Genomic DNA, 67943 nt, shown 5'->3' on the forward strand with positions numbered 1-67943 from the left:
ATTCCCATAGTTTTCTGCTTGTAATCAAGCATTCTTCTTGCCTGTTTTCATAGCTTTGTTATCACATAATACAAAAGGATCTTCCTCAATTTTTGTTTATCATCATCTCATAGAATCATAGAAATGTAGGGCTGGAAGGGACCTTGAAAAGTCAAGACCAACCCCATGAACTGAGGGCAGGACCAAGTAAAACCTAGACCATTCCTGACAGGTGTTTGTCCAATCTGTTCTTTAAAAACCTCCAGTGACGGGGATTCCACAGCCTCCCTTGGAAGCTTATTCCAGAGTTTAACTACCTCTTATATCTAGCTAGATGCAAGTAATTTGTGTTTGTAAATTGATTCCTAGGTGTTTCCTGTAGCTTTGAGCCCACGAACTACAATTCCCAGGAGTCCAGTTGCACCTTAAAGACTAACAGATTTATTTAGGCAAAAGCTTTCGTGGGTAAAAAACCCACTTCTTCAGATGCATGGAGTGAAAATTACAGATGCAGGCATAAATATACTGACACATGAAGAGAAGGGAGTTACCTTACAAGTGGAGAACCAATGTTGACAAGACCAATTCAGTCAGGGTGGATGTGGTCCACTCTTAATAATTAATGAGGAGGTGTCAATACAAAGAGAGGGAAAATTGCTTTTGTAGTGAACCACCAGACTTCTCGTTGTTTTTGTGGATACAGACTAACACGGCTACCCCTCTGATACAATTCCCAGGATGCACTGGAGGGAGGAGAAGTGAAGGAAGAATGTAAACTCTGTGAAAGAGTGAGGGGAATAAACCTTACCTTTGCTGTTATCAAGCTTCCCAAGTCTTCCTCAAACGGGTTCAGGTGCAAAATTACCCTTATAGTTAGAGCAGATTTTAGGAAAAACTTTCTACCTCTCCCTTACTGCAGATGAGGCCCATTACTTCTTGTCCTACCTTCAGTGGACATGGAAAACAATTGATCCCTGTCTTCTTTATAACAGCCCTTAGCGTATTTGAAGATTGTTATCAGGTTAGACAAATACCTGTCAGGGATGATCTAGACAATATTGAGTCTTGTCTCAGTGCAGTTAGATTGGATGACCTACTGAGGTCACTTCCAGTCCTATATTTCTATAATTCTATACAGATCTATTTGGGAAAGCCATTATATTAACATTGGTGTGGAAGAAATGGAATTTTCATATGAAATTAGAAGAGACCAGTTGGTGCATTAATTGTAACCATTACACATGTGCAAATATATTTCAAATTGTTCTGCTTTACTAGTAAACTGGAACTCTTCCATATTTCTATAAGTTTTCTTTTTAAGTAGAAAATCCCTTCACTGCTTCTTTGCTGTTGTTTTTTACTTTTTTACAGTACCATCCTCATCACCTTTGTTCTTGTTTTGTCTCCATGCACAGAACATATTGCATGTCTCCTCTGCCATTCTGTGTTGTCAAATACAAAATGGCTGCCTATGTCTTGAACAGCAGAGTCCTCAAAGATTTAAAGGTGCAATAAACAAAACACATAGTGTTGTCGCTACATACACTGCAGTTTGTCTAGCATGAATTCAGAATGATGAGCTCAAACCAAACTCCCAATTCCAAATAGCCCTGAATGTTGGGGAAAACTTACAGCTCAGGCCAATCCCTAGAATTTAGCTGTAATATAAACAAGTGTTATTTTTAGTACTGAATATTGCTATCCTTAATACGTGATCGTTCAAACACTAGCTGTGAGGCATTTTCCCTGCCCCTGCCAACTGAGTCTTGCTTAAAAATAAGGAAATGGATTTCTTGAAGGGGAGGAAGCAGTTGGCCCACTGACACTCAATAGATTACACTGGAACTAAATCTGCTATCCTGGAAGATGGGGCAGCCTGCAAAAATAAGGACAAGGAACCTCCCAGTTGCTGCTGACCTGATCAGACCCAGAAAACCAATGATAAATAAACCACAAGGCCAGTTTTAGCCTAAAGGAAAATATTTTTCAATGGTGGTGCCTGGGATATAGGCTGGAAAATGCAAAATATGTTAGGCTCATTCTAAAAGAAAAAGTGTACATTTTAAAATGGCTTTACTAATGGTGGGGCTGACCAAAAAGCCTGACTCATATCATAGCCCTCCCTCCCCCGCCAAAAAAAAAAAAATTGTGGGGATGTATATATCTGGCCTTTGCACTACAATCTGATCTCTAGTCCTATGGATGTGTGAAACATCCCCACACCAGTGCAATAACCACCACTGCTCTCCCAAATCCGGTAGGGTCAGTGCACAGGGTGATGCAGCTGCTGCTGACAATTCATCATAGCAGAGGGTAAAATATATTTTTTCTTTAAAAAAAATAACGTGCTAAATAAGGTGGATTTTTAAAATTTAATGTTAAGGAATTTTTCTTCTGGCTTTGAAGAAGCACAGCTTCCCTATCCCAGCCTCTGCCAGATTTCACAGAACTTTCTGTAAATGCATCCATTAAGTGTTTATTCAGGCTATAGTCAGCTCTTTATATCCTCTTCCTGTAGCAACAGCAAAATATCCTTTACTGGAGGTCCAATCTGAAGTCCTTTGCAGTCAATAGAAAGTCTCCCATTAATTCCAGTGGACTTTGGCTCAGACCCTGAGAGCTGATATATTGACAGTACACCAACAAACATTACTTGAGTCTGGTGAAACGCAGCTGAAGGTTCTATCTCATTTGTATGCCTTAATTTGCTTTCCTTTCAAAAGCAGGAAAGGACACCATGCATGCTTAAAATCAAACAAGCTATTAATAACAATAACATTGCATCAATGTGGCTGTGTTAAGGGGACAGGATTTTTATTACACAAATGTCAGCAAAGTCAGAATTATGATTCCCCTAGGAACTTGTGAAAGTCACCATTTTGACTTTGAGGAGTATTAAACCACTCATCAGTTAGGACAAGCCATCTATGGCTAGCTTGTCTGCTTTCATGCATTTCTCCATAGGAGGGGAATATACACCCTATAAATGGGCTGGCTAATTGGTTTTTTAAGGCAACCACTCCTGACATTTTTATTATTCAGAAATAGTCACCACATCATTCCTCAGAGGCCCTTCAGCAAGGACAACACTGAAACCAGAAGTTTTTGATGACCACTAAGGCATAATCAGAGAACAAGACATTATAGGTAATTATATGTCTAATACAATGATGGCTGAAAAGCTGACTTCCTGGCAAAATTTAGCTAAACACTTTTTAAAAAAAAAGCAGTTCACTTGCCATTTTCTTTCATGAAAGCACAAGTTTGTTTGGGTTTTTTTTAGAGCTTGTATAATTTGTGGGTTTGAGTGAATTTTTAAAAAAAATCTGAACACAGTGGTATGTTGCTAAGCTGTACTCTTATAGACTGCCCAGTGTAATGGTGGCCTCTGCTAACATCTCAGCAAAGATTTAATGGCAGATGCCGTGATCCCTAGACAGGAAAGCACTTAAGCACATGCATAAGTATGTGCTCCAAGTTAAGCACAAGCTTTCAGTGCTTTCCTGAATAGGGATGTACTTAAGGATGTGTGTAAGTTCTTTGGTGAATCAGGGCCAGAGTTCTGTAGTGAGGCCTCATGTTTCACTTTTATGAGCTCCAGAACATTTACTAACCTTTTCAGAAGTATTATATCTAAAGGATTTATATGGCCCCCATCACTGAAGTGTCTGAGCACCTCACAGTCTTTAATGCATTTACCCTCAAAACTGCCCTAAGAGGGAGGTAAATGTTATTACCCCCATTTCATAGATGGGGAACTGAGGCACAAAGAAAGTAAGCTACTTGGTCAAGGTCACAGAGGAAGTCTGTGGCAGAGCCGGGAATTGATCCCAGGTCCTAGGCTTGTGCCTCAACCACTGGACCAGGGGTAGGCAACCTATGGCACATGAGCTGATTTTCAGTGGCACTCACACTGCCCGGGTCCTGGCCACTGGTTGGGGGGCTCTGCATTTTAATTTAATTTTAAATGAAGCTTCTTAAACATTTTAAAAACCTTATTTACTTTACATACAACAATAGTTTAGTTATATATTATCGACCTTTAGAAAGAGACCTTCTAAAAACGTTAAAATGTATTACTGGCACGTGAAACCTTAAATTAGAGTGAATAAATGAAGACTCGGCCCACCACTTCTGAAAGGTTGCCGACCCCTGCACTGGACCATATTTCTGCTAATAAAGTAACTGCAACGGTCAAAGGACCAAAGTTCATTTTGTGATGAGTGAACCTTACTTTTATTCTTCTGTGTTCGTTCATATATTGAATACTTTGAAAGATTTGGTCATTTACACTGAGTCTCCCAGTCAGTGTGAATTAGTGAAATTTTACTGTAGTACATTTTTTTGTCAGGGAGCTTTTATTATAAACAGACAAGAAGTTAAGTAACTTACATGGCACACTGTATTTCCATAGTCAGCTTCTGCCTCAAGGTTAAAGCCTTGCAGCAAATGAATTATGCTCTAAGGACCCAGTTTTACGTTCCTTACTGAGGTAAAACTCCTCCCAAAGTCAGCAGCTTTAATAGAATCTGTCAGATTCAGAATGGAAGCATGTGTATTGAAGTAATCTGCACTGAGATTCTATCCCACAGCAAAATCAAGCATTTTGGTTTTAATCAGTTTGTCAAACAGTTTCTCAGGGGATTCTTGGTCCTTATAAAGTACAATAGCTTAGGGAGAAAGATATGGTGTGCAGAGTATTGGAATGATGCCTCTGATCCTTTGGGCTCCACAATGTTTTTAACTGATGTGAACAAAAATGTTTCTCATCTGTTAACTCCGAGACAGCCAAATGATTACATTCAAACTTTCCAAAGAAAAGATTTACGTCTGAGAGGAGGCCAAGCATCAGAAGCTGCTGCTCAGAAGGGATTTCATTTTTGATGGGAAGAGAGAAAGTTATAGACTATTGCCGCGAATGGAAATTCCATCTCAACTTTATCTGCAGCATCATGCTTTTGCAGTGCTGTCATGACCTCCACTCCTGTTAAAGAAGCAATATAGGAGCAGCAAGGGGCAAACCTCTGTAACTCAACGAACTATTTAAACAAAAACATGTTGAACCCTATGTCGAGAAAAACATAATCTAGTAAGAACACCTACTAAGCAGATGGCGTTGAGGAAGGTCGTGGTAAGCAAGAGTTCTCAAACCCAGAGCCTGTTCAATCCAAAGAATATGTACATTGTTATTTGCTAGGTTTATACTTCTTTTATTAGGTCTGAAAAACAGTGTGACAGAACAAGATGTTCTGCCAGTGGTGAATGCTGGTTAGCATCTATCAAATGACTATGAATATGTTGATTATCAACAGGTTTCTTTGGCTTTCAACTCTTGGCCAAGTGCGATGTAGTTTTCTGTATTTCTGTAGTTAACAAGATTTCAACTTTTTTTTTAAAAGTGTCATTTTTGGAGGCTAAGCTTGGAATTCCATGGAGTTTTCATCATTTAAAAGGACTTTTATATAGCTGCAGTTTCTGCGGAGTCCTGTCAGAATGGGGGGAGGGATAGCTCAGTGGTTTGAGCATTGGCCTGCTTAAACCCAGGGTTGTGAGCTCAATCCTTGAGGGGGCCATTTAGTGATCTGGGGCAAAAAAATAAATAAAAATTGGGGTTGGTCCTGCTTTGAGCAGGGGGTTGGACAAGATGACCTCCTGAGGTCCCTTCCAACCCTGAGATTCTATGAAGTACCTTCAGAACAACTTAGCCCTGGAGTGAGAGGAGACGTTGCTTCTGATTAAAGTTGTGGAGAGACACAAATGGCAAAACATGGATGTCCCACTCTTGATCTTATTTTGAGACACACACACACACACACCCCAGACAGTCTTCCCCAGAATAACACTAGCAGATCATTTAAAGTGCACAGGATGGCCTCCCTCTCCTGTATACTTTAGTATGTTTCATGGGAGAAGGAATTTCTTGGGGGATGGACATGAGATGATCATCCAAGCTGCTAATATGTTGCACTTCTATGGCACCTTTAATGTTTGTATGGCTTGTATTCCATCTCTGAGAGTAGGAGAGCCTCTGGGAGAAAGTAGGATTTGTTGGGAAAGGGTTTGGATGATGCTGTCCAGATTGCAGACATCTTCATTCTTCTGATGCTGTCTTCAGGGGCCTTCATCTAAATTCAGCTTCATGATCTTATACTCTGGCTGATGGTGTAAGGAGCAGAAAGAGCCCAGAGAGACTTTTCAAATCCCAGCTGGAGTTTCCAGAACTATGTGTTAGAAAAATCAACTTTGGTGTTGTGGACCTAACTCTAGTGTGGATCACAGACAGAGAATAAATTTGGACCCTCCCAATGTCATTTGTACAAGTTTCTTTTCTATCTGTAACTGCAAAGAAACACTATTCTCTCAGACTGAATTGCTGCCCTGAGAATGCTACTGGGGTCGGACAAGTATTACCTCAGTGTGCATTCAGACATTATTAAAACAAATTACTCTATCGCAGCACAACTAAAGCCCATTCATTCATTCATAATGGTGGAGGACTGGGCAATGTCCCTGAGGGATGCTGGAAAGAATTGGTCTGTTGTAAGCTCCCACACTAAGTTATTTAAAGTTGATTTATTTTGCTAATATCACATAAACACTCCCAGGAGAAGATAAAAACAAACAGATCAATGCTGATTTCGCCTTCAGGCTATTTCCTGAGAAAAGGCAGTAAGCACTGGGTATAGAACTTGCTGCTATAGAAAGATATGGCTGTGTCTGTGGGGCAGTCAGTTCCCTTGTGCCTCACAGAATTTGTGCGCTGAACATCTTAAACTACAGTGTGTTTGTGCTGCACTATTTGGCCCAGGTTTTCCAGACTGACTGACCTGCACGTGGCACAAGTGCAGAGGGGCATGAGGGCAAATGTGGCTTCAAGCCACCTTTGTGGCTCCCCAGAGCTAGTGCGGGCCTGGTGCTAGCCCATTCCCTGCCTTAAGACAGAGTCATCTGAAAACCGCTGTCTTTTCCATTGGCTGCCAAAGTACCCTATGCCTCCAGCAACTGAGCGTCATCACTGTATAGAGATAACCAAACCATGCTCTACACCTGGGAGAAGACGGGCTCAAGCCCAAAACATAAGGATCTGAACTAGGTTTTGATTAGGTCTATTATAGAGGTTGGTGCCAGCTACAAAATTTGGATCCACATTCAGATTCTGAAAACATTGCCAGCTCCCCAAAGGGGTTTCTGTTCTAGGGTTTTATCTTCTGTCCCAGAATCTATTTTATGGTGCATGGGCTGTACCAACATCCGCATATTATAAGATTCTGCAGACTCTAAACTTCATTCCAGCAGCATTAGCGGACAATGGAGTTTACTTTTGAGAGGAGAGGTGATGCATGTGGCCATTAAGTGTAGAACTCTAGCTGTACAGTACTAGCCTGAGGCACGTGCAGAGAATTAGCAGCTAAGTGAAAGGTCGAGAGGAGCTTTTAGAATGGCTCAGACTGGCTGGCGAGCACCGCACTCTCAGCATTCCCACTGCTGCTCCAAAAGGGAGAGGCCTGGTGTGAATGCCTTCAAACTAATCATGCTTCCAAGCTGGCTGCCTGTGCTCCACTGGACATATTAATTGAACAACCAATCTAGTACTGCAGTGACTGCTACACTTATATTAATATTAGCAGTATTTGTACTATCCTAGTGCCTAGAAACCCCAGTCATGAAGCCGGATCCCATTGTGCTAGATACTGCTCTGCTCTTGCACTGGGAGTCGTAGAGGCTTTGGGCACACTCTTCTGTCCCCCATCCCAGTGAATCAGTTCATGGGCAGCTCTAGCTTTTGCTCTAAATGATTAGTTCTATGCCTGCCAGAAACTCAGCTACTGATCCTAATAGTGTCCTGGTGAAGTAGATCCTTGAGATTTTGCTGCTTGCCTCTGACCTACTCAACAAGTACATTCAGAGAGGCTCACACAGGAACAGCAGCTGTCTGACTGGAGACATAGGGGGCAGACTGCTCAAAGCAGCTCAAAACTAAATGATTCCCTAATAAAAAAAAAACACAATCCGGGGACTTTTTTTTTTTTTTTTTTAAATGTTACTGGCCCCTTGACACTTTGTGAACAAAGGAGACTTCCTCAGCCCCTCAATGAAATGAGCCATCCGGGGATATTAATCCTACCAAGTTTCGGAGTAGCAGCCGTGTTAGTCTGTATTCACAAAAAGAAAAGGAGTATTATTCTGTTGCCTTTCAAAAAACCCTGCATCCCAGTGTCTGAATCACACAGGGCTGCCTTGATAATAGGCTGTGGTCTTTAGATTTAGATCTAACATGAATTGCAGAGGGCAGTATTTCAAAGACACTGTTCTCACAAGGCAAGTTGTTGTCTAGATCGCCTTGACCATTACACTGAGCTGGTGCTCAGCTGGCAGGGCAGAGCTAGCTCAGCTTTCACTCTGGAATATAGTTGTCTAGGCCTGGTGGTACCATTGTTTCTTCCCCAGTGCTGGTGAAATGTGTTGCTTTGACAGCCCTGGTGAAGCTGAAGTCATCGCTTTGTTCACACGCAGTAGCTGTGAAAGTTTTCCTTCACGCTGTGTCCTGCCAAGGAGCCTCAACTCTGACATAAAGGGACCACCAGGTGGGGTGAGGGGGGAGTGTTCTCTCAACTGGAGGCTTGTTTAATCCCTGGCCCCTGAGACATGATTACCAGCAAGGGGCCCAATTAGCGCCAGTAGTGACAGTGGATCTGTGAGCTGGACGTCTGCCATCAGATGGTGACAGCTTTTGGGTTCTGCTGTTCCAGGCTCAGGAAAGTCTGGGGGTCCTGTTACAGGTCCAGTGAGCTACTGAGTCCCACAAAAGTTCCCATTTTTGTGTGTGTGGACCTAGTTATTGTGACAATCAACTTTGGGGCCCTGTTCTCCCACCAAGGGGCACTAATAAGTCCTATTGACGTCAATGAGAGTTACTCGTATCCTCCCAAGAAAGAATAAGTCCCCCCTGTGTGAGCCCTTAACATCATATGCTGCCTTCTAGGGAGGGACAAAATGCTTCAGACACAATAAAAAACTCCTCTCCTCCTCCATCCGAATGAATCTTTACTGCAAATTTACGGGGAACCATCTTGGAGGAGGGAGGAAGTTGTTTCACATTTTAAAACATATTTTGAACCGATCTTGGCTTCAGAAATGGGAATGGCAAAGCACCACGGGAGCCTGTTCCTGCAGAGTTTGCAGACCCAAGAGATTTGGATCACTGAGATGAGGCCTAGGTAAAATCTGAACGTTTAAAGCAATGATCCTCAGACTGAGGCTCAGGAGCCACAAGTGGCTCTTGAATGTGTCTCCTACAGCTCTTTGCAGCACATGATATTAAACCACCATGTGATTTAATTATGAACCAGTTTAAGTTATGAACCAATCAGGGTGCTTTTACTGTGTTATTAACCAATTGTAGTTGATAAAATAATAATACTTGGTCAGTCATTTTGCTGTGAGAATAATAATATATATATATATATAAAACTAAATATGAATATATAACACTATATAGAGTATATGAAACAATGAATTCACATTACTGTGGCTTTTTTGGGTAATGTTGCTCCCTAATTTGTCTCCTAACCCACTCAGGTGTGAGTATCACTGATTTAAAGGCTTACTTGGCCCTCTGAGTTGTTTGAGGTTTGTCTGGCACTAGTTAAGACTAAGGAATTTAAGATTTGTCTACATGATGGATTTTTGCTAATCTGTTGCAATCACACCCCTGCAAAGCCCCAGAACCGATGCACTGTGCCAGTGATACACCATTGCAGATGATGTCTTTGTACCATACCTGTGCTAGCATTTTTTGAATCTGTAACTACCAGTGGGTGTAGCACCCAGGTGTATTACTCAATTACTAATTCCCTGATGGGACCAGGGGTGGGATTAGGGCAAAAAGGAGTTGGGATTAGTGAAAACACACATCTGTCATAGTTATACTGCCCTTCTCCCACCCTATGTCAGTCTTGGTTACTTAAAATGCAAGAGCTACAGGGCAGGGACTGTCACTATATGTATGTAAAAAGAAAAGGAGGACTTGTGACACTTTAGAGACTAAGCAATTTATTTGAGCATAAGCTTTCGTGAGCTCACAAAAGCTTATGCTCAAATAAATTGGTTAGTCTCTAAGGTGCCACAAGTCCTCCTTTTCTTTTTGCGAAAACAGACTGACACGGCTGCTAGTCTGAAACCTGTGTATACGTATGTACAGCACCTACCACAATGAGGCCCTGATCTCAGCCAGGCTCTCTGAGTGCTCCTATAATACAACTAAATAATAATAAAGAAATAATATATATACTGCACATTAATGCTTTGTAAACAACAAATTTGGATTCTGCTTCTTTGTCCATAAGATGTTTCTGACTTTGGTAATGGTTAAAATCACATAGGGTTTACAATGTAAAAAAAACTCTGGAGAAAGCAACTGAATGGGGGTGCAGGTGGGAAGGGGAAGGATGAAAAAGTAGGAATGTTGGTGTATATGGGACATTAGTAAGAGATGGTTAGATTTCAAAAGGAAATGGAAGGCCCTTAAGTGGAATGGCAAGTATTCCAAATTGGAACCAGCTACAAATTTATGAGAAATCCTTGTGCTTTCAATTGTAAATATTTACATTGCTGAATTTCCTCAATAAGCTGCCAGATAAGATTCCTAAGGGAACTTTGTGTGTTTATTTTGTTTTAAATTTTAGCTAATCTGCCTTTGATTTATCCTGTGGGATTAAATTCTCACATTGGTCAGGCGTACTTGTTCCCTTGTACTATAGATCAGAAGGAGGAATGCAATATATACATGCATCATCTGTTAGCATGCAGCCGACTACAGCGACTGGAGTTTGACCGCATAGGGGACTTTAAAAAGTGAATGTAATGCTGATGAAGGATGCTGCAGCGATAACTGTGAGAACTGGGGTCATTTGGTGATCCACATAACTGTCACAAGAGCTGGGCAAGCTTCCCCCATGTCATCCTGCCTTTATGCCTCAGCTCAACTTTAGGTAAATGGGCCTTTTCTCTCCAAAGATCTGTGGCCTACCAGAGCAAGGACCACTCTATTGTAATTCGTATATAACCTTCCGTTCTTGTTGAAAGTCTCTGGGTAAGGATAAAAGGGGTAAAAAACAAGGGTGATGTCACGGTAGGGCAGCTTTTTTGCCGCCCCAAGCAGCGAAGAAAAAAAAAAAAAGGAAAAACCCGATTGAGCTGCTGCTGAATTGCTGCCAAGGAGGAATAGAGGAAATGAAGGACTTGCCGCCAAATTGCTGCTGAAGACCCGGACGTGCCGCCCCTTTCTATTGGCCGCCCCAGGCACATGCTCCTCGGTTGGTGCCTGGAGCCAGCCCTGACTACAGACCACCTAACCTGGAAGAAGAGGTGGATGAGGCTTTTTTTTAAACTGCTAACAGAATCATCCAAAGCACAGGCCTTGGTGTTATTGGGGGACTTCAGCTACCCAGACACCTGTTGGGAAAATAACACAACAGGGCACAGATTATCCAATAAATTCTTGGAATGTATCCGTAAAAAGAAAAGGAGTATTTGTGGCACCTTAGCAACTAACACATTTATTAGAGCATAAGCTTTCATGAGCTCACTTCATCGGATGCAATGATGAAGTGAGCTGTAGCTCACGAAAGCTTATGCTCTAATAAATGTGTTAGTCTCTAAGGTGCCACAAGTCCTCCTTTTCTTTTTACGGATACAGACTAACACGGCTGCTACTTGAAACCTGTCATTATGCATTGGAATGTATTGGAGACTATTTTTTATTTCAGAAGCTGGAGACAGCTACTAGGGGAAGAGGCTGTTCTAGATTTGATTTTGACACACAGGGAGGAACGGGTTGAATATTTGAAAGTGGAAGGCAGCTTGGGTGAAAGTGATCACGAAATGATGGAGTTCAGCATTCCAAGGAATGGTAGGAGGGAGAACAGCAAAATAAAGTAAATAGATTTCAAGAAGGCAGACTTTAGCAAACTCAGTGAATTGGTAGGAGAGATCCCATGGGAAGCAAGTCTAAGGGGAAAAACAATAGAAGACAGTTGGCAGTTTTTCAAAGAGACATTATTAAGGGCACAAGAGCAAACTATCCCACCTTGTAGGAAAGATAGGAAGTATGGCAAGAGACCACCCTGGCTTAACCAGAAGATCTTCAAAATGATCTAAAAATCAAAAAAGAGTCCTACAAAAAGTGGAAACTAGGTCAAATGACAAAGGATGAATATAAACAAATAACACAAGTATATAGGGACAAAATTAGAAAGGCCAAGGCACAAAACGAGATCAAACTAACTAGAGACATAAAGGGTAACTAGAAAACATTCTACAAATATATGAGAAGCAAGAGGAAGACCAAGGACAGGGTAGGCCCATTAGTCAACGAGGGGGAGAAATAATAGAAAATGTGGAAATGGCAGAGGTGCTTAATGACTTCTTTGTTTCGGTTTTCATGAAGAAGGTTGGTGGTGATTGGACGTCTCACGTAGTGAATGCCAGTGAAAATGAGGTAGGATCAGAAGAGGCTAAAATAGGGAAAGAACAAATTAAAAATTACTTGGACAAATGAGATTATCTTCAAGTCACCAGGGCCTGATTAAATGCATCCTAGAATACTCAAGGAGCTGACTGTGGAGATATCTGAGCCATTAGTATTTATCTTTGAGAAGTCATGGAAGATGGGAGAGATTCCAGAAGCCTGGAAAAGGGCAAATATAGTGCCAATCTATAAAAATGGAAATAAGGACAACCCAGGGAATTACAGACCAGTCAGCTTAACTTCTGTACCCGGAAAGATAAGGAAGCAAATAATTAAGCAATCAATTTGCAAACATCTGTAAGATAAAAAGGTGATAAGTAACAGTCAGCATGGATTTGTCAAAAACAAATTGTGTCAAACCAACCTGATAGCTTTCTTTGACAGGGTAACCAGCCTTGTGGATGTGGGGGAAGCAGTAGGCGTGGTATATCTAGACTTTAGTAAAGCTTTTGATATTGTCTCGCATGACCTTCTCAGAAACAAACTAGGGAAATACAACCTAGATGGAGCTAGTGTAAGGTGGGTGCACAACTGGTTGGAAAACCGTTCCCAGAGAGTAGTTATCAATGGTTCACAGTCATGCTGGAAGGGCATAACGAGTGGGGTCCCCCAGGTATCAGTTCTGGGTCTGGTTCTGTTCAATATCTTCATCAATGATTTAGATAATGGATTAGAGAATACACTTATAAAGTTTGCAGATGATACCAAGCTGGGAGGGGTTGCAAGTGCTCTGGAGCATAGGATTATAAATCAAAATGATCTGGACAAACTGGAGAAATGGTCTGAAGTAAATAGGATGAAATTCAATAAGGACAATAAATTCAAATAAGGACAAATGCAAAGTACTCCATTTAGGAAGGAACAATCAGTTGCTCACATACAAAATGGGAAATGACTGCCTAGGAAGGAGTACTGCAGAAAGGGGTCATAGAAAAGGAGTACTTGTGGCACCTTAGAGACTAGCAAATTTATTTGAGCATAAGCTTTCGTAAGCTAAAGCTCACATCATCGGATGCATTCAGTGGAAAATACATTGGGGAGATTTATATACATAGAGAACATGAAACAGTGGGTGTTACCATACACACTGTAACCAGAGTGATCACTTAAGGTGAGCTATTACCAGCAGGAGAGCCGGGAGGGGGGGAAGGGTTAGGGGAGGGAGAGGGGGAAGGAAACCTTTTGTAGTGATAATCAAGGTGGGCCATTTCCAGCAGTTGACAAGAACGTCTGAGGAACAGTGGGGGGTGGGGTTGGGGGAATAAACATGGGGAAATAGTTTTACTTTGTGTAATGACACATCCACTCCCAGTCTCTATTCAAGCCTAAGTTAATTGTATCCAGTTTGCAAATTAATTCCAATTCAGCAGTCTCTTGTTAGAGTCTGTTTTTGAAGTCTTTTTGTTGTAGAATTGCAACTTTTAGGTCTGTAATCGAGTGACCAAAGAGATTGAAGTGTTCTCCAACTGGTTTTTGAATGTTATAATTCTTGACATCTGATTTGTGTCCATTTATTCTTTTACGTAGAGACTGTCCAGTTTGACCAATGTACATGGCAGAGGGGCATTGCTGGCACATGATGGCATATATCACATTGGTAGATGTGCAGGTGAACGAGCCTCTGATAGTGTGGCTGATGTGATTAGGCCCTATGATGGTGTCCCCTGAATAGATATGTGGACACAGTTGGCAACGGGCTTTGTTGCGAGGATAGGTTCCTGGATTAGTGGTTCTGTTGTGTGGTGTGTGGTTGCTGGTGAGTATTTGCTTCAGGTTGGGGGGCTGTCTGTAAGCAAGGACTGGCCTGTCTCCCAAGATCTATGAGAGTGATGGGTCGTCCTTCAGGATAGGTTGTAGATCCTTGATGATGCATTGGAGAGGTTTTAGTTGGGGGCTGAAGGTGATGGCTAGTGGCGTTCTGTTGTTTTCTTTGTTGGGCCTGTCCTGTAGTAGATGACTTCTGGGTACTCTTCTGGCTCTGTTAATCTGTTTCTTCACTTCAGCAGGTGGGTACTGTAGTTGTAAGAATGCTTGATAGAGATCTTGTAGGTGTTTGTCTCTGTCTGAGGGGTTGGAGCAAATGCGGTTGTATCGTAGATCTTGGCTGTAGACAATGGATCGTGTGGTGTGGTCTGGATGAAAGCTGGAAGCATGTAGGTAGGAATAGCAGTCAGTAGGTTTCCGGTATAGGGTGGTGTTTATGTGACCATCACTTAATAGCACCATAGTGTCCAGGAAGTGGGGTCATAGTGGATCACAAGCTAAATATGAGTCAACAGTGTAACGCTGTTGCAAAAAAAGCAAACATGGTTCTGGGATGTATTAGCAGGAGTGTTATAAGCAAGACACGAGAATTCTTCCACTCTACTCCATGCTCATTAGGCCTCACCTGGAGTAGTGTGTCCAGGTCTGGGTGCCACATTTCAGGAAAGATGTGGACAAATTGGAGAGAGTCTTGAGAAGAGTAACAAAAATGATTAAAGGCCTAGAAAATATGACATATGACGGAAGATTGAAAAAACTGGATTTGTTTTGTCTGGAAAAGAGAAGACTGAGACGGGACATGACAACAGTTTTCAAGTATATAAAAGATTGTTACAAGGAGGAGGAAAAAAAATTTTTTTTCTTAACCTCTGAGGATAGGACAAGAAGCAATGGGCTTAAATTACAGAAAGGGAGATTTAGGTTGGACATTAGAAAAAACTTCCTGTCAGGGCGGTTAAGCGCTGGAATAAATTGCCTAGGGAGGTTGTGGAGTCTCCATCATTTTGAGGATTTTTAAGAGCAGGTTAGACAAACACCTATCAGGGATGGTCTAGATAATACTTAGTCCTGCCACGAGTGCAGGGGACTGGACTAGATAACCTCTCGAGGTCTCTTCCAGTTCTGTGATTCTGTGATTCTCGCTAGATAGGCTATATTCTAGCAGAAATATACCATTGCCCAATCCTGCTAAAATTCATGGGCTGGACTCTGATCTCAGTTACACCAGTTTAAGTCCAGAGTAACTGGGTTGCCTTAATTCCTGTCACAACTCTGTGCCTCAGTTTCTCCACCTGTAAAATGAGAATAATGACACCTTTGCTTTAAGATCTACAGATGAAAAGTGCTACACAGAAGCTACTATTATCACTGTCTTTTACTTCAGTGGAGTTACTTCAGGTTGGTACTGGTGTACCTAAACTCAAAATCAGGTCCCAGATATCTGGGGTGAAATTCTGGCCTCTCTGGAGTCAACGGGAATTTTCAATGGAGCCAGGGTTTCATCCTTGGACTCTAGGGGATGTTGCATTTAAAATGGTACCTATATCCAAGACCTTGCTCTTCAACCATTAGAATTAAGAACTTGGTAGAATTTTCAAAAGCATCTGAGGGCATTAGAAGCACAAATCCCATTGACTTTCAATGGGACTTGTGCCTCTAACTCCCTTAGGTGCTTTTGAAAACCCTGCCTTTAGCCAACATGATTCCTAGAATGACGCGTTGGGGATAGAGGGCTGAGAACACCAACTCGCTTTGCATAGGCCACTAAGCAGCTACCAAATGGTAATTATGTTCTACCTCTCCCTCCTCCCTTGAGTCCGTCGTGTCTATTTAGATTGTAAGCACGTTGGGGCAGGGACTACCTGCTTCTCTGTGTTAGCACAATAGGGCCCCATTCTGGGCTGGTTCCAAGGCATTACCATAAGAAACATGATTAAAAATAATAATAAAGTAACCAACTACCTTCAATCAGTTCCAACCGATGGGTGACTTTAAGCCACAAGGTAGGGTGAAGAGCCCTGTCTCCTGTTACCAGTCCCTTTGAGCCATACCTTCAGTCTGCTGAAAGGAAGCTCTTAAAAACCCCAGATCACCTTGCCCCCCCACAACAAAACTTCACTTAATTAAAAAGCAGATATCAGGAAAATAATAGCAAAAGCTCCCAGGCGGAATCTATGTGCGCAGCCCATCGAGGGGCAGACGACAATCCAAAAGGCAAAACAATTTCCATAAAAACAGCTGCTATTCGCAAGACTTACATTTGGTCTACTGTCCTGCAGAGGTAAGAATTGGACAGCATGTTTACTATGATTTCATTAGTCTTCTGGCTGGGCTGCCAAAGTAAGCATGTTTTGGATGGAAATCAGAAAAAAAAAAAAGTTAGCTTGGCACCAACATCAGGTTTTAGATTCACCTCCTACCTGGCTTGGTTTCTTTTAATCCCTTGCCATGATACAGGGGAATACGATCTTCTACCATTAAAAGCAATTAAGCTCAGTACTGTATGTGACTTGAGATTTGCTCCCTTAATGGGATGACTGAGGCTAATGGAATCTGGTTGTAAATTGAAAGGCGACAATGGAAAATGTTGCAAATGTTCTCTCTTCCCTTCACCCCCGATATGGCTGTTGTCCATTTCTTGATTTTTAGGAGGGGTGGGGGTGGAGGGATAAGGGGGGTTAGGGGGCAAAAGGGGAAAGAGATGTCTTTCTGGATTGCTCGTTAAGAACTCTTCCTATTCCCATTTATCTTTTTTATTGCAGCTTCTTGGAGCTAATATCTTGGCCTATCTCCTCCTTCTCAAATAGAAGATCTGTAAGTGATTTTGTGGTTTTCCCATTCCAAGGTACATGGTGAAGCTTTTTATAAGGCAAAATAATATTTTGCTGTAACCAGAGCCATATAATGGAAGACCTTGTTGTAGCAAACACTGACTCCATACAACAGAGTTCCCTAGTCAGTATGTTGCTTTTATTTCTGTTTTGAAGAGCTTTGCATGCTCATTGCATACACGTGGCAGTGCTTGTAGATTTTCAGCCTTGGGAGTGTTAGCAGCTCAGCCTCATTTACCTCATTAGCATCAGCATGTGATCTCATCTTCCGTGCTAAAGCTGAGCTGGGCCTGATCAGCATTTGGATGGGAGACCTTGAAAGAAAACCCAGTGTGCTTCAGAAAGTGCTGTTGTTTAATAGATAGTACATTGCCCTCACATCAGCACAATGCTGGGGATTATTTCTGTTGCTGGAAGTGATGTCTTTCATTAAATATTAATGGCCATAAAACTTATACCCCTTACAGACATTGTGTCATTCTTTGTAAGGTTGTTCTCTCCAGTTTCCTGCCTCAATTCAAACACAGGGTTAATGGCATCTTGCCTAGTCAAATTGCATCCCACAATTTTGATTTGATATTCCTGTTCTTCACTTTCTGTCATAAAGGTGTTGAATTGCTGAGCAGTTTTGTACAGCTTCTGTATTCAGCCTCAGAGATGGCTGCATTGTAGTAAGGGTTGAGATACTTCTATCTGCAACAGTTTGTAGACTCCTTTGGAATCCCTCAGGATGAAACATGCTGTATAAGTGTAAGACTGTAGTATTTTCATTTTAAAATTAAAGCCAATTTACAAAAGAAAGCGTACTCTTAAAAGAGATCTGCAAAGGATTTTCTGCTTTAAATTGTGCTCATGTCCTTTTTTCTGCTTCTTTCTGGTTTATAAAGAGGGCTAAAGGTTTTTTGAGAGGAGTGAGTGGAAGAGGAGGGGTTACATTTTTTCTGAAATTTTTTGTACATTTGAACAGTACAGTTTCAAATGTGACCTTCCCTAGTTTCCCTGGAGGCCATTCTGGGTTCTAGTCCTGTCTGTACCGCAGATTCTCTATGTGAGTTTGTGCAAATCACTCAACCTCTTTCTGCTTCGTTTTTCGCCATCTGTAAAATAGGGCAAATGCATTCCTGCTTCACAAGAGGTTAGTGAGGCTAAAGGTGTTGCTGTTGGTAAAATGCTTTGAGATTGTTCAATAGGAAGTGTTATTGAAAGGCAAAAGAGTAATATTCTTGAGTGGGTAGAAAGAGGAGAGGTGGAGGGCCACTAGGGAGTAATGCGAGGGGGGCATAGGGTGTATAGTTGTAGTGGAGGCATGGGATTGTTAGGGGGCCATGGTTGTCATGGTCATGAGGAGGCAGTGAATTGGAGGAGTGGGTCAGGGAAACCTCATCCCCTGGTAAGTAGGATTTCTTTGTGCTGAGGAATCTTTCCCAGCATTTTGTGGAGATTTCTCAAAACAGGGAAAACCCACCCATTACAGGGTGAGATTTCCCTGGCCCAACCTATAAAAAGCAGGGCCAGCTTTAAGTCCTGTTGGTCAGCCAACCTCCCCAGGCCTCTTTGACTGGGGAAAGGATGTGGTAGGTGTTCCCCTCAAGATTTTGGTGACTGCCCCTATAGAACTGGTGGGCAGTGACCCCACTGGCATCTCCAGAAAAAAGGAAGAATGGACTCGTGGACAACCCCTTAAGATGACTGGAAAGGAGAGGGAATAACTACCACAACCCCCAAGTAGACTCCAATTTTGTGTCGTGTAGAACCTAATGTGGTGGTTATGGGAGGGTTATTAGCCAGTGAGACATGCAAGGGGAGCAGGGGAGTCTGGTTGTTGGGTGTATTTCATTGGAGTGACTTGATTTTCGTCTTTTCTCCTTAACATTGGCCTAGCACCCTTTTATGAAGTAACTAAACACCCCAGTTGTCTCCGGGGAGACATGGGTTTCGGACAGGGAGCTTGGGAGGGCAGGCCACAAGATGATCCCTGAAGAAGTGGAGCATAATGTGAGAATATCTGAGAGCCACTGGATGCCAGCACTCTGATGGAGGGTGTTTGGGGAGCTATAATGCAAAGTCTCCTTCCACAGCATGACTTTGACTCTGTCTGCTTTGGCAGTGGTGTGAGGTTGAAGCACCACCTAGTGCCTCTTGCTAGATCTTAGCCTATGGTGGTGATCAACTATTTTCACCTGGGAGGGTTGGAAAGCTCTCTATTCCCAGCACACATCAGCTATAAGCAAGAGAATAAAATGTAAAAAACAAGCCTAAAAGCCCACCTTTTAGGGAGGTGGGGAGGAGAAACGTTGATGCTGCCTTTAGACATCAAAATGAAGCATATCCATTCTCTTCTCCCCCATTCCCCATAGGCTGCTTTACTCCTGTCCTTGCAGGCAACTCTTTGCAGCTAAATAGCAGCAGCAAAGCTGTGAACTCTTTTCGTCCACCTTGCTTATTATCTCAGTGAGGTGTTAACTTGAAGGCTACTGAATTTCAGCAGACTGAAAACTAGGAGAAATAAGGCTAAAATGTGACATCGAAAGAACAAGAATCTTGATAAATTTAAATAATGTGATACAAATACTTTAAAAGCAGCCTCTGATACAAATTTCCTTTAAAAAAAAAAACAGTTTAAAGAAACCATCTGCACTCAACTCCCAGGAGGTAAAACTTGTTCCAATTTATTCTCATATAGTCAGACAGTGCTGTTGCACCTGTGCAAAGCCATTAACTTCAGTAAGTGTAAGGTGTAACTGAAAGCAGCATTCAGCGTATAGGGTGCATGTAGGATTTTGCTTCAAGTCTCTTGCTAATGTGTCCCCTCTTGTTCAGTCAGGGCTAACCTGCAATCAGTCACTGGGGATTATATATACACACACTGAGAGGACTAGGCACACACATTGTCTCCTTCCTTTTCTGGGCTGACTTTGGACACAGTCCCAGACTTCTGGATCTTGAGGTTCAGCCACTTTTCTCCCACCAGCTCAGGTGCTCAGTGGTGCACCTTCACTACTCACAGAAGACTTTTGTGGGCACTTGAACTGGTTCTTTTCCCTTCCCTGCTGGGCTTCCCTTGTAGGCTCATGCCTCACAGCTGCCAGGGCATTTAAGATATTAGGAGCTCCAAGGTGACCAGGAAGTCAGTGAGAGTACAAAGTGGAGAGAGTGTGTCTGATACACAGAACACTAGGGATCAACTCTTCACAGGTAGACAAGACACATTGTTGGCATCAGCAAGGTACTATGGAATGAGTTGTCCTGCTCGGTCATTCTGGCTGAACGTTTCTTTTTGTATATGGAAAACATCGCTTTCTAAGGTGTGTGAAATAATCCTGGTTCCATGCACAATGCATGCTAGACAGAGTCCACTGCAGAGTCTCACTTTTCTAGTGCAGCGGTGTTTATTTTCATAACGCAGCAAGGAACCTTTCAGGCAAGGGCAATCAGGTTCAGAAAGGCGGTTCTCTACTGGAGCAAATGGAATAATTTGTGGTGAATAACGTACTCGACAAAGTTAACCTCTTGCTCTGTTTGTGAATTATTTGTGAGCATCTTATTATTTATTTGTATTACTGTGGTGCCAAGGGGCCCTAGCAATGGATCAGGACCCCAGTGTGCCAGGCGCTGTACAAACACAGAACAAAAGGACTTTTTCCCCAAAGAGCCTACAATCTCAGTATAAGACAAGATAATAGATTGATACGGACAAAGGGGGCACCACAGGAAAATAATGAGACAATACTGGTCAACATGATAGGCAGTTATCTCAGCATACCAGCTGCCTAACCGTTGGCAAGTTTTTAATAGGCATCAAGGCAAAGGAGACTCTTCAGGGTGGCTTTGAAGAAAGATGAGTGAGTTTTGCAGACGTTTATGGGGAGTTTCTCCCAATTGTGAGGGGCAGCAGGAGAGAAAGCAGGAAGGTGCTTGTCTAAAAATTTAACAAGTGAATGATAGAGGCTGGCACCATGGGCTTATGTGAGTACTTAGCATTCAATCTTTCTAGTTATGACTGAACACATCATATAGAGTTACTTCTCTTTCCTTACTGGTTAAACATAACTCTTAGATTCATGTTCTTGCTGTGCATATTCAGACTTTAAAAATTAAAACTGATTTTCATGAATTCTCTCTAGTCTTTGCTATTTCTCTTAACATTCCTGCCAACAAACTCATTTCCTAGAATATTTGTGCAAAGTGAGAATACAGGGGGCACCAGTGCCTCTGAAGTAAATGCAGCTTTATTGAAGTGAATAATCATGGAAGATCCCCCTAACTCTAGTCTACATGCTAGCAATATAAATCTAAATTTTGGTGGGGGTGGGGGTCAGAGAGGGTTGGAATTATTTAAACTAGTACCTGGAGGCAAGCTGGTCTGTGCTGCAGAGCAGTTAAATCAGACCATGCAATCTGCTAGGGACAGCAGTATAATTACAAATGAGAACTTGAGGAGCAGGAGATAAGAGTGAATAGGTGACGGTGTGGGACAATCTAGACCAGTGGTTCTCAACCACAGGTCTGAGGCCCCCTGGTGGGTCACGAGCAAGTTTCAAGGGGGCCACCAAGCAGGGCCAGGATTAGACTAGCTGGGGCCCAGAGCAGAAAGCCGAAGCCCCACTGCGTGGAGCGGAAACCCCCGGGCCTGCACCCAAAGCCAGAGCAATGTAGCTGTGGTGTGGGGCCCCAGGCAATTTTGCCCTGCTTGCTACCCTTAACAATGGCCCTGGCTTTTCTATGCAGAAAACCAGTTCTTGTGACACAAGTGAGCCATGGGGTTTTTATAGCCTGTTGGGGGAGTGGGGCCCTGGAAGGGAAAAGGCTGAGAACCCCTGATCCAGACGTTTGTCACTTCTGAAAGCTGGTGGGATGAAACCAGTGGGACTCCTGTAATTCCTGAACAGAACTAAATGTAGGGAAAATGGGTTAGGTTGCTAGGAAAGCTACCAGGGCTCTTGGTAGGCACTACAGCAATATAAATAAAGAATAATGGTACTTAAAGAGGGTGAATAATAATATAGCATCTTGTGGCTTAGGAGCTCAGTACTTTACCAAGTTAGACATTATCCCCACTTTGCATGGTGGCGTGCTGGGGGTTAAAGGGCTTGATCCTGCTTCCCTTGTAGCCGACATGAGTCTTGCCATTGACTTCAATAAGAGCAGGGTTAGAGCCACGATGAGGTACACCAACCTTGAGACTTGTTCAAGGTCATACAGCGAGTCAACGATAGAGCTAGGAATAAAATTCATGGGTGCAATCCTGGCTCCATTGAATTCAATGGCAAAACTCCCATGGAGGTCAAGATTTCACCCCATGTTTTGTCTCCCAGCCTTGTGCATTACAATGACTCTTTGTGGTACTGGGTATGAAAGGACTTCATAGACTCTATCAAAGAGATTTTCTGGGTGGAGAGGACCAAGAGGTAGCACATGTACAGAAACAATATTGGGACACCAGCCTAAATAACCTGGAAGTGCAGTACCAGCCTCTGGATTAGAACAAGAATAATGGATGTAAAATGTCAAGAGCAATCATGGAGTTGGCAATATCTAATGCAGTGGTTTTCAGCCTGTGGTTCATGGACACTTTGTGATCCGCAGACTATGTCTAAAGCAGAGGTGGGCAAACTACGGCCTGGGGGCCATATCCGGCCCACAGGACCATTCTGCCCAGCCCCTGAGCTCCTGGCCAGGGAGGCTCACCCCTGGCCTCTCCCACGCTGTTCCCCCTCCCACGCAGCCTCAGCTCACTGCACCACCGGTGCCATGCTCTGGGCAGCGGGGCTGTGAGCTCCTGGGGCAGCGCAGCTGCAGAGCCCGGCCTGACCCGGTGCTCTGTGCTGTGCGGCGCATCTGTGCTCCAGGCAGCGTGGTAAGGGGGCAGGGAGCGAGGGAGCGGGGTTGGATAGAGGGCAGGGGAGGCCGGGGGTGTGGATAGGGGCCGGGGCAGTTAGAGGGCGGGGAACAGGGGGGTTGAATGGAGACAGGGGTCCGGGGGGGCAGTCAGGAAGGAAGTGGGGTTGGATGGGGCGGTGGGGGGCAGTTAGGGGCGGGGGGTCTGGGGACAGAGAGCAGGGCGGGTGGATGGGGCAGGGGTCTCGGGGGGGCCATCAGGGAACAGGGGGGTTGGATGGGGCGAGAAGCAGGGGGGTCGGATGGGGGTGGGGACCAGGCCACGCCTGGCTGTTTGGGGAGGCCCAGCCCTCCATACAATTTCTGAAATCTGATGCGGCCCTCAGGCCAAAAAGTTTGCCCGCCCCTGTTCTAAAGAGTCAGTGAAAGGTGACTATGAAAATAAATCTTCAGATCCCACAAAAAGGAATTCTGTTTTTCTGATGGGTCAAAAGTATGTGAATACCCCACCTAAAGGTCAAAACCTGGCATTGCTGTCATTACCATAGAGACCCACAGCTTCGGGGCCCTTTCTCATGCTGCATTGAATGCTGTGCTGAGCACATGCAACATTTATAGTTGAATTCTGCCCCGTCAATTTTCAGTCTAAGACTTCTATGGTAGGGGTCCATGGACCACAGATTGAATTTCCAAAGGGGTCTGCACCTCCACTGGAAATTTTTTAGGGGTCTGCAAATGAAAAAAATGAAAACCACTGATCTAATACAACAGTAAAAGGCAGTGTCTCCCTTTGTGACTCCGCCACATCTGAGCTGGTTAGGAAGCCCGCATGGCTGAGCCACAAAGTAACAGTGAATTGAAGCAGAATTAAATGTAACACCCTTGCTTGCTTGGAGGGTGGCTTCAGCACAGTGGCACTGAACTGCAAGGAAAGGAATGTGGATGGGTGCACTAGTGACGGAGGAAAAGAGCAGGGAGAAACTCCACCCCAAACTGGTGATGTTCTTCACATCAGAGAAAAGAGAGAACTTGTGTGTAGTAAAGATGCTTAACTCACATGTGGATAGTCAAGAGTCTTGGCTATCCTGGTCACAGAGTAAGGCTGAGAGCCTGCACTGTACAATTTACCATACAAGGTTTGGTTAAGTTCTGGCCTGGATTAAACCATCATGCAGCTACAGGGCAGCATTCCTATTTAGCACTACAAAGGGGGACAAGTTGCAGTGCTGGCTAATGCAGCATGAGGCCCAGAGGGATGTGGTTAGCTCCAAGGTCAGGAGGCAAAGTGCTGCCTTCTGCAGAAGCAGCCTGTGGGATTCCCTGACCTAAGCTCTCTGGTGCTGTGGGAGACATGGCTATTGTGCAAAGAAGGGATAGTCTACGTAACCTAGAGCCAGAAAGAGTGAGAAAAAACAGACTGGGCCTGGAAAAAATTAAATTGACTTAATCAAGCACATGAAAGTGTATGACCAACTCCAGAAAGGCCTAACAAAACTAAGTAACTGGGCAACAGGCTGGCAGGTGGAATCCAATATAGACACATGGAAGGTAGTGTACATTGAAAGAGGCAATCTTCTATACACTGCTGGGCTCTGACCTACAACAGCTGTAGTCTCAAGGGGAAAAAATCGGTCTTGTTGACAATGCAGTGAGCGTGATTGCTCAACACCCAGTGGCAGGCAAAAAGGGAATGAATCTCTGGCTATATTAAGACAGCAACAGATCATTATGACAACGTCAATTCTAAGATGACTGGGACTTTCAAAGAAGCCCAAGGGAGTTTGGTGGCCATGTCCCATTGCAATCCATTGGGAGTTGGGTGCTAAACTCCTTTAGGTTCCTGGGAAATTCCAAGCCAAAGTACTTCCTCACCTTGAATTCAGTGTCCAGCTCTGGCCACCTCCACACAAAAAGGACACATCAGAAATGGAGATGGGCAACAGGTGTGTTTAGAAGACTGTGGAGTGGGGTAGCTCTCCCCGAGGAGGAAAGGTTTGAGGCTATTTACAGAAGCTTGGAAAGGAGACCAATAGAGAGCCGTGTTTCTTTCAACCAGGAGGGTCACAAAAGGGGATCACAAGATGTTGAAAATTGTATTACAGTCAAAAGCAAAGAAAATCTCTCTTTCCCCCTCCTCCTCCTGCCCACACAGCCTTACCCTTCAAGGTCAGGTGGCCTCTGTCAACTTCTCAATAAGTACATACAAACAGATCATACAGGCTTAGCATTAATACTTTTTTTACTTACTGTTATAGTAAAGTAAGAAGGTCATGAAATGTTTTGACTTCAAATAAGGGCTCACCCAACCAATAAGGTTGAAAAACACTGGTAGAGAGGACAACTGCCTTGTCCTATTTACCTCTGTCCATAACACATGGACAAGAGGCACTTTGATGAAATTAAAAGATAACATGTTTGAAATGGATAAACTCATTTTTATATGAAGTAAATTAATCTTGTGCTGCAATTATACTTAGACAAAATAGCTTAATGAGATTCAAGGAAAGGTTTCAGCACATAATTGAAACCACCCTCTGCAATTAACATTAGCTAAAATAAATATTACACGGGCCAGCAAGCCTTATGCTTCAAGACAAACTGAGTACCAGCTGAGGGCAGGAAGAAATTACCCTGGCTTGGTCCATTATTGCACAATCCCAGTAGATGCATTATTGGTGTTTTGCTTCTTTTCCTGAAACATTTTGCCTTGGCCACTGTTAGAAACAGACTAATGGAGTGGCAGGACTATTATGCTATTGCAGTATGTTAATGCCTGTGCTCCCTGAAGGAGGAGATTCCACCACGGGAAGACTCCTGAGAATGACTTGTAACTTAGTACAGACTATAGAAAACATTTTGTGTTCAATGGGAGACCTGACAAGTTATTCAGCATCCTCCTACCCAATGGACCTCCTCAATAGATAGTGCTTCTTCTCAGGATTGGGAGGATACTGAGATACTCAGTTGATCTCCCATCCCAGCTGATCTATCATCTAATGACCAGTTCCCTTACTATTACAGTAGACTTCGTCAGTGGGTGTTTCACTCCTCCTCCCACTCCCAAAGTGACACAGAACTAATGCCTAAAAAGGAATGTCCAACGTTTGGATTGCTGCAGTCAGGGCAGCCAGTGGGGACCTGTGAGCACAAGAGCTGTCCATGGTGAAACCAATGGCAGCAGGTCACTCCATCTTTCACAGTGCTAATTCCCAGGATGGGGACAGAGGGTGACAAAAAGGGAAGAGGAAACAAGAGGAATTGATCAGCAAGCAGATATGTTTGGAGGCACCCAGTGGTTATGCAGATCCTTGGCTCTCAGAATCCCGTGAAGAAAATGTTTGGTGATGGAGATCTTCTTCTGGAAGGAATCCAGTATCATTAATCTTCCCTGCAACCTGTTCCCCTTCTTCACACAGGTGGTGAGTCGGGCCCAGCTGGATTCTCAGGTTTCTGACTGGAGCCCTGGTGGGAGGTCTTCACTCACTGTTACTTCATACACTGTGTTGTAGATTGTGTTTTCCTTCTGCACATAGCTGGCGTAGGGCTCCAACTCTTGCTGCTCATTACTATCCTAGTAAATCAAAGGCAATAACCATGAGCACCAGGACTGGATTTGTTTGGAAATAAAAGTTCTTTCTGGAATCTTAAAAAGGTGTGAACTGAGCAACAACATGTCTCCCCTCCCCTAAATGTAAGAAACACAGGGAGCAGGGCTCCACGGATATATGAATGATCACAGGCTGATGCTATGGAAACAGTTGATGGCATATCTGCCTTACAGATAGAGCCATCAAGAAGCAGCATGGTCTAGTGCCTAGCACAATGGAGTGGGGCTCAAAACTGGGATCGTGCCTGGTTCTGTCACTGACCTGCTGAGCGAACTGGAGATGTTTACTTCACCTCTGTTTTCTCATCAGTGCTCTGTTTCTCTTACCTATTTGGACTATAAGATCTTTGGGGACTGCCTCTCACTATGTCTTTGTACAATATTGAACAAAATGGAGCCCTGATCTCAGTTGGTGCCTAGAGGTTCTCTTGTAAACCAGTAATAAATAATAATAAACTGGGCTAAAACTACAAAATAACGTTAAGTTCCAATCTATGCTAATAGAAAAGGAGTACTTGTGGCACCTTAGAGACTAACCAATTTATTTGAGCATGAGCTTTCGTGAGCTACAGCTCACTTCATCAGATGTTTACCGTGGAAACTGCAGCAGACTTTATATACACACAGAAATCATGAAACAATACCTCCTCCCACCCCACTGTCCTGCTGGTAATAGCTTATCTAAAGTGATCAACAGGTGGGCCATTTCCAGCACAAATCCAGGTTTTCTCACCCTCCACCCCCCCACACAAATTTACTCTCCTGCTGGTGCTAGCCCATCCAAAGTGACAACTCTTTACATAATCAAGTCGGGCTATTTCCTGCATAGATCAAGGTTTTCTCACATCCCCCCCACCCCCATACACACACAAACTCACTCTCCTGCTGGTAATAGCTCATCTAAACTGACCATTCTCCAGGTTTAAATCCAAGTTAAACCAGAACATCTGGGGGGGGGGGGGGGTAGGAAAAAACAAGAGGAAACAGGCTACCTTGCATAATGACTTAGCCACTCCCAGTCTCTATTTAAGCCTAAATTAATAGTATCCAATTTGCAAATGAATTCCAATTCAGCAGTTTCTCGCTGGAGTCTGGATTTGAAGTTTTTTTGTTTTAAGATAGCGACCTTCATGTCTGTGATTGCGTGACCAGAGAGATTGAAGTGTTCTCCGACTGGTTTATGAATGTTATAATTCTTGACATCTGATTTGTGTCCATTTATTCTTTTACGTAGAGACTGTCCAGTTTGACCAATGTACATGGCAGAGGGGCATTGCTGGCACATGATGGCATAGATCACATTGGTGGATGTGCAGGTGAACGAGCCTCTGATAGTGTGGCTGATGTTATTAGGCCCTGTGATGGTGTCCCCTGAATAGATATGTGGGCACAATTGGCAACGGGCTTTGTTGCAAGGATAAGTTCCTGGGTTAGTGGTTCTGTTGTGTGGTATGTGGTTGTTGGTGAGTATTTGCTTCAGGTTGCGGGGCTGTCTGTAGGCAAGGACTGGCCTGTCTCCCAAGACTTGTGAGAGTGTTGGGTCATCCTTTAGGATAGGTTGTAGATCCTTAATAATGCGTTGGAGGGGTTTTAGTTGGGGGCTGAAGGTGACGGCTAGTGGCGTTCTGTTATTTTCTTTGTTAGGCCTGTCCTGTAGCAGGTAACTTCTGGGAACTCTTCTGGCTCTATCAATCTGTTTCTTTACTTCTGCAGGTGGGTATTGTAGTTGTAAGAAAGCTTGACAGAGATCTTGTAGGTGTTTGTCTCTGTCTGAGGGGTTGGAGCAAATGCGGTTGTATCGCAGAGCTTGGCTGTAGACGATGGATCGTGTGGTGTGGTCAGGGTGAAAGCTGGAGGCATGCAGGTAGGAATAGCGGTCAGTAGGTTTACGGTATAGGGTGGTGTTTATGTGGCCATTGTTTATTAGCACTGTAGTGTCCAGGAAGTGGATCTCTTGTGTGGACTGGACCAGGCTGAGGTTGGTGGTGGGATGGAAATTGTTGAAATCATGGTGGAATTCCTCAAGGGCTTCTTTTCCATGGGTCCAGATGATGAAGATGTCATCAATATAGCGCAAGTAGAGTAGGGGCTTTAGGGGACGAGAGCTGAGGAAGCGTTGTTCTAAATCAGCCATAAAAATGTTGGCATACTGTGGGGCCATGCGGGTACCCATAGCAGTGCCGCTGATCTGAAGGTATACATTGTCCCCAAATGTGAAATAGTTATGGGTAAGGACAAAGTCACAAAGTTCAGCCACCAGGTTAGCCGTGACATTATCGGGGATAGTGTTCTTGACGGCTTGTAGTCCATCTTTGTGTGGAATGTTGGTGTAGAGGGCTTCTACATCCATAGTAGCCAGGATGGTGTTATCAGGAAGATCACCGATGGATTGAAGTTTCCTCAGGAAGTCAGTGGTGTCTCGAAGGTAGCTGGGAGTGCTGGTAGCGTAGGGCCTGAGGAGGGAGTCTACATAGCCAGACAATCCTGCTGTCAGGGTGCCAATGCCTGAGATGATGGGGCGCCCAGGATTTCCAGGTTTATGGATCTTGGGTAGTAGATAGAATATCCCAGGTCGGGGTTCCAGGGGTGTGTCTGTGCGGATTTGATCTTGTGCTTTTTCAGGAAGTTTCTTGAGCAAATGCTGTAGTTGCTTTTGGTAACTCTCAGTGGGATCATAGGGTAATGGCTTGTAGAAACTCGTGTTGGAGAGCTGCCGAGCAGCCTCTTGTTCATATTCCGACCTATTCATGATGACAACAGCACCTCCTTTGTCAGCCTTTTTGATTATGATGTCAGAGTTGTTTCTGAGGCTGTGGATGGCATTGCGTTCCGCATGGCTGAGGTTATGCTAATCTATGCTAATGTGGCAGCAAAAACAATCAATCCTATTTAGGCTCCTAAATGCCCAAATGCCTTTTGAAAATGAGACTTAGGTGCCTCAATCAGTTAGATGTTGCAATGTTGAGGGCAGAAATGCCTAAATACCTTTAAAAATCTGGGCCTAAGTGACTTGCTCAAAATCACCACAGGAAGTCTGTGGTAGACAAAGGAATTGACCTTAGCTCACTAGAGCCCACGGCTAGCACTCTAACCATTGACCCATCTTCCCTCTCCTGTCCTTATTAGTCAGCTCACCTGTATTGTAACATGATTTGATCACATCAGAGTTAACTATTGTTAAATTGTGACTGACTCTCATTTTCGCTAAGGACTCTTTACACTGCTCTGGCCATAAAGGAGTCTTAAAGAGTATGTAAATTACAGATCTGGCCATTCAGAATTTAGTGACTTTTTGAGATTCACAGTCCATTTTGTTACATGACATCTTTCCTTTTGTAAATTTAAAAAAAAAGGTTGCTTCTCATTTAGATCAATAAGAAGAACTTTCAAAACAACCCCCTCCCCCAGCCACTTTGCTGTAAAACCATGAGGTGTATCACAGCTATACTCAGCACAGCTCTTCCTGGCATGATCAGGGAGAACTGTCAGAGCTGCTGCTTTTTGAATCACAAGAATGCTAGTTTGAGTCTTGACTGTGGCAGTGCTCTGCAGGCATATATTACAAGTCCAAATCTTGATATTTGGAGTGCACATGGACTCTGTCCTGCTTTGTGTCAAGTGACAGTTTGCGGAACACAATTGCACCTGCAGAAAGTAGGGAGAGCCAAAATCTGACAGCTTCCCTTAATGTATAAAACTTTTCTGAGTTACTTTGGGAGCACATCTCAGATTTAGTGACATCTTGGCTTACATCCACTTCCTTACCTGCAGGTTGTGTGTGGGAGCAGTCTCAGGGATTTTGGACTTATAACAAATTCTGTGGAAGGAAAAAAGACAGGAAAAAAAAGTATAACAAATTCTACCTTCAGTGTTAGGTTGGGCCACTGAGACCACACATCTTGGAGCAGAAGGGCCCTGAGAGAGTCTGTAATCCACAACTAATGAACCCCTTCTTCCTCAAGTCATCAAGAAGGGGGCTAAATGTCATCTCTCAGATCCTTCACTGGATGGCTCTTGACCGGGGTTCTCAAACTGGGGGTTGGGACCCCTTGGAGTTGCGAAGTTATTACAGGGCGGGTTGCGAGCTGTCAGCCTCCACCCCCAAACCCCGCTTCACCTCCAGCATTTATAATAGAGTTAAATATTTAAAATGTGTTTTTAATTTATAAAGGGGGCACACTCAGAGGCTTGCTGTGTGAAAAGAGTCACCAGTACAAAAGTTTCAGAACCACTGCACTTGACTCTGATGTTTTGATCTCCTGACTCTACATATGTGAAGTCCCTACTCCGGCCTGTGGGAGCCCTGAGCCTATTGGGAGAGCAGAATAGTGGAGACAAGGTCCTCTGGATGGATAAGAGCTTTGCCCTGAATAAGCTTTACTCTACATGAACTAATCCCCTTCTGAGGGAGGAGGACATGAGGCTAAGCAGTTGGACTTTGGACTATGGGGGAGAGGAACTGAGTGAGGGGTTCTCCTGGAATACCACCTACACCAGGAAAAGAACATCCCAGTTACAAATTGTCTATATTTAAGTACAATGCTCCCTACTCTTTTACCCTGGAACTGCATCCCTCTGATTCATTTAAGCAAGGTCTGATGGAACTGAAGTGCAGCACGCAACAAAGGAATAAAGATTCTGCTGCTTGATTCAGCTTTATTAATCTTCTGACAGGACAGTCCTGCTCCGTCCTCCAGAGCTGGGTGACAACTGTTTGGTAGGGAAACTGATCCCCCAAACTGCTGGCTTGAAGAAGCAGATTGAGATATTCTGTAGTACCTAGAGAACAACTTTTACTTTGCCAACTCTCCATACTGACAGGAAGTTTCCCTGGCGTCAGGAGGTGGCATCTTGTGTCCCATGCCCACCCCCTCCACCAGTGTATCATTCACTTAGATACACTGTGCCTCATCATGCCACATCCTGTGTGAATGTGACAGAATCAGAGATGCTTGGATGTCATCTGATCTGATATCAAATAACACCTTAAGTTTCCTCTCAGCTCTAGACAAACTGATTCCTTAGTGCCATGTCATACATACCTGCCACGGTGGAGCTTACAGAGGAAAATTAAAGCCAAAATGAAGAGGATGCCCAGGAGACCAGCAGAGATGGCGAAATACTGAAGAAACACGTCTAATAAGAGAGAATCATGATTTTCTAAATAGGGAGAATCACCATTTCAGTTATTTCCTCACTGATCAACTCCTTTATTGTGTCCACCTGAGGATCACAAGGTGCTTTAAACATTAATTACATCTCACAGCCTGCCCGTAAAATAAATAGTATCTCCACTTGAGAGAAGGGGAAACTGAGGCAAAAAAGTTAAATAGCTTGTCCAAGGTCATGCCTGGAGATTTCAATCTGGAAGGGGAACCTATATCTCCCAATGGCCAATCACGCACTATATTACTAGATCATGTTGCTCTGTAGACTCTGCATATCTCACCATTCAAGCTATCTCTTATATGACTTCAAAGCAAAAGAGCAAGGAAAATAAATAAAACAGTCCAGATAACAGCCATTTACCGTTCAGATTATGAGACTGTTCCCTGTTTTCAGGTGGACAGACACTAGAATGTGCTCTCCTCCCCTCCTCCTTTCACAGCCCCGGTGGCAGGATTCGTACTTGCATCCCAACAAATTTTATTTATGCTTCTCTTTCAGTTGAACGTCTTGTCCATACAAGCAAGTGACAATTGTGATTCAGGTCCCATCAATGCCTTCCCACTGCCAATAAAGTACCACAACCCTGACCTAGAGGGAGCATCTCCAGGGAGGGAGTAGGATAGATGAGTTTCATGGCCCAAGTCATGATATCCCATAAGTCACTGACTCTTGGTCACTACCAAGCTGGGCCAGATGTGACCTGGTGACATCACCGTGCAAGGCTCCATAGCCATTGTACAGTCCCCTAACTGACCCAGCCCCCCAGGTTAGACATTTGTATGGAAAGGAGATAAGAAAAAGGTCCCACTTCAGTCTTAAATTTTGGGGAGTATTTCTGCAGCCTTTATAGATTTCCCTCTCTAGAAGCAAACTGGAATGATCAGCTGAATTTGCAAGGTCCCTGCCACACTCTCACCAGTCTCACTGATATTTTTTGGAGCTGGTGAACAGAGGAGCACATAGTTTATCAGTTATGAATGAAGACTAAATAGAGAAAAGAGATGTCTCCTGTTACCTGATTGGCATTCCTTGGATTGGCTTGTGTTCCAAGCCAGATGAGAGACAAAGCAGGTTATATTAGTCTCTTTGGGGCTGTATATACTGAGCACAGTCACTGTCCCATCTGGGTGATATTCAAGCTCAGTCTTGGGATTTCTGTTTGGGTCCCAAGAGACCTGTGCAGCTGGTTTCCCTGCAGCTGCCTTGCACACAGCGGCCCCGTTACTGTCACAGGTCAAGGTCACTTCAGGAGGGACTGCAGGACAGGAGAAAGGGGAAAGGGTTGAAGTTAGTTTGCTGCATGTGGTATGGCAACTTTCCTCATTCCTATACAAGAAGAACCTAGCAGAAAGAGGAGAATGGGAGTGAAGACAGTATTGCAATAAATAGCAAACACCTGCAACAGCAGAATAGATAATGCGGAGTCCTTACAGCTCTTGAAATGGGGGTATCCCTTGGATGAGAGGGTGAGTGAAAACCTTAGGTGTGCCATGTGGACTACCATAGATAATATCCCGAGACACGGCTTTAGGGAAATGAAGTACCCTCTCCTCACACAGCAATTTATCCTGGTTCAGTTTGAGACATATAAGCTCTCATACACCCTCTGCTGTCAAGATGGAACATAAACAAAAGAACAGAACCTGTATTCACTTCAGAACTAGAGAATGTTGAGGGCTAAAGTGGGAACTAGGAAGAACAGCAGAGAGGAGGAAGGCTGGGAACCACAGTAAGCAAAGGTGCATGCCTGTAAGCCCTTTCCTTAAACTGTTTTGACTGCCAAGGTTCCCAGCTCCACCCCACAAAGTGAATGGCCGGGACCAGGAGCTCATCTGTCACCCAGGTTCCATGCATTGTCTCGTTGTCATGACTCCTAACAATCTCACCCACTCATGTCAGTTTTCTCAGGGATGGTGTGTAGAAATGGGCCTGAATCCAAAACCCCATATCCAAAAAGTTCCTGGATCCTGATCTACATTTTGTGTCATCTGCTGCTGATCTCCGGTAGTAGTTAACACAGGGGTGTGCGTATATTTCTTATCCTTGGTGTGTCTTTGTCTCTCTCTCTTCCCCTCGGTTTTAGTCAATTTTGCAGTAGTAAATTCTTATGGTTATATCATTTAATATAGTCTTTCCAAAATTACCTGGGCAACTTTCAGTATTCTGATCTAGTTACTGCCCTCATGTCAGGTGGGTCACCACAGTAATCCTCCTTTGTTGTGCACAAGATAATGCACTAATGATGTTCCTAGCAAATAGCCTCTTTATGTTTGAGGCAGAAATGTTACAGGGGTAGCATAGGAAGACCTGGATGTCCGAGGGGGTTGGTAATAGGCTCTATTAGCCTTTTACTTGTAGCTTATCAGTTCTAAACCAGATCAGGTTTGCAGTAATTGAAAGTCATTACTATCTGCTATAGGTGAACTGAGCTGACCTCAGTCCTGGTGCTAACAGACTTGGTTTACACTTGCCAGTGGGCATCCAGTCTCAGATGAGAGACCAAAGAACAATTGAACATGGGGGGACTGAACTATCGTTATTCTCAAAAGTGGCCTCACCAAGTAGGGTTTAAGGTACGTTGACTTGTTTGCTATACATGTTCTGTGGAGAGAGGATTTCAGTCTCCAGAACTGTCATTCTGGAATTTCTCACAAGCACTAAAAGGGTCAGATCCTCAAAGGCATTTAGGCTCTTAACATCCCATTGAAATTAGTGGAAGTTGGGAGTCTACATACTTTTCAGGATCTGGGCCTAAATTAACTTTTTAAAAGCAGTTTCATGGGGGGATGGCTTAGGCTGGGAGTGTTTGTACAGAAGCCCCTCTACCAAATAGCCAAAGATTGATGTTAACATTGGGTAGAAAAATAGCTCATGCCAACCTTTCCCGCCATAAAAACAAGGAGAAAGGTTTGAGGAGGGAAAGGAGGACCAGAATGTAAAGAGGTTGGATGTGAGGAGAGACCACAATGAATTCACATAAGGGGATTAACCCAGCAGATGTCCTAAACTCCTTAGTTTTTGGAGTTCTCTGAACCTATATTCTCAACATTCTAAGAGGAGGGGAGGTTTATGTGTCAGGCATAAATCTGATTGTGTAGACAATTAAGAATGTCACAGCCTGTTACTTACCTAATACAGTCAGAGTGTAGGTTTGATTGAAAGTTCCATCGCTGTTTACAGTTTCACAGCTATAACATCCCTCATCTGTGAGTGTCACTTGCTGTATCTGAAGGGCACTATCAGTTTCAGGGCTAGATTTCCAATCCATTCTCTCATTGCAGTTTGTTCTGTCTGTCTTGTTCTGATCAGTTCTGTATGCCAGTGTGCAGTGATTTCCATTCCTTGGTCTTATCTTCCATACTACTGATACCAGATCCCGCCTTGAAATGTCACCACAGGTCAGATTAATGCTGGAACCAGCTATCTTAGACACTCCGATGTTATCTAGACAAGATGTAGGAAGAGAAGGACACTTGAAAAGGTCACCCAGAGTGTCATTACCCCCAGAGCTCCAAGGTTATAACATCTCTAGTATTATAGAATATTCCATAGTAAGATCCCACCTCTGCAGATACTAGACTCATCTCCTTGTGTCCATAGCTTTAAACAGTGACTGATAACCTGACGTTTGGTTTTGCCACCAGTCCATAAGATTAACCTCTCTGCTCTCACACGCCGTAGAACCTCTTCCCTACTGCAATCACTGCCAAGTTTCAGTATAAAGACATTATTGCGGAGTGGAGCCTGACTGAGATGCAAGGCGCACAGCTATATTGGAGGAGCTCCTGGGCTAACTTTCTTTTTTTTCCCCTTGCTTTGGCAGCAATTGTGAGGCAAATGAATGGTGGGGAGGGAGTAACATTAGTAGTGTGCCTGTTCTGTACTGCCCTTGACGTAAGCACAAATCAGGAAAAGTTAGACATTTCTGAGCCACTTCCTGCTGCTCCATCCACAATGGGAGTTAAGCTACCATCTTGGACTAGCTGGAACTCAGCAGAATCAGAAAATCTTTGCAGGAGCTGTATGCTAAGGATTGGTCTACATGTAAAACTTATACTGGGGTAGCTATGTCAGATAGGGGTGTGATTATTTTTTACCAATATAGCTATGCCAATGTAAGTCCTAGTGTAGATGCAATTATCCTGGAAAAGCAGCCCAACTTTGAAAATAGTTTCTATTCAACATATCTTTCTTCCTCTACCCTCCCGAGGCCAAATTCTGCCCAGCTACACTGGAGTAAATCTGAATTAGGTCCTTTGATTTTAGTGGTGTTATGCCAGATTTACACTGATGTTATTGAGAACCAAATTTGAATGTTTGTATTTGATAGTTATCTGGTCACTTCTCTGACAAGAATGAGTTTCTACTCCTGTTAGGCCTGCAAAGCCCCTACAGACACAAGAGAGCAAGCCGGAGTCTATTCTCCCTCACTGAGCATTGACAAAACTCTCAGTTAAGTTCCAGTGAAATAGTCTTTACCATCAGTGGTGGAGGAAGAGGAACAAAGAACCCAGCTGCATTTTCAGATCCCAAGTGAAATCTGTGGAGCCGGCAGTTAGAAAAATCCTTGCTGAGAACAAATAGGGAATTTCCCTTCTCCTCATCTGCTTTTAGAATTACTATTCTGGATATAAATTCCATATGAAGTCCAGTACAATTCATTTTCATGGCTGAATCATCAGCATCACCAAGTAACATCAAATGTATTAGACTATAATATTATGTCCACATAAGTCTATCACAAAAACTTCAACACTGATTAAAAGGACAATTTCAACCTGTTTAGGTCCCTAAGTTACTTTTCTGGGTGTGTGTATTGCATTACAGAAGATGAAACTTTTATTCTGGGTCCTCAGTGAGCTACACAATGTTTAGGTCTTATCTAATCTACATCTTTTCTTAGGAAATTTCTTTCTGTTGCTGTACTGCCAGGAGTAACATGGTGTGAGCACCAGTACAGATAGGCCATCGGCATACTTTTACCACCATGTCATTTAACCCTGGTCAGAACAGGAACAGACGAGAGCTGGGCAAACTTTGTTTGGTAAACACTACATTAACTGAAAAATGTGGTTGCCAAGCAACCAACATTATTTGTGAATTCGGGTCACGTAGTTTTGGCCAAATAAAAAATGATATTTTTTTTCCAAAAAAGTCTAAATGTTTTGTTTTGACATTTCATTTAGAAATAAACTATTGGTTTTTCATTCAACCCAGACCATTTCCCCCTCACTTTTTTCATTTTGATGAGGAAAAAAATCAGTTGGGGTTTGAAACAAACAGAATTTTACTTCTCATTTTTCAGTTCACTGAACTGCAAAACCCATTTAGTCACTCAGCTCAAGCCGAGACTCTCTGGAAGTCGAGACTCTGGTGGCTAGTCTACACTAATACTCTCGCTGTTGCTGTCACTGATAGCACTACAGTGGTGGCAATGCAACATGAGGAAATTTCCTGAAAAAGGCCAGTTTAGGCAAGACCTTAGAGACGGTGTAGGGGAGTGAGCTCCACTTTCCTGTCTGCCTTGGTGACCATCTCATGTGCTTCTGTGATCAGGCTCATAACCACATGGTCTCTTCTACTTTGGGGGGGTGGGGAGAGCCTCTGATTGGCAAGCTCCTCCACAGAGACCAAGGGGATGCGGTGTATGCCTGCAGTGAGGCATAATTGCTTGCTTGAGGTCACCTGGGAAAGCTGAATTGCACTTGCTCTTTGGCACTGCACTCCTTGCTACTACCAAATGTGACACAGTGACGTATAAATGTGGGGGTTCACAATGTCCTTTCACAAGGGCCCCGATTCAGCTAAGCCTTTAAGCCCATACTTAGCTTTAAGCTGGAGTGGTTCCATTGGCCTTCAGTGGAACTATTCACAAGACCTAAGGAGGTCGTGGAAACTCCTTCAGTGGAGGTTTTCCAAAGGAGCCTGGATGGCCAGCTGTCTTGAATGGTTTAGATACAACAAATGCTGCATCTTGGCAGGGGGTTAGACTAGGTCTGGGGTGGCCAACCTGTGGCTCCGGAGCCACACGCGGCTCTTCAGAAGTTAATATGCGGCTCCTTGTATAGGCACCGACTCCGGGGCTGGAGCTACAGGTGCCAACTTTCCAATGTGCAGGGGGGTGCTCCCTGCTCAACTTCTGGGTCTGCTAGAGGTCCTGCCCCCACTCCATCCTTTCCTGTTCCCTCCTCTGAGCCTGCCATGCCCTCAATCAGACCCTCCAAGAGCCTCCTGCATGCCACAGCTGATGCAGGGAGGGAGGTGGAGGCACTGATCGGCGGGGCTGCCGGTGGGCGGGAGGCGCTGGGAGCAGGAGGGCATGGGTGAGCTGATGCAGGGCTGCTGACGTGTTACTGTGGCTCTTTGGCAATGCACATTGGTAAATTCTGGCTCCTTCTCAGGCTCAGGTGGGCCATCCCTGGACTAGATGACCCTCGAGGTTCCTTCTAACCCTATGGGTCTATGATTCTTTGCTGGCAGGGGGCTCATTTGAGGACACTGAGTTGATGACCTACCCCACCTACATGAAAGAGGGAAATCCCTTCAGCCTGAACTTGTAACAAAGTGGCTCTAATCCCCAGGGTTAAACCCTGGTCGCTCCTGTTTATCCTCCAGGGGCCTGATAATCACCATTGTTTTGGGTTATTCCCAACCTCTATAGCACCGGGTGATGCAGGTGATGCAGTGTAACCCCCGGTGGACTGTGGCATGTCTTGCCGCCCCTGCAATGCTTTTGGTTTCCATATAGCAGCCGGGGATAAATTTTTCCATTGATGGAGGCATACCCCTGAGAGGCAGAGAAACTTGTGTGGTTCTACTGTGCCACGGAAAGCCTGCATTGGGAGGGTATTGGCAGCAACACTAACCCCTGGGCTGGGGGCTTTAGGTGTGAGTTAATGAAAGAGAAGGTGGCCTGGTGCCGCACAGTACTGGTATAACTCAGAGCACTGAGACATCCATCACCCTGTGAGGGATTGGGAAGAAGAAGTTAACCCCATACTTGGGGCTGAATCCTCTCATGCCTTTTCTCAGTTTTTGGAGAAGAGTCAAAATATATAACCTGCAGGTGCAGAACAGAAAATTCCCAAGAGAAAACCACATCCTGCCGGTCCTGGGGACAGATGCAGCTGCAACTGCGCCCTGCTTACAACATATCCTTGTTACTTCAGCTCAGACAGTAAAAAAACAAATCGGTAACTCTCATGGGTTTTATTGGTGACAGTGGAGGATATAGTGGGTAAAGTATTTCTTTGGGACTTCCTACGTCCCGCCTTTACTGACAAAAGGGGATAATACTTACCTCCCATCTAAGGTGAACTGTTAGGATTAATTGTTCATGTTTAAAAGTATTTTGAAGATTAAAATCCTAAGTATAACAATTTTCTGGTGCCTGTTCTGTATTGATTTTTTAAATGTATGCACAAAATAAATCACTCGTACAAATCTTTGCCCATTTGATTAAATTGACTACAGCATTCTCACTACACTAACACTGCACTAGGAGTAAGATGTGGGTTTTGTTGTTGTTTTTTGTTTCATTTGTTTCATATAAATATATGCAAATTGTTCTCAGTAAGTGAATTTCAGGAAAAGACTCTTCTGGAGTGGTTGTTTCTAATTCAGACAAAGTCATCAGAAGAGGAAATGAGAGAGGCTGAATGTCTCATGATGGGTTCTTGATTTTAGTTCTGTGAAAGTCTCTTAAAATGAAATGGAGAACAAAGAGCTTCCTTGCTTGACTTATCTTTGTCAGGCGCATCAGCACGTCAGGCCACATCATCAATTCCACTCACCTCATCTAAACGTGACTAAGCAAATCTAAGAGTGCAAGTGGACTGCTATGGCTGGGCTGTTTTTACTGCATGACAGTAACAGTCTTGTGCACCCTTCTTGACAAATAAATGTGACACCAGTGTACTGGCCTACTGGACCATCCTCTCTTAAGTAACCTTCCCGGGATATGGTACAGTTTCCCCAACATAATGGCTGTCCATCGCCAGCGGCAAGAAAGGAAGAAGAAGTGAAGGAGGTGCTGCTTTTTGCTACACCTTTCCATCAGCCTCTATCACAAATGGCCAGGAATGAGTCAGGTACAAGTCACTCACAGTCCACAAGCCACATCAGACAGCTTGAAAGCTGCTGAATTGTGTTTGTGTAAAATCTTCTTTTTTAGGTAAAGTTGAAACAATGGCTTTGAATTGCCCTTTATCCTGTTTTAATGAGAAGGCTTTTAGCTGAGCAGGATAGTTTAAGTAGGAGTCTAAAACATTCTGGACCTGAGCCTCATGTCCATTAGACCAGTTTCCACCACTCTAGTGGGGACCTTAAATTGGGTGTAAATATAATAATGTGCTTTCTCTGTAACTGCCAGAGTGGGGTAAAGAGGCGTTAGGGGAAATATGAATCAGGGTCTTTATTCCTAGTTCTGCCACTGATATAATGTATGATGCTAGAAGCATGAGCTTTGTGCCTGTGTTTCCCCATCCATAAAATGGAGGTAATGCCTACCTCAGAGGCATATTGTGAAGTTTAATTAATTCATGTTAATGTGGTTTGAAGGCCTCTGATTGAAGTTGCTGTAGAAGGGCAAAGTATTATTATTAGCACAGGCCATTATCTAATGTCAAAGTCCCATTAACCATTTCCCAGGAAACAGCTAACACGTGACTTCTTTTCCCCATGATGGTTGTGTTCGATCTCTGAGCTGGAGAGATCCTGAGGATTGGTGTACACAGGGAACTTACATCAGCATAGTTATGTCTCGGGGTGGGAAAAATCCACACCCCTGAGAGACATAGCTATGCCGACCTAACCCCCAGTGTTGAGAGAACTAGATCAACCTAGCTACTGCATCTTGGTGAGGTACATTAACTACAGTTACAAGAGAACTCCTGAAGCGATTCAGCAGCGCTGCTGTAGAGTTTTAAGTGTAGACATACCCTGAGGGAGAAGGTGGGGTTTGATAAAGGATTTGGATACCTTTGTCCAGCCTGCAGCCATCTTCATTCTCCTCCAGATCATCTCAGTATGAAAATGGTGTGTATCCAACACCAGGAAGACATGCTCAAGGGTGATTTCTTCTCCCCCTTATCACAGAATGGAGCGAAATGTTGCATAACGCTGAGTCCAAAGGATGTAAATTCTGCTAGTTTCAAATGGGAAGGACTAACTCTTATATCTCACAAGCTAAGTAGGATTGGGCCTGGTCAACATTTAGACAAGAGACCTACAAAAAAGACCCAATGTGCTATAGCCTATCAGGGAGTGATGTTGGCCAGATTCCAATTCTGCATCCCTAAATTCTGCCCAGTTTCAATTGTATATGGGATTCTTCTTCACTTTCTGTCCCAAACTGTAGTGAAGTGGTATTTGGTACTGCTAACCATTTGCTATTTTTGCCCCAGAGGTGGCTATACTTCAGTGTTGTGTGAAGTGATTCCTGTGTGTGTATAGTTTATAAAATGCTTTGAGATCCTTTAGCATAAATGGTTGTCTCTAAATGGAAATTGTTCTCAGCCGCCTTCTCCTCTCAGTCTGGCAGCCATGAATTTTCCCCATATTTGGGGATGTTCAGATTTGAAGTGGTTTTGGTTCAGACCTATCGCTGGGGCAGATATACTTAGGTCCCTTTGTGCTGCCAGGACCTTAAAGCAGCTCTAAAGAGGCTACTAAGGATTCCTCAAGGCAATTATTGATTAATTTATGTCCTGAAGCATGAGGGTTTATATTCCGTAAACATTTTTATCCTTAGATAAAAGCTTAGAAACAGCCAGTGCATACCATAGGCCTTTGCCATACTGTCACCTCTCAGAAGCTAGTATCTTGTCTTCCAGAATCTCAGCTTTCATTTGAAAAAAAGAGTAAGTCTATAGCTGATATGCTTGCAAAGAAAACCTTAAAAAATGTGAATATAGGGCTTGTCTACACAGGGAAATTGAGTGGCAAAACTATACTGGTATATGTATACTGGTATTACTCCCTGTATAGACACTTTTATTACAGAATAAAAGTGACTTTTCCCAGTTTACCTTCTGACATTTTGGAAGTGGTTTAAGTTATACAGAAAAAACACGCTCTTATTCCAGAATACGAGTGTCCAAATGGGGAGCCATACCTGTACAACTATTGTGGTGTAAATTCACACTTTACCTCATACTGGTTTAACTTCCTGTGTATAATCAATACAAAGATGTCTGCAGAGAGCCTTGTACAATGGGTCTGACAGGTGTGAAGTGTCCTGTTCATCTCACTGAGGCATTCACTCAGGGATGATAATTTAAATGTCAACTATTTCATTCCCTGAGTAAGAAAGGAGACTGGGTCATAACTTACTGTGAGTGTTTTCTCATTTTTGTGCCACATGTCCATGACATTTGGGAGATATCACCACTTTTTTTTTTGCTCAGCCCCAGGAGCTTAGCAGAGCCTATGGGCCCCACTGAGGGGAAGTCAAGCTCAAGGAGCCCAATCTAGTGCAGCTCAGAGAGCTGCACTATCCTATTTTGTGCACAAAATCTAGTGTGAGCAGTGTTTCATTATGGAGACTCATGTGGGTGGAGCTTATGTTATGATGGAGCTTGGAAGAATACTGCCACTCCGCTCTCCCCCAATCTGAGCCCTGATCTCCAAACCTCTCAAGTCCCTCAATATTCTCTAACTTTGACTCACCTGAATATTTCTGTACCATCTCTAAATGTTGCCACTTCCCTGTTCAACAATAAGCCAGTCATTAATCTAACAAACAATGTCATTAAATGTTAAACAAGGTTCCGTAGCAGTGATCCTAGTGTAGGTTTTTAGGGCACCCCACTATTTACACGTTTTCTTGTTTAAAATGGGCCATTTCCCCTCCTTTGGGGGGTTTTTTTTCAAAGAGACACAGTCAATTTAGAAGTCATATGTATGTCTTGAAAATTTGTCAGCTACCACGTGCAAAACCTAAGATTACGGTAACTGAAAGCGATTGGGGAAAAATATTTTTCTCTCCTTTTTTTTCGTTTGTGTACATTGTGCATTTGACAGCACTTTGGTTATAGTCAGTTTCACTGGTTCTCATCTATAATCAGTGACTTAGTCATTTTCTCCTGTTTCTTTGAATCTTTCACACAGCAAAAGGAGAGAGAAACACTTTTAAAAATAGGAAAATATGATTGTAAAACCACAGGGGGTCTTGGGGGCTGGTGTAGAACCTGAAAAGACTTTTAACTCTTTTCATACTGAGTAGATTTCAAATTGGTGAAACTCAGTTTTATATCCATGACTGAAATCTCATCCCCTGAGACTACTTAATTTCCTTAATAGCCTCTTTAAGAAACTGAAGCTTTTAAAGAGATTTTTACCCTCTAAAGAGATAGTTCTATTGTACATTGATTTCCTGAAGCAACACCCTCTTTAACTTTTCAGTGCATGGCCCCACACGCAACAGATTATAACATATTCAAATTAGTGGTATAACCAACTCACAATCGATATACCACATGCAGATGGCTGATTGCATCCTGGAATGAATGTTACATGAGTTACACTATGATGCAATTCAAGGGGCAATATTTGCAGTTTGAAAGAGGCCAGGTGTAATATGCTGAATACGTATAGTCTTTTTTCTGTATCTATACTCTGTCACTGAGTATCTGTGACACTAACCAAGGCTGGGGTGGGAGAACATAACAGACAGACAACAGATCCCTGGTATAACTCTATGGCAGTGAATGGAGTTACACCAGGACTGATCATGGCCCAAAGGGTTTGTGAAACACACTTATCTTCTGAACACCAGCCTGTTCTTTTCAGTTGTAAGAATAGGTATGTACTACTAGTAGAAATAACAAGTTAGTGTGTTGGGTAGATCTCCCTGCAGCTGTGAGATATAGGAGGTAAGGGTTCAGTTGCTTGCTGAAGGGAATCACACACAAATAAGGACAGTGTGGACTCATCCCTTGCTGTCACCTTCAGCTCCCCATTCCCACCCCCACATCCAGACTCTTGATTCTCTGATAATTTCTCTAAACCCATGGTCCTCACCCCATCTCTATCATGCTAACCCTAGTTTATTTAGACGTCTCTTGCTTCCATTACATGAACTTCCTGCTTTCTCATTTCCCAGCTTCTTCTTTCATTCCCTTGCAATCATCTTCCGCTTCTGCCATTGTTACCATGTCACTCTTCTGGGTGAATCCCTCCCCCACCTTCTTCTCGGCATTACTGATAAATTACTAAGTCATTCCCCACAAAGTCATCCCCATCTCTGGTTTCGTTGTCATGGCCTATCTGTGATGTGTTTGTTGTTAGACTGTAAACTCTCCAGGCCAAGGAATTACTTCAGCTGTATGTACTGTACTGGGCTGAGCTCACTGAGAACGCTAAATAATACATGTAAATCCAAACTCCTTGTTTTCATCTTCCAGGCTAAACACAACTCTGCACCTGCCAACTCTCTGCTCTTATTTCTTCCTGTTACCTTCTCTTTCCCTTTAACCTGCCCAAGCCTCACCCCTAAACGCTCCTCTTGTCTTTATACCTTCTTCCATGCCACCCCAAACGCCTGGAATTCCCTCTTTCTACTTGGGCACCAAAGAAACTTCCTCCTCTTCTTCGGCTCCTCCCTGAAAAACTACTTATTGGGTGGAGTCTTCCAGTGATACTTCAGCAATGTAAGAAGCTCATAACTCAACCCTCAGGCCATGTCTAAGCTAGGAAAGGTTGGCTATGTTTTAATCAAGACAAAGGCTAAAAGAAAAAAGGATTGCGGCCCCACTTTAGCATGGGTCTGTCATCCAGACAGCCAGCGTAGTGTCATGGGGTTGGAATCGTTCTTTCTCCACAACACATAGGGCTGGTCCTCAATGGATGTAAATCATCATACCTGAATTGAAATCAGTGGAGTTAAAAGTTTACACCAGCTGAGGATCTGGCCCCTAAACTGTAAACTATATAAGGCAAGGTCTGCGTCTCCATGTTCTGTACATCACCAAGCAAGCTGATGGAACACAAGAAGAAATCTGATGTTTACTCATGCGGATGCGTCCCTGTATTCTGCCCACATCAGGCTTTGTGATATGAATCTATGCTTTTATTATGACACTAACACTGCTTCTAATCAGGCTTTGTGCAGATGAAGTGTGCAAGGACTGATGCGAGTGGGGACCCGAGCCAGCCCTAGTGTGCAAACTCCTCTGTAGCTTTTACTCCAGCGTGGCTCATGAATTTCACCCTCACCATTCCCATTATTGTTCTAATTGAGATGGCATTTTTATTGGCTTATAATGTTCAGAAATAGTTCCCTTTAAGGCCAAAATGTGTCCTGGTTGTTTTCAGTCCAGAGAGGAAATCCATTTCCAACCTTTGAAGAAAAATCTATTCCTTCCATTTAAAGATTCATATAAAAGCAGCACTGTGTATGTGTGTGTGTTTTTCTCACTTATTGAAATAGATTTTATTTTTTTACTTTAAATTATTTTTGTCTTTTTACTTTGCAGGAAAATATTTTTTTTAATCCATGGAGGCTGACATTTTAATCAGACAAACTCAAGAAAGTCAGAATTATGGAGCTAGATCACCATGCCTCACTAAGTGCTGTTCCAGCAGTACAATGGGCACTAAAGCAGACAAGTGAGTATTTTTCCAGCATAGGGGAATCCTCACATGGCTGAAATGTGACATACTGCCTACCAAACAGCTACAAAGGGCCTTCGATTTTTTTTTCACTGAAGAAATGAACATGGAGCATTTTCTATGATGCTGCATAGGCTCAATCTAAATTTCAATTCTCCTCCTCCAAGGAAAGGACTAAAATGCATTTTGTTCTGTTTGTTTATGTTGAAGTTGCACCTTCTCTTGGAATCATAGATGCAAATATGTAGGATTTAGTGTGTCTGACTACCTATAGTATGTTTTGTGATCATTTAAAGAAAGACCCTGTTGTAATTTATAGGTACAAGCTGGCAGAGTTAAGGTGACTGTGCTGTCCTTAATGCCCTCACTTTTGTGCAGTTAAAAATCTCACTCATAATTGTTTTGAAGTTGGTTTTTTAACATAATTTATTTGGATTTTTCTAATAATGAAGCTGCCATATGAAAAAATAATAAGGGCTCTGACTTTCCTGCCTTTTTTTGTACACGTGAATGATCACGTCTTCAAAAACAAAAAATAAGAGCGGTGAGTTTTCAAACAGTGTGTACATCCACACTCATATGTCAGAGTTAAAGAAAATACAATATTGTATGTGGTCAGGATGCTATTTTCAAACCTCCTTACTGCTGGGGTTTTCAAATGAGACTGATGCGAGCACAACAGTCCTTGGTCAGGACAATGTCGGGATCTGCCTTTAAAGAATTTGTGTGTGTATGTGTGGAGGGGGGGAAATCACCTAAAAAAGTCTCAGATGATTTAAAAAAAATACAGAACACTATTTAAATGGTTGGGTAAGAAAAATAATCAAATGTTCCCCCCCCCTTTAATGTGTACGTTTTCAATGTTAAAATAAACAGCAGGGTGCCAGTGCACTAAAGAAAGGGGGCACTAAAGCAAGAGTGGGATGAAGACAGAGGCAGTTTATCTAAATATTTTCCCCATCCTATGAAGTCTTAAATCAGGAGTAGAGTTCCAATATGAATGAGAGCAGGTGGCTGGGAGGATGGCAGGGCTGCATCAACCTTAAAAGAACTCCCCATGGAACACCTCCCCACACTGCTCACTCTTCCCTTGACGTTCATATCCAGATATTTGGGGTGTTCCTCTGCTTAACCCAGTAAGGAAAGTCACTGAGGCTGTCTCTACACTGGCACTTTCCTTACAATTTCCCAGTACTGCAGCTCTGGTGCCTGCCATGGTGAAATCACTAGTATAGACCAGCCACCAACATAGGCGCTGGAACTAGGGGTGTCTGAGGTGTGGCTGCACCCAGTGGCTTGAAGTGGTTTCCATCATATACAGGGTTCACAAGGTGCTTCAATGGCTCTCAACACCCCCACCATACAAATTTGTTGCAGCTCCCCTGGCCACCAGCATTTTAAATGATGTGTCATCTAACACTGGTTTTAACTTTTTTTCTGGCGACCCAGCTGAAGAAAATTGTTGATGCCCGTGACTCAACGGAGCTGGGGATGAGGGGTTTGGGGTGTGGGAGGGGCTCAGGGCTGGGGCAGAGGGTTGTGGTGCAGGTGAGGGCTACGGGGTGGGGCCAGGAATGAGGGGTTCAGGGTGTGGGGGTTGGGGTGTGTGAGGGGGTCAGGGTTCTGGGCTGAGGGTTCAGGCTCTTGGGTGGGGCTGGGGATGAGTTGTTTGGGGTGCAGGAAGGGGCTCTGGGTTGGCGGGGGCTCAGGGCAGGGGATTGGGGCTCAGGGTTGGGGTGCGGGCTTACCTCAGGTGGCTCCCTGTCAGCGGTGCAGCGGAGGTGCTAAGGCAGGTTTCCTGCCTGTCCTGGCATCGCGGACCACGCTGTGCCCTGGTAGCAGCCAGCAGCAGGTCTGGCTCTCGCCCGCACTCAGCTCCATTGGCCGGTTCCCGGACAATGTGAATGCAGAGCCAGTGCTTGGGGCGGGGGGCAGCACATAGAGCCCCGTGCCCCCCGCCCCGCCTTGGAGCCGGACCACTGCTGGCTGCTTCCGGGGCACAGCACAGTGTCAGAACTTGCCTGCCTTAGCTGGGCAACACCACCGACAGGACTTTTAATGGCCCGGTCGGCAGTGCTGACCAGAGCCACCGCCTTCCATTCCGTGACCCGCAGTTTGAAAACCACTGATCTAACACAGCTCAGACCAGGACTAGACACCGTAGCTGTTAAACCGCCTGCGCCTTGCCTAAGCTCGTGCTTCCCTTGTCACCAAAACTAGTGCAGCAGTAGGAGATTTAAGAAAAAGGTTCATGTAGTTAAGGCCTGGCTGAGCCTGTAAAGTGCACCCTTTTTCAAATGTCATTGTTTCATTTTACAGCCACTCCTGGCCCCCAGAAGCTGGCTGGGACTCTGGGCTCCCAATAATTTTGGTACTCTGTGGGGACAGATGTGTCCATGATGGGTGTACGTGCACTGGGCCCACCTACGCCACTAAGCCTGTGGCCTGTGAGGGAGCGGAGGCCAGAATGGAGGAAATGCAGAGGAGCTGCCTGAGTTTTACTACGTGCTTTGAGGCAGCCTCCTGCATTCAACCTTATGCAGAGAGAGAAACAGCCTGGTCTGGGACAGGGCACTCAAGGGTAAGTACCTGTGGGAAAATTTCTGTTTCCTGTTTTTCTGTGGAAAATTGGGTTTTTGATTAAACAGTTGTTCTTGTGCAAACTTATCTGCCTTCCATGGAAAATTTCATCTTTTTGTCAAAAAGAAAAAAAAATCAAAAACCTTCTAACTGAGAAGGTTTGGGTTGTGGCTGAGAGGTTTTCAGGTTTTTAACTGAAAGTTGAAATCTTCAGAAAATTTCAATGAAAATGAATTCTTTTATTTATGTCAAAATTTTCCTAGAAAAAAATCCTCATTTCCTGACCAGCGCTATTTAAGTCCCTGGGGTTTTACCCCGACTCTGAGATCACTGTTATACCTTGGATGAGCTGCTTAACACTCCTGTGTCTCAGTGTTTCCATCTGTAAAATGTGGACGAGGTACTAACCTAACCTCTCAGGGGTGCTGAAGCTGAATTAAACAATGGTTGTAAATGTTTTGAACTCCTCTGATGGAAGGCACTAGAGATGTGAAACCTATCTTTGGAGCCTGTGTTTGAACAGCTCAGCACATTAGACCAATTCCTCATTGCCAGTACGTGTACTTTAGCATTAACACTTCAGGCTTTTGTGACTGGTGCATGAGACTGCCTCTCCCTGCTTTAGTGATGAGTTTCTGTGGTGAGCCCAGGGGATGCGCCTTGCACTCACGAGATTGGGGCTTGGAAGATCATGAGCTCTACAAATACAGGTGAATGGGAGCTGGTGGACAGTAGCTGGAGCAGCGAAAAGGCTAATAAAACTGAGACAGCTGACCTAAAAGCTTAGGAAGCATGGCCTTAGATGATACTGTTTTCACTACAGAAGCTGTTTTTGATCAAACACTGACAGGTGTTCCTTATGGTAAAACTCCCACCAGCTCTCAGAATGGATCCTCAGGGCTGCTTGCCACTCTCTAATAGGATCTCCCACCAGTGCTCAGAATGAAATTTATGATCTCCACCCTCCCCCATGGGAGCTATGACCAGCCTTCCTAACAAAACCCAGAAGAGACCCCCGCCCTGGCTAAGACTTTGGGTTCACAGACGGGGCTGCACACACTATTTCCTGTGTGACCTACAGTCTGTTAAATAAATCAGCCTCTTGGACGACAGGAATTTAAAGACACAGGGAAGAGTCTTTTGGCAGCTGATAATGTTGTTAACTGTGAATCAATCCCAGTTGCTAAGTAAACCAGATACAGGGCACATGCCTAGTGACAATAGGCCTGGTGATCACAGGCAGATGTAGTGAATGAAGAGCAGGTCTAACATGCCAGTAACAATACATAATCAACTCTGTCCTTTAATGAAAGCAGCACTGGTAAGTACAGCATTTACGTGAAGGAAACATCCTAGCACATTCCCCTTGCCTCGATCCATAGCAGCTGCTTGGTCCCAAAGAGAAGTCTAACTTACCTATTTGTACCATGGCCACAGAGACGGTGAGCAGCACGAAGGCACAAAAAGTCTTCCCTAAACAATTCATGTCAGCTTTTGCTTTCATCGCTCACACAGCTCGCTCACTCCATCCATCCTGTTGTCAGACCAGCTGCAGACGCGGGGAGCTTCCCTCTGTGACAGTGTGCCCTTGCCAGCCAGTGTCTCTGTTCCCTCTTCCACTTCCCCACCTCTCCTCCACCCCAACTCCGCCTGCTCCTGACTGATTAGCTCCTTGGAGGTAGAGAGGCTCCTTCTTCTGCCTTTTCATGACACTAGGCTTCCTGTGCTGAGAGCCAAGGCAAACATTGAGGAAACAGATTTAGCAGCTATGCCTTCCGTTCATTGGCTCTCCTTGCAGTGCTGATGTGTGAAGATAAACTCCACAGCAGAGCTCAGAATGGAGTAAAAATGAAGCTTATTCTTCAAGCCTGGGCTTACTGTCAGAGAGGGAATATTAATCATGGGGAGTTGGATCATCCAGTAATAACAGTGTACTCAGCGCTTCACAGACAAGAAAAGTTCGACCTCTGAAGGGCTTCCATTCTAAAAGACCTTATATACAAAGACCTCTTTTAATAATTGCCCCACAGGAGATGCTCTGTCCTTGTAGGGATCAGGGCCTTAATCCTACTCTAAAACAATGAGGCTCACTCCAACCTCAGAAGAGAGAATGTGTGTGTGGGGTGGGGTGGGGGAGGGGACTTTGTTGTAGTAGCCAGGCAAGGTACTAACAAATTTCAAAAGGACTTTATTTTTTAAAGTGGAAACCTCTTTTCCAAGCTGCTGCTGCACCCTCATCCTCTTCAACTCCTCCCCACTCCCCCCTGTTTCCTGTCCTTTCAGACTCCCAACAGCCAGTGCTCCCAATTCTAATAATTACAAGCAACATCAAAACACCACACTCCCTCCTCTCTTAAGAAACTCTCCCAATTACAATAAACATTGTTGTTCTAACCACAGGAACAAATAGGAAACAAGGCACTATACTGTTGACAGAAATATTACACTAAAAACACTATAAATACTACATAACATAGTCTCTAGTCCAGACAGGTGGTCGTCTGGGTCTGACAGGCCGTCTCTCAAGCCCTGGTTCCAGTGCAATGTCTTGTTGGCATAATCTCCTCTTGGTGCACAGACAGGTGCAAGATAAGAAGCATTCCATACCAGCCCATCAGAAAGTCGATAGGTGTAAGGTCCCTTCTTCTCTATGATTTTAAGAGGAGCTGTGAATTTATCGTCCCCTTTGCATAAAATTCCAGGTTTTCATACTCTAACGAAGGAACCACACTGAAACTTTGGTTCTTTAGCACCCCGACGCTTGTCTGTGAAAGGCTTATATTTTGCTTGGCTCTGTTCAACTGTTTTTCTCACATCATCCTCAGTTGGGGCCTCAGGTCGTGCCTTTAACAATCCAGCAATGTTCAGTTTAGTATTCATCTGTTTCCCATGCAGTAACTCCGTGGGTGATCTTTGCATTTGTGGCATGTCATGTAGCCCGGTATGCTTGCAAGAAATCAGTAGTGAAGGTTATCCACAATCGCCCTTCCAATTTAGCCATTTGCAAACTCTTTCAAACTTCTGTTAAACCGTTTGATTTCCCCATTGGCTTCAGGGTAGGATAGGGATGACCTTCTGTGTAAAATGTTCCTCTTTGCTAGAAAAGTTTCAAACTCCAGGGAAGTAAATTGACTACCATTATCTGAAACCAGTTCTTTGGGGTTACCTTCCCTGCTAAAAACTGAAGAGAGGAACTTAATTACTCTAGCAGAAGAGATTTGCGATGTAAACGCTACCTCAGGCCATTTACTGAAATAGTCTATTAAGGTGATGGCATAATGACAGTCAGTTGGAGCAGTATCAAAGGGTCCTACAGTGTCAATCGCCACTTTTTCCCATGCAGATTCAGGAAGAGGAACAGGCTGTAATGGAGGGGTACATGTCACTGCTGTCTTATCATGCATTTGGCAAGTGACACAGTTTTATGAGTGCTTCAGTTTGAGAGTCCAACCCTGGCCACCAATACAGATCCCGTAATCATTGTTTCGTTCTGACAATTCCTTGATGAGTATCGTGTGCCAACTGTATGAGTTTTGATTGTAATTCTTCTGGCACAAGTAGCTGGTGTGTACCTCATAGCACACAGCCATCGAGCAATGAAAGTTCATACCGAAATCTAAAATAAGGCAGCAAAACTGGGTCAAGGGTTTTAGGGTTACAGGGCCATCTCTTTGTCAGAAATTCCCATAGTTTTTGTTGAACTGGACACGCTGAACAAGCAGCTTGAAATTGTTCTCTTGTAACTGCAGTAAGAGTGCTTGTAATAAGCGCAACTACTACATCCTCATCCTGTGGTGGACCATCAGGTGAAGGCAAAGGCAGGCGAGAAAGGCAATCAGTGACCACATTTTGGTTTCCAGGCTTATATTCCAGTTCATAATTAAAAGAGAGTAGTCTTGCAGACCGTCGAGCAATACCATATCCTGCTCTTCCCAGTCCTTTTGTGGTGAGCAACGTCGTCAAAGGGTTGTGGTCTGTACGCAACTTGAACATGCGGCCCCACAGGTAAGTTCTCCATTTTTCAGTAGCCCAGACACAAGCAAGTGCTTCTTTTTCGACTGCAGAATATTTTCTCTCAGCATTACTTAGTGTCCTTGAAGCAAATGCAACAGTCCTTTCTGTGTTGTCCTCATGAAGTTGTGTGAGGACAGCCCCAAATCCATAATCAGAAGCATCAGTAGTTACAATTGTGGGCAATGCAGGACTGAATAGTGCAAGTACTGGACTATGTACAATCAAGTCTTTCACCATTTTGAAACTAGCTTGTGCATCCGTTGTCCACATTAAGGTTGAACTTCCCCATAGTAATTCTCGTAATGATTCAATGACAGAAGCATAATTGGGAATGAATTTTGCATACCAGGTGGTAAGACCCAAGAAGGAACGTAAGGTTTGCAAATCTGTTGGAGGAGGAGCATTTGAAATTGCCAGGATATTAACCGGATCAGGTTTTAGTCCAGCCTGTGAAATTGTATGCCCCAGAAAGGAGAGTTCAGTTTGTCTAAATTTGCTTTTGGATCTATTGAGTTTGAGGCCTGCTTTGCTGATGCAGTTTAGTACAGACTGCAGATTGTTGTCATGCTCCTCTGAAGTATTTCCAAACACAATTAATATCATCCAAATAGCACTGAACTCCATGTTGATTCTTCAAAATCAATTACATCATTTTTTGGAAGGCACTTGGGGCTGATGCAAGACCGTATGGAACATGTTTAAAACGGAATAGTCCCTCGTGTAATAAATGCTGTGAGGTCTCTGCTATCTTCATGCAACATAACCTGGTGGTATGCGCTCTGCAAATCAAGAGTAGAAAACATCTTTGCTCCAAGGAATTCTGCAAATACTTCTGCTATGTGAGGAAGAGGATGGCTGTCAATCACAATACCTTTATTTGGCTCCCGTAAGTCCACTCAAAGGCAAATGCCTCCCCCCTTCTTCTGCGTCAGTACTATAGGTAAAACCCATTCCGAGGAGTTAATCTCTTCAGTAATGTCCTCTTGAACAAGTTTTCTAAGTTCCTCTGAAACAGCTTCCCTGACTGAAAATGGTAAGCGCTGTAATTTCTGTCATACAGGCATCACATTATTCCGCATTTTAACTTCATGCAGAAACCCATAACCACAGCCGAGTTTCTCCTCAACCTAGTGTTGGGTCCCAGCTGAAACTGGTGTGTGTACCACAAGTGTGCTTTGCTGAGGAAGATCAATTCATCCATTAACTACCCTGAGATTTAAAACAGCCAATAAATCTCTGCCAAGGATAGGAGTGCCTTTGTGGACAATGTAGAACATTGTTACACAGCAATCACCAAAAGTAACTGTTGCTGGCAGGCAGCCATGTACTGAAATATGGTTTTTCAAATAACACACCAAGTGAAGTTTGGTTCAGTAAGAGGCACGTCTTTGAAGTAATGCAAATAGATGGAATCAGGTAGTATAGATACTGCAGAGCCAGTGTCCAACGTTAGCTGAATAGAGTGTGATTCGCCTGAGGGTATGGCGGAAACATTTACCGTGCCCTTTATTTGTTCTGGAATATGTACAGTAGTGATTTTGTCCACACTCAGCACAGTAACATCTGGTATTGTAACAGCATGCACCTGTTGATTGAACTGGCTGCTGCGACATACTTTAGCAAAATGCCCAATCTTTTTGCAGTGATAGCACTGAGCTACTTTTGCCAGACATCCTGTGTAGCTTGCAAGGTGTTGTGGGGATCCACAGCGAAAGCAAGCTTTTACTGTATTTTGAATTTGCTGATTTGGTGGTTTTTCATTAGTTTTCCTCTTGTAATTGTTTGTCTGCAGCGAAAGTGAACTTTTCTGCAAAGGAGTCACAGCCTGGACTGTTCCTCCTGTATCCATGCTCATTATTTTGGCTTCAGCTGTAGCTGACTCAATCTGGGTAGCAATGGTTGTTGCTTTTTCTAGTGTAAGTTGTGGTTCTAGAAGTAAACGTTCTCTTACACGTTCTCTAATCATCTCATCTGCCATATTCCCAAAGTCACAAGTTACAATCAGACTCCTCAGGGAAGCAATATACTGCATTATAGTGTTCCCTGGTTTCTGCTCACGCTGGCGAAATCTGTAGTGATTAGCTACTACACTCACTTTTGGCACAAAAAAGTTATTTAATGCAGTGAGTGGAGTCTCTCATTTATTGTCTGCAAGGGGAAAAATGTAAAATATATGCTGTCCTTCTGCTCTAAGGCAGTGGATTAGCAGAGCACACTTTCTTACTTCAGAAATCTCTGTAGCACTGATTGTAAGCAGATAAGTCTCAAACATATGGATTCAGGCAGTAAAAGCAAATGGAGGCTCACCTGGGCTTTGTAGAAGGGATGCAAGTGGGTTCAGAGGCGGAAGATCCATCCTCGTCACCAAAATGTTGTTGTAACCAGGCAAGGTACTAACAAACTTCAACAGGACTTTATTTTTTAAAGTAGAAACCTCTTTTCCAAGCTGCTGCTGCACCCTCAGTAGCTCTCCCTCAGTCTCTTCAACTCCTCCCCCCTCCTTCCAGTTTCCTGTCCTTTCAGACTCCCAACAGCCAGTGCTCCCAATTCTAATAATTACAAGCAACATCAAAACACCACAGACTTCTATTTTTTACTTAGCTTTGGACACAAGTTCTTTAGCCTTCCAAGCTTGGCAGCTGTCTCCCCCACCAATTTCTAGCCCATCTCCCTGGTTGAAAGATTTTTGTCTTTTTGCTAGGACAATGGCGCCATCTCTCTTCTTCCTCACTGACACTTCCAGGTCAAGTTCAGGGTTGGTTACTTCTCCCACAAGCCGACAGCATCTCACATGCAGAACTCTCTTGTCCCACAGAAGTGCTGGGGCTTCTAGCTGGCCATATGTATAACCCAAAATAATTAAAATCCAGAATGACAGCCAAAAGGGAGTAACAGTTGTCACTAAAAGCAGACTAAGCAGAGAGGCCGGCATGTGTTTTGTTAGGACCATGACTTTGGTATGTATTTTTTGTGGTTACATTAACACTTCTTGGCTAGCAGGATCAAGGTCTATAAAGTTGGGGACCTATTGATGGGAGGAGAGGTGGAGGCAGGCCAGGAAGTGGGTTCCAGGTATCAGATTTGCTTAGAGAAAAGAGCAGGGAACATGAGAACTGCCGTAACAGATCAGTCCAGTGGTCCATCTAGTCCACCATCCTGACAGTGTCTGCTACTAACTGCTTTAGAGGAATGTGCAAGAAATCCCATAATGGACAATTATGGATTATCCTAGAGGCAGTTTCTTCCTAATCTTTGCCAGTTGAGGGGTAGTTTAGGCTTGAAAGTGTGACAGTTTATCCCACTTATAATTTTTTTTATCCTGCCCAATGTTATTGTGGATGTTCTCAGTACCCATAAAAAGGTCTAGTCCTGAGTCCTTGGCCACAATAATATCACGTGGCAATGAGTTCCGTGGGTAAACTGTGTTATATGAACAAATATTTCTTCCTCTTAGTTTTAAATGTAATTTAATTGAATGCCCCTTGTTCTAGTAATATGAGAGAAGGTGAATAAAAACACTCAATGTACTTTAACTATACCATTTGTTATTTTGTATACACATGCCTCTATTATATTCCATCTTGCTCATCTCCTTTGAAGTAAACAGCCCCAGTCTTTCTTCACACGTCTCTAATCATTTTTGCCATCTGCCTCTGTCCCATTTCTAAATCTGCTGTATCCTCAGGGGACCAGAACTGAGCACAGTACTGCATAGGAGGACATACCATTGTTTTATAATATTTTCCATTCCATCCCTTATACTTTTGAACATTTTGTTTGCTTTTTAGACCTCCACAGTGCCTTGGAGAGGCCTCGGAGCTCAGAGACCAGCTAGAGGTTCACAGCAAGGGTGTTAGACCAGAGAGCTCAGAGGCAGTGAGTCTGCTGGGGTTTTGAACTATTTCTTTTCTTGTAAAAAGATTGCCCCATAAACAAAGGGCCTGGGAACCAAAACACAAAATTATTGAGGTGGGACTTATGTTTTCTCTTGATTCTGCACCCCAGAGAATGGAGATGCTTTTGTCTTTTCTCAACTAGAAACTGTTATCTGTTACACCAGAGGAGCTTAGGCTCTTTTACAGAGGAGGTGAGGAGAGCTGTACGTCTGGGAGGCCAGTGAGGAGGAGGGTGTAGAAGTCAAGGTGAGAGAGGATCAGGGCCTGGATAAGTTGAATGGAGGAGGACGGATGGACTTTGGAGATCGTGCAGAGGGGAAATTGAGAGGATTTATTGACAGCATGAATGTGGGGAAACAGGAAGGGTGGGAGTGGGGAGTTGATTGTGATGCTGAGACAATGCAGAGATGGGAGAAGTTGCCAGCTGGGCTAGGGAATGGGGAAGAAGAGGGAAAGGTCTGGCAGGAAATGGGAGGAGATTGGATTTCATGGTGTTGAACTTGAGCTGGTGGTGTGTGCATTATTCAAGAAGAGTCTGGACAAAGAGGGGTAGGGTAGGGTGCTGAGCTAGACCTGAGAGCCATCTCTACTAAAAGTAGTAACTGAAGCCAGGAGACTGCATGAGGTTACCTCTGGGTAGCAGCAGAGAGGAGAAAAGAAGAGGTCCAGTGACTGAGCCCTGAGAGTCACCAACAGAGAACAAAAGGGAGGAGGAAGAGCCCCCAGTGGAGATAGCAATGAAGCAGTTGGAGAGGGAGAAAGAACACCAGAGATGACCGTTTCTGAAGCCAAGGGAGGAAACAATCTCAGAGAGAGGGTAGTGATGATTTCCTCTGACAGCATCCCTTCAGACAACAGTACAGTCCTGACAGCAGTATAATCACATGCACCGAATAGTCCTGAGAGGCCTCAGAGGGCACACGTTCTGTGGGGTTGCGTGGTTTTACCATAGCACTACAGCAGAGTCAACACCAGGACCATTTATTTGAAATGGAATGCAGACTTGTCACGTTGCCAGTCTTAAGCCAGCTCTTGTCTGTTCTTGTAGCTGAAGTATGGGTTCTCCACTGTGGTTTTTAATGTGGGTTACTTTAGATCCACTGTCTGTTTATTATAGTATCATCAGACATTGCCTGAGAGATGCACAGTCTGTGATCAGCTCCGTTTGAAGTGGTTTTGCTCAGACTTAAGCCTTTCCTGACAACAGAACTTATAATAACTTGTTCAGTATACAGAGCAGCTGCAGGATTTGGGAAGATACGCTGTAACTATTGAAGTATAGATAGAAAATAAGTTTTTGGGAGTAAAATTACTACTTAATAGAGCCTTAATATTGACAGGTGGTTATTTTGTCAGATCCTCAGTTAGTGTAAACTGGCATAGTTCCATTGACTTCTGAGGATCTGGCCTATTGTGTCAACCACAGCATCCTAGAGTCCTAGGCCTTGAGACCCCAATGAGTGATGATGTCTCTAAGTAATCTGGACATAAATAGATACATGTGAAAAGTCTCATCAATCAAGAGAGCTGGTCTCTGCACTATTGATACTCTCACCTGACTGCATAGAACCCACACGACGTCCTGTCAACGAAATGACTTGTTCTGGCCTTTGGCAAGAAGGCTGCATTTACAGTCTAGTGCATTGTGAGCTACTCACCATGATACGTCTATTTAAAGAACCTTTAACTCCCCTACAGACACTAATAGAGTTGGAGCATCAAGCTTAATAGGAAATTTCCTATTTCTTGATGATTTGCACCAGAGACTTACAATTATTGATAGTTTTCCCCACCTTTGTTGATTTTACTAAATAACTTTTTTTTTCATTTTTAAACTCTTTTCCCCCCAAGTAAAAAAAATAGAGGAATTTTATGGATTTGTTGTGTGTGGACATAAAAGTGAACAAGGAAACGCATTGGATAGAGACATTTTTTGCGTGGGCAGATGCTGTACAAACTTCTTCTACAACAATCCTGACCTGCAGCCCTACAGCTATTCTACTTCTGGGCTCCCCATACGGCTCTGCAAATGTTCCTGAATCTTGACCTGCAGCCCCCCTCCCGTTATTTCATCTCTGCACCTCACACAGCTGTGCCATTGCCCCTCAGTCCAGTCCTGCTGCCCCCCCTGCTATTCCAGTCCTAGTCCTTCAAAGAGTTCCACCAAAGCAGCTTGAATCTAACCTGCAAACCCACCTGAAATGTGACTGTGAAGGCAGCTAAAATAATGGAATCCAGCTTCAGCTGTTACGTGCAGCGCCCTGTAAAGGATGTCCTGCTGTGGTCGTTTCCTATCATTTCAGTCCCACAAAATAACAACAAACTCTGACCAACCTGCTCCCCTAACAGAGTGATAAAGTGAAACCCGGAGGAGAACGTCACAGAGTAAAGGGGTTGGGGCTGTTTCTGAAGCAGCTTCTTAGGTGCTCTGTGGTTACTTGGTTTTGTTTATTCCTGGAAACACCCACACACCTGAAAGTCCTGATGAGAATATGGTTTCTTTTGTGACTCCCCCCGGAGGGTAGGAGCGGCAGAGGCAGAGTGCAGCACCCTCACATATCAAAGGTGCTTTTATTTCATAACAAAACTAAAATGACTGAGCCCTGATTCGGTGCCTTTAGCTTCTTTTCTTTCCAGTTGAAGGAACAGAATTGTCCTGAGCTTGAATCTACAGGTTTAAATTCCTTCTTGTTGTCTGTATAGTATATACTCATAGATAGACTGAGAATTTCTGCCAGCATTTCAAGGCAGATTTAGAGGAGTGGGTTTATATGTAAATCTATTTGGAAACTCCTCCCCCGTCCTGCCCCCGGCCGCAGAATCTGAGCCAGTGTCTCTTATAATCCTTCTGCCTCCAGAATGAAATACCTGCTTTCTCGAAGATTTATAGGGGCAAATCTTCAGTGGATGTAAATTCTCATAGCTCCATTAAGTTAATTTTAAGGCCAGAAGGGACCATTATTATCCTCTAGTCCAGTGGTCCCCAAACTTTTTACCTCATGCCCCACCCCACCCCTTTTATCCCAGGCCCCACAGGGAGCTGGGAGTGAGGTCGCGGCTTCGGGAGGGGAGCACATGGACAGAGGTAAGGGGGCCAAGGCTGGGGCCACAGCTGGGGGTGGGAGTGGAGCATTGGCCAAGGCCAGTAGCCAGGTGGGGGTTGGCAGCTGGGGTCAGCAGCCAGAGCCAGGAGTGGAGCTGGGTGGCACTCCCTCCCAGCTCCCCGTGGGGTCTGGCCTGGGTCCCAGCGGCAACCCCCCGAATGTTCCTCCGCCCCCCTCTGGGGGGCGCACCCCACAGTTTCGGGACCTCTGCTCTAGTCTGACTTCCTGCACAGCACCGGCCACAGAACATCACCCAGTGATTCCTTCTTCTAGTCCAATAGCTCAGCTGTGAACTAGAGCATATCTTTTAGAAAGATGTTCAACCAGCACTACTGCAGGCTGGGCAAAGGGATCAGAGCACATCTGAAGAGGAGGGTGCCTGATGACTGAGTAGTGAAACCCCTTGAGGAGAGGAAAAGACCCGGAGAAGGCTGGATGAGTTGCTGAGATGGGGGGTTAGTGGGAGAAAGAAAGCAGGGTGCTATTTCCAGGAAATTCCCCTCCTGTCTTTGAGTCTCCAGCACACCTGGAGCCAACCTCTGTTCCATTGGTCCTGGGGAGAATTGTGCAGGAGGTTCACACCAGAACAAATGTATAACTCTGATTTCACATGAAGAGAAGGAAGAAGATGATCTCTCAGCTCTCTCTGAGATGTTTTAAGAAGTACAAACGCACTGCTGGATGGAATTATCTAGATTTCTTCAATTGACAGCTCCTGAGGCTAATTCCCTTTCAATGGAGATATGACATAACCATCTCCTTTGTGAGGACAAACCAACGTTTATTGTGCTATGAAATACAAAACACTACAGCATAGCATTTAGACAGGGAACTCTCAGGAACATTAACTGGGAATCAGATGGTTAAATTCCCATGAATTGCAAGGAAAGCATACAAGTATGGGACCAAATTCTGCACTGACCTGCATACCAAGCAATTCCTATTGACTTCAGTGGCATTGCATAGAATATAAATCTGGTCTATGCTCTCTAATTTAAAACAACCAACAAAGAAAATGATAGAAATTCTGGGCCAGATTCATCACTGTGTAATTCAGGGGTGGCCAACCTTAGCCTGAGAAGGAGCCAGAATTTACCAATGTACATTGCCAAAGAGCCACAGTAATACGTCAGCAGCCCCCCATCAGTGCCTCCCACCCCCCCCGCCGGCTCCCAGCACCACCCACAGCACCTCCCCTTCCCTCCCAATCAGTTGTTTCATGGCATGCAGGAGGCTCTGGGGGGGGAGGAATGAGGGCACTGCAGGCTCAGGGGAGGCGGGAAGGGGTGGGGTGGGGGCAGGGCCTGTGGCAGAGCCAGGGGTTGAGCAGAGAGCACCCCCCGGCACATTGGAAAGTTGGTGCCTGTAGCTCTAGCCCTGGAGTTGGTGCCGCATATTAACTTCTGAAGAGTCGCATGTGGCTCCGGAGCCACTGGTTGGCCACCCCTGGTGTAATTCAACTGAAGTCAATGGAATGATATTGTATGTAAGCATTTCAGGGCTCTCAAGACCTTGGGTTATCTTCCATAACATGTGCCGCACCTGCGTGTGACTACTTAAGGCTAGACTAGGTCTGAGACTTATCTGCCAAATTTCGTGGTTTCTGTGGAGTTGAACTCCTCCTATTGAACTCCTCCTCCTATTGTGTATTTTTTCTTCCCTTTTTTCTCTGACTTTGGCCTTATGAGCAGCATTAAAGCTCAGAGAGGAGGAGGAGAAAAGTAGATGGGAATTTAATGGCATACAAGTCAGGGAATTCAGTTATTTTTCCTAAAACAACTGTGTGTCTCTGCCTCCTGGTAAAGCTGGAGCCATTGTGCTGTGTGAATGCATCCGATGAAGTGAGCCGTAGCTCACGAAAGCTTATGCTCAAATAAATTGGTTAGTCTCTAAGGTGCCACAAGTCCTCCTTTTCTTTTTGCGGATACAGAGTAACACGGCTGCTACTCTGAAACCTGTTACTTTTGCTGTGTGTGATCCGAAAAACCCTCCCAAGCTAAGAAGCATTGGACTAGGCCAGTGCTTGGATGGAAGAGACAGGTGCTGCGGGCAGTGGTATGGGACTCTTCTCTCCGGTTCAGTGATGAGCCAATACCACAGCAGAAGGTTGGATGTAAGACCAAGGTCCTGACCAAGTTTGTTTACTAAAGATCTCATGGAACTTTTTACAAGGGTAGGGGTGTTTCCCCTCGTGTCTTGATCAAATTTCTACACAGGTAATTACACTCCATCTCTTTATATCCCCTTACGGTTTCAATTCCACACATAGGAATTACCAGACTGGATCAGACCTGAGATCCATCTAGTCTAGTATCCTGTCCCTGACTGTCTAGATCCAGATACTTCAGAGGAAGGTGTATGAAACCTCTTAATCCCTAATAGTTAGAGGTGAGTTTAAGCCCTGACACATGAGGTTTAATATCTCTTCCAAGATGTATGTTTACACTACTATAATTCAGAATATTCTTGATATCCATTTAAATGTCCAGTCCTGTTTTGAATCTTGCTAAGATTTTGGCCTCTGACATAAAGTGGCAGTGGCTTCCACAGCCCAACTGTGCACTGAGTGAAAAAATATTTCCTTTAATTTGTTTTGAAGTTGCTACATTATAATGCCTTGTTCCCGGGTTATGAGGCAGGGAGAAGAGAAGCTCCAGGTAGTATTCACTTATTTCCCTAAACTTGCTTAGTTTTTAGCGGTAGGGTGGCTATTCACCCAGAGGCAGGTGGATGAAAGGAACCTTGTTTAGTCCATCAGTTTAAGTCTGTGCAAGGGGGGGACAGATGAGTTCTACAGAAATGCAGTAAAGACTGACTAGTACAACAGTGTAGCCTCCTGGTCCTAATTTTTGATTTGTACAAGTTGTTTAGACTTAAACCTTAATTTGTACATTGGGTCAAATTCTGCTCTATTACATCAGTGTAAATCCCCTGTAGTTAGTGTAATTACTCTGGGTTTACAGTAGCATAACTGTGAGCAGACTGCGCAGTATGGCTGAGATACTGTTGCTGTGGGAACCTTAATTGTGCATTTCCTGACTTGAACTGTCTGATTAAAATCTCACCTTTAATGTGACATTAGCATTTTTATTTGTTTGTTGGCATGCAGCATAAACTTATCAACTGAACAAATAGGAGCAGAAAAACAGCCAGGCTGCACAAAGCCTAGAGGAAGGATGTAACTGTGCGCTTCTGAAAAGAGCTAGTTTAGGTGATGCCGCATCTGCTTAGTGGGCCAAATCACTCAGTGGTGTAACTCCATGGCCTTTGCTGAAGCTACAAGCTAAAAGAATGACCCTTTATCTTTTATCTGCTGATCAAAGAGAAGTGAAAAAGGCTTATTAATTTAGGGAACCTATAAAAAGCATATGATGGATCCCCCCCCCCCTTCCCCGGGTAGAGGTACTTCGCCTCTCACTGGTATCGTACAGTGAGTGGAAAAGCAAATGATGAGAGGCACACTCTCTAATGTCAGCAGAGCATAAAATGGTCTGAAAAAAGTGGGGCTGCTATCATAATCTGGGAGCAGTTGCTTTGGTAAAACAGTGCTTAACGGGCACCCCTCAGGGACCTAGCTTGATTTTTAATTTATTTATTTTTTGCTGTTCTGTGACCCCTTGCAACACTCCCCCCACCCCCCAAACACCCTTACGCACTGAATAACTGACACATACCACAGGCACTGGCAGGGAAAAGTTGGGGGGGAGGGTTTGCAGACATTCCTGCTGAGCCCTCCTTTTGAGGAACAACTTTTCAATTGCATTTCACCCTGTAATGGTCAGGTGAGAGTTGGGTGGGGGGTGGGAGGAGATTATTTGCAGAAGGGGTTAATCAGGAGAGAAACACCGCTCCTGTGCAGGTGTGTAGGGCTAGCAGGGGTTAACCCAAGCGGAAAGGAGGATTTCAGCATGAAACTTGTACTCTTTTTCCCCTAAAACCCTTTGCTTTATTTGGCTGTGTGACTCTTACATTTTTGTTTTCTCTACAGTCACCTTTGAACCTTGAAGGGCTCTGCTGTATAAAGGGAAGGATGGTCATTTGTGTTCAGTTCAGAACACAAAGTCACTATGAAGGAAGGCACTGAGTTCTTTCATCATGGATACTTTACTTTTCTTCTCTCTTGTTCTTCTAAAATAAGTAATTCAGGCCATAAGTATCTGCTTGCACCTTGTGCATGGAGAAACATAACACATCAGGCTCCTGACTCTCTGGGGCTCTGCCGCTTGTGCTGGTGTTTGCACCAGTACAAAGTGGGTGTAAAAATGTTACTATTCTGTTTGTGGGAGCATTTCACACCTGCTTTGTATTAGCATAAATGACAGCACAAGCTACAGAGCGACAGAAAAACAGGCCCTAGATCCTTTTATGTTGCTCATTAGGACAGAGGCCTGGGGGGCATATTATGAAAGTAAAGTGAGATGCATAGTCTGTTAAAAATGTAGATGGAGATATGGTAAGAGGAGAGAAGCAGGCAGACCTGGAGCAGAAGGAAGTCAGTGGTGCAAAGCAAAGTGAGGGGGAGGGATTTGGAGGGGGAAGGCAAAGAAGGATGCATGGTGTGTAGGAAGAGGAAAGTCATTCCAGTCATAGGAGGAATGTTAAAAAAGGCATGAAAATAAGTAGGTTGAGGATACAAACAGCAACAAGGTGACAAGAGTGAGCAGAGGGCTGTGGCATTTTTTATACGAGTTATCCTGCACGGGATTTGAATGTTTGAACTCCAACAGGCCCAAGTAACAATGCTGAATGACCAACTAAAGCAGTGGTTCTCAACCAAGGGTACACAAACTGCTGGGGGTACACAGACATCTTCCAAGGGGTATATCAACTCGTCTAGATATTTGCCTAGTTTTACAACAGGCTACAGAAAAAGCTTTAGCGAAGTCAGTACAAACTCAAATTTCATACAGACAATGACTTGTTTATACTGGTCTATATACTAGACACTGAAATGTACAATATTTTTAGTCCAGTTGATTTATTTTATAATTATATGTTAAAAATGAGGAAGTAAGCAATTTTTCAGTAACAGTGTGCTATGACACTTTTGTATTTTTATGTCTGATTTTGTAAGCAAGTAGTTTTTAAGTGAGGTGAAACTTGGGCGTATACGAGACAAATCAGACTCCTGAAAGGGGCACAGGAGTCTGGAAAAGTTGAGAGCCACTGATCTAAAGAGCTCTGCAGAGCAGGTTTCTGAGTGGCTTTTGCATGTGATCCCAAAGGGCTAATCAATACTCCTGTAAAAACCAATAATAATAATTCTTGTATGGTGATCTATAGATCTCAAAGAACTTTACCAAAGGGGAAAACATCATTAATCCCCATTTTATAGATCAGGAAACCTGGCTTGTTCCTCCCCTTGGAATTCTTCTCAGGAGCTTCTTGATGAATCAGACTGGAGCACTCCTCTTCTGAGGTGGCTGGCATCACCAAATGGGGTCCAATTAGATTACCTTTAGGGAAGTGAAGAACCTCCCCATTCTGATAACTTCAGGCCCAGAAAGTCCATGGACCTAAACATTTACCTAGTCAGCAGTTCCATAGAAAGTTTGAAGACATCTGAGATTCTGGGTCAATGCACCGGCACACTCTCAACCCTTCTAAAAGGCCAACTCCATACAGGGGAACGCCAATCGTACATTCAGCCAGGCCCAGAGAGGGGCAGGTCCTGTTTAACAGACAGAAGCTTATAACATGCCCTTTCTATTTTAATTATATTTTAATGTCACTCAAAATAATTATATTAAAAGAACATTATTAAGGTTGCAAAGTCAAGCACTCAGACATTAGGAAAAGCCAGAATTAAGGTTGCCTGTATGGGGATGGCAAAAGGCATTTCCCTGACATAAAGGCCACACCCTTGCCAAATTTCAAGTCCCTGCTCTAAAGCATGGGGCACTATGGCTTCTCAAAGAGAAGGTTGACAGAATTTTTTTTAAAACATGCAAACAATGTAGCTGTATTCTCAGAAACAACTGAATTGTTTCGGCTGAAACTTTCCAAAAATGTTCAGCCTGAGGCAGTCATCCAGCATGGAAAATTTCAGCTCAAACTGTTAAAGTTTGGTAATGTTATAAGCAACTGAAAACAGGGTCCTATGACAGGAAACATCAGGCCACCTTAGTAATAGGTGATGCTACCAGCCCTGCCTACTCTGAACAGCTCAACTTCGAACAGCAATTTTTGACACTCAAAATCTGGCTGAAAGGTTAGACTTCAGCTCGGTCAGAGTGAAAACTTTTTTCCTCCTAAAATCATAAATGTGGGGTTCCATTTTATGTGTCTCAAATGTTGACCCCGTCCTCTGCCACTGGGAGACACCCTATGTAGAATCAGGCCTTGTGCTTCATAAAATTCCCCTGACCTCTTCTGTGATGAACATCACAGGCAAGAGAGGAAGGAAGGCCCAATGGTTAGGGTGCTAGCCTGGGAGTTAAGAGATCTGGGTTTATTTCTTTGCTCTGCCACAGACTTATGTGTGACCTTGAGCAGGTCACTTAGTCTCTCTGTGTGTCAGTTCTCCAACTGTTCTGTGAGAATAATAGCACTGCCCTACCTCACAGGGGTATTTGCCCAGTTTTAAGCCCTGTTTTTGTTAGATTTGTCCCTTGTCCAGAACCAATATAAAACCAGACATGGTTTTGACCAATATTTCATCGTAATGCAGTGCTCTGCCAGTGTGATCTCACATGCACCATCATGCCAGCCGGGACGGAGCTGCGTGCTCTGCAAAATGGCATCCTCCGTGCAGCAGACTTCATACACACCCTGCACGTGCATGCGAGGTTATGCCAGCCCGGGTGGAGCAGCACACTCTGCAACATGGCATCCATTCTGCAGCGTCACCTCCCACCGAGGGGATGCCCTGTATTATGGGGATGCCTCAGTGGCCATCCTAGGGGTACTGTGAGGATAAATACTTTACAGATTGTTGAAGCACTTAGATACTAGGGGAATGAGGTTATATAAGTACCTTATCTAGAAATCTAGATACATAGATTTCCGGTGACAGTAACCCTAAAGAAATCCTATATCTTAACAGGATGTGGGTGGATTATGCTATAATATTCTGCTGGACAGGTTCACCAAGTGACAAAGAATAAGAGTCTGTGGGCAAAGGTCTGCAGTCTCACATATAAAAGCACACACGGTGGAGAAAGGTTTGAAACTTACTGATCTCTACTCCTTTTTGGAAGGGGAAAGCTAGGGGCAATCTCAGGATTTTTTTTACAAGAAGCTTTTCTCATTACTTATTCATATTGTCCTAATATTGTTAACATATTACCTTGAAAAAAATCATGAAAAGAACGTTATTAAGGTTGCAAAGTCAAGCACTCAAAAGTTAGGAAAGGCCAGATTTACAATTCTGTGTGCAATCTGCCTTTGGCCCCCTTGCATGTATGCAGTAGGGTTGCCACCTCTGAGGTACAAAAAACCCCAGGACATCCAGGATTTTGAACCCATAAAACTGGCCCGCTGGCAGCATGTACTGAGCCCCCTTACAGATTTCCTGGGACAGCTACCTCAAAAAAGGGACAATCCTGGGAAATCCTGGACACGTGGCAGCACTAATATGTAAAATGATGCCATCTTTATTGACAGGATCACATACTGGTTTCTTCCACAGGACTCCTGCTTTATGAAGTGCTCAGGAAAATGATGCTTCTGAAATGGGTAGCTATTCAATATTCCTTTTTACCCTCCTCATTCAATGTGTGCTCCCATAAATTATTTACTGTTCACAATCTAAACCCTGCATTGAATACACTGAATTCTCTCCTGGGCTTTCTGTGAGGCACCCACTGTAGTATCTTAGTGCTTTACAACCACTAATAAATTCATTTTCACAACACCTGTGTAAGGTGAGGTGGTGTATGTGGTCCACACTTTATAGGCTAGAAATGAGGCATGGAGAGATAAAGGAAAAGAAGTGTCCACTAATTTTGGGTGGCCACATTGAGACCCTAGGGCCTGATTTTTCAGAGTACTTCACATTATGTAGCACTTTATATGTTCAGAGCTTAGCCCCCATTGGCTTCAGTCACAGCGGTGAGTGCTCAGCACTTCTGTGAATCAGACCCCAGGTCAGGCACGTCTTCTCCCCCGTTGCTTGTCTCCTGAATTCTAGTCAGATGTTTCTTCCTTCTCTTCTTCACTATCTGGCGCTACCAGGTTTGGGTGGAGGGGGTGCATTGGAAGTACACACAGGAGACGTAGTCTCTCTGCTTTTAGTTCTGGTGCCTGGTGACCTGGCAGCCTGGAGGAGCAAGTGCAGGAAAGTCCTGCTGAGCCCGGCAGTCCCTGGATGGAGCAGTTCAGTCACTTTGTAGGAGGTGCATGCACGCCTGGTTGGCAGGCAGGAGCTGTGAGGGGATGTGGAGCATGTCCAGTGCAGACAGACTGGTCAGAGAATTTAGCTGCCAAACTCTCACAAGCCTCTACTGAGTATGTGCAAACAGAGGTTTTTCAGAGACTTCTAATTCAGCCAAATTTGGGCAAATTTTCAAAGGGATAGTACATGGTGCATTCTTAATGCCATTCTAAACATTGCTAAATTTCAAGTTCCTACTTCAAAGCATGGAGGTGCTAGAGATTCTCAACAAAATGGTTGTGAGATTTTGTTAACATTGGAAAAACAAGGTATTGTCCCTTAATCTTGTCCTTGGAAATGGCTGTTTTGGCTGAAATTTCCCAAAAGAAATTCAGCCTGAGGCAGACACCTGGCATGGAAAAGTTCAGCCCAAAGAGTTAAAGTTTGGCAAAGTTCTAAACAACTGGGAAGTATAATGGGAAGAATCAGACAGCCTTAACTGTCAATGGCACTCCCAGCTCTGCCTACAAGAAAAATCATGAGACAGATTTATTCTTGCATGGGTGCAATTACTGTGTGGAGTAAGAAATCTTCACCTTTCAACTTGACGGATCTTGAGCTTCTTTCAAAGACCCTAGTTAGTGCTCTCTCCTGCGCTTCCTCTAGATACCCAACCAGTCAGGAAGAAAAGGAAGTCACAATTAGGA

The 67943-nt window shown here is 43.9% G+C and overlaps 1 protein-coding gene across 2 annotated transcripts; it reads right to left on the reverse strand.

The window, feature by feature from the left end:
- Window positions 1-25355: 25355 nt before the first annotated feature.
- On the reverse strand, window positions 25356-49811 carry CD200R1 (CD200 receptor 1). Of its 2 annotated transcripts, none has more exons than XM_073308327.2 (6): window positions 49325-49811; window positions 34847-35161; window positions 32733-32972; window positions 31591-31708; window positions 30314-30365; window positions 25356-26512 (listed from the first exon to the last, which is right to left on the reverse strand). In XM_073308327.2, exons 1-6 carry the CDS (start codon window positions 49410-49412, stop codon window positions 26384-26386), a joined length of 942 nt encoding a protein of 313 aa, XP_073164428.1. In that variant the 5' UTR covers window positions 49413-49811; the 3' UTR covers window positions 25356-26383. The 2 variants fall into 2 exon arrangements, with proteins under 2 accessions (XP_073164428.1, XP_073164436.1); XM_073308335.2 differs by having other exon boundaries at window positions 31591-31684; window positions 49325-49805.
- Between the last annotated feature and the right edge of the window lie 18132 nt (window positions 49812-67943).

The sequence above is a fragment of the Lepidochelys kempii genome, chromosome 1 (genome assembly GCF_965140285.1).
Source record: "Lepidochelys kempii isolate rLepKem1 chromosome 1, rLepKem1.hap1, whole genome shotgun sequence".
In the NCBI taxonomy this organism is placed as follows: domain Eukaryota; kingdom Metazoa; phylum Chordata; order Testudines; family Cheloniidae; genus Lepidochelys; species Lepidochelys kempii.

Excerpts from the sequence above, each read along its gene's own strand:
- CD200R1 (XM_073308327.2), bottom strand. The coding sequence starts at position 49,412 with ATGAAAGCAAAAGCTGACATGAATTGTTTAGGGAAGACTTTTTGTGCC. Across the intron at positions 35,162-49,324 it reads TGTGGCCATGGTACAAATAG|ATAACATCGGAGTGTCTAAG; the intron begins GTAAGTTAGACT and ends CATCTTGTCTAG. Across the intron at positions 31,709-32,732 it reads ATCCAAGGAATGCCAATCAG|AAAATCATGATTCTCTCTTA; the intron begins GTAACAGGAGAC and ends CTCCCTATTTAG.